The 70318-nt window shown below is 38.6% G+C and overlaps 1 protein-coding gene across 1 annotated transcript; it reads right to left on the bottom strand.

The window, feature by feature from the left end:
* Positions 1-11995: 11995 nt before the first annotated feature.
* On the bottom strand, positions 11996-51828 carry LOC133126569 (complement factor H-like). The gene is made up of 25 exons (XM_061238914.1): positions 51518-51828; positions 51227-51403; positions 51035-51140; positions 50607-50683; positions 45529-45711; positions 44913-45083; positions 43608-43863; positions 39909-40003; positions 39664-39819; positions 39213-39389; positions 37432-37608; positions 36592-36774; positions 35454-35531; positions 34854-34919; positions 26751-26909; positions 26502-26657; positions 26057-26233; positions 25030-25212; positions 24384-24566; positions 22056-22229; positions 20308-20490; positions 18607-18678; positions 17883-18056; positions 14048-14227; positions 11996-12530 (listed from the first exon to the last, which is right to left on the bottom strand). The coding sequence occupies exons 1-25, from the start codon at positions 51588-51590 to the stop codon at positions 12340-12342; spliced, it is 3807 nt and encodes a 1268-aa protein (XP_061094898.1). The 5' UTR covers positions 51591-51828; the 3' UTR covers positions 11996-12339.
* Positions 51829-70318: the final 18490 nt, after the last annotated feature.

The following is a 70318-nucleotide window of genomic DNA, read 5'->3' as shown; positions in this document are numbered from 1 at the left end:
ACCACCTATACTAATACTGGGTAGGGCCTCCCTTTGCACTAAAAATAGCCTCAATTCTTCGTGCCATGGATTATACAAGATGAACACATTGTGAATGTGTTCCGTGTTGACATGATTGCATCACGCAATTTCTGCAGATTTGTCAGCTGCACATTCATGCTCCCGTTCTCCCACATCCCAAAGATGTTCTATTGGATTCAGATCCAGTGACTGGGAAGGCCACTGAAAAATATTGAACTCATTGTCATATTCATGAAACCAGTTTGAGATGACTTTTGCTTTGTGACATGGTGCATTATCATGCTGGAAGTAACCATTAGAAGATGGGTACATTGGGGCCATGAAGGGATGCACATGGTCAGCAACAATACTCAAATAGGCTGTGGTATCAAGTGATGGTTAATTAGTATTAACGAGTGCAAAGTTGGCCAAGAAAACATTCCCAACACCATTACACCACCTGACAAAAGGTAGGCTGGGTCCATGGATTCATGCTGTTGGTGCCAGATTCTGACCCTACCATCTGTATGCCTCAACAAAAATAGAGATTCATCAGACCAGGCTAAGTTTTTCCAGTCTTCAACGGTCCAATTTTGGTGAGCATGTGCTCATTGCAGCCTCAGCTTTCTGTTCTTGGCTGACAACTCAATGTTGTTTTCTTCTGTTGTAACCCATCCGCCTCAAGATTCGATGTGTTGTGCATTCTGAGATGCTTTTCTGCTCACCACAATTGTACAGAGTGGTTATCTGAGTTACCATAGCTTTTCTAGCTCAAATCAGTCTGACCATTCTCCTTTGACCTCTCTCAACAACAAGGCATTTCCGTATGCAGAACTGGCGCTCACTGAATGTTTTTTTGTTTCTTCACACCAAACTCTAGAGACTGTTGTGCGTGAAAATTTCAGGGGATCAGAAGTTACAGAAATATTCAAACCAGCCCGTCTGGCACCAACAATCATGCCCTGGTCTAAATCACTGAGTTCACATTTTTTCCCCATTCTGATGGTTGATGTTAACATTATTTGAAGCTGCTGACCTGTATCTGCAAGATTGTATGCATTACACTGCTGCCACACAATTGGCTGTTTAGATAATTGCATGAGTAAGTAGGTGTACAGTTGTTCCTAATAGAGTGCTTTGTGAGTGTATAGCCATTAACTGTTGTCCAGCATTTTAACCTCTTATTGTGTATTGACCACTTAATACTGGTGACAATGATATTCCAGTACAAAGTCAACAGAAAGATGTGCCCCTGTAATGTGCTGTGTCCTGATTACCTCTATTATTGCATATTTATCACACTGAATGTTTTCAGATCCGTAGACAAAATCTAATATGAGACAAAAGGAAAAACAAAACACATTTTTCCTCAAATTATCAATTCACAATGAAAAATGAAGATCTGAAGAGGAGCAAAGATAAGATGTCGTGTATTTTGGAAAAAGAAGACTGCCTAGAGAATATGGAGCACCAATTTAAGAACAAAAAAATTAATATTGCTACAGAAATGCCATTGTGGGAACATTTTAAACATGCATTTTAACACTGATTTTGCTTTATGTGTTTATTTTGTCATGGCAAATGTTTTAATTCACAATGCTAAATATAATCTGCACTTTCTGCCATCAAACACATACACGTGTATGTATGAGTGGAAAGCATTTAGACAAAATTAGCTGGGTACATGAACGTTTGGAAGCTGTTATTTATGCCAAAGGAGGTGTTACGAAGTACTGACTTGCAGGATGGCCAAACATGCGCATGCCACATTTACTGTTAATTTATCTGTTAATAGAAAATAAAAAGAAACTGTGCTCTAAAAAAAGTTGAAACTTTGCATGCTTTTCTGCAGGATACAATCTGAATAATGGTCAAGATTTCCCACCTTGTGGTAGAGTGAGTTCTCCCATTTTTTTGTTGAACAGAAATGTTTATTTCTTCGTTCCCTAACAGGTAGCATTCCGTGGACACCAAGCAAGACTGCATGGCAAGAAGTTACAAGCAGCCATTAAAATTCAGGCCTGGTTCAGAGGAAATGTGGCACGCCGAAGGGTCGTTGTAAAACAAGAAGCCGTTGCAGCTATCCATAGGTCTATGCAAACAAGACTCAAACGGAATAGGTAACATAAACATATATTTATGTTAGCCGTTATGTGAAGCATATGCTTTTTAACGGGGCTTCGCCTAACCGAGATTTCAATATTTATATTTATAATGTCCCATATTAGTTTTACTTTTTAAACCTTAAATATGGTGCATTGGCTGTTCTGTACATGGACAGAAGCTAAATATCTTGAGTATAAACTGCATTGAAAAAATTCCAGGAACAGATTGCATAACATTTTACTATGCATTCACCCATGCTGTCTGAAATCCTCAGGTTGAAATGATATTGAAACATTGATTTTGTTAGGTTCCTAAAGATTTGCCAAAGTTTATGCATTATCCAGAGGCGATGGAGAGAAACGCTAGATGCCAGGAGAGCGCGTTCTGACTTCCTGAAAAAGAGGTCTTCCGCAGCTAAAATTCAAGCATTGTGGAGAGGTCATAGTATTCGGTTGAACCTACAGAAGGTAATGGTGGTAATTGATGTGTGCCACATTAATCATTTACCTAATTCTCCTCATACAGTATGTCCACACGAACATCATAATTGTACCGTTTTGTGTTTTTCACAGGAACAGAAAGCTGCCTGCGTGATTCAGTCGTCATATCGGGGATACGTTCAAAGAAAAGCTTTCCAACAAATGAAGAAATCCGTCTTGGTCCTGCAGAAACATGTCCGAGCACTGCAAAGAGGAAAAGAGGATTTGGAGACCCTTCAGAGGATGAACTCTGCTGTCATCACCCTTCAAGCGTTCTGCCGTGGATGGCTTGTCAGGCGACAGGTAGACGCAGTCATTACGAACTAGAATGAATTAGTATTAGTATCAGTATTAGAATAAGTAGCCTTACGAACTAGAATGCAACTAATTTTACTCAAGCTACCTGTTTAAAGCCTCTTTGGCTGTGGGAGTACAGCATGTGATTTTCTCCAGGTTGCAAATAGTTATTATAGATGTGGCTCATTCTACATACCCTCACATCACAAACAAAACCAGATTTTCTTTCTACATATTAGCATATAGTTCAACTTAAAGATGATCTTCCAGAGAACCATCAGTGTACCTTTTTGAATAAAATGTTTTGTCACTGTGAGTTAACTAGCTATTCTTTCAAGTGTAGTATAATGTTTTTTTAAATTATTATTTTCAGTCATTGATTTCATTTAACATTTTCTGAACATGTACCAAACATAAGGAAAGTATGAGAGGAAATTAAACAAAAGTTTTGTTTGTTTTGTGATATTGTACACATTTGAATTGTTTTAGCATCATTTTTGCGCTGCATGAAAATATATTTAGGCACCTCTTGTACTGTATGTTTTTTCCACAAGGGGGTGGAAGACGAATAGAGATGGTCACGTCCCCCAGATTTTACAGAAATTCTTTAATGGTGACAATACAGAAGGCAGGGCTGATTACCAATTGCTTATAGGTAAATTAAGAATATTATACTTTTTCACCATGGCTTAAGCTAAGCAAAACTCTCCTGTCTTAAAAATTTGATTTTGTATGAAACCCCTGTATACCCGGGGAGCAAAACGAGCAAATTTCTGTTTCAGTTTGGCAGCCCACATTGGTGCCATCCTATCAGAGGTTAATGTGCAGCAACTCAAGAAGACTCACTTCGTTACAGGTATGTAGAGTTCACATTTTTATTTTCTGGATCTGGGAAAAAAAACGGTGTTTTGTGTATTGTCTTTGTTTATTTTTATAATTAAATATTACATGCAAAATTTCACTCCGTTTTAATTACCAGTGGAGGGGACGCGGCAAATGTTCTTGTTTTCCTGAGATTGTCACTGTTCTTTTGCTAAGGAAGGCAGTTATTGAAGAACATGCGATGACCGTGTCATTTTGTTTTCTGCAGCATAAAGAGGCAGCCCAAGCCAAGAGGAGACACCGCTTCTCTGCAGCAGTTTAACAAAACCTTTGTGCTATAAAGATTCAGAGATTTCTCCGGGCTTGTTGGGCCCTGAAGGTTGCTATGAGACAGTTGCACTATGTTATTTACATTCAGGTATGCTGAAAAAACTGGTACAACAAAACAGGATACTGCTACATATTTATGTCGTTATTTTCAAATTAAAATGTAATACAGGGTGGCCTGTAGCGTAGTGGTTAAGGTAAATGACTAGGACACGCAAGGTCGGTGGTTCTAATCCCGGTGTAGCCACAATAAGATCCGCACAGCCGTTGGGCCCTTGAGCAAGGCCCTTAACCCTGCATTGCTCCAGGGGAGGATTGTCTCCTGCTTAGTCTAATCAACTGTACGTCGCTCTGGATAAGAGCGTCTGCCAAAATGCCAATAATGTAATACGTAATCAGTAGCCTGGTTTGCCGATCACTGGGTTTTAGGGGATGGTAAGATATTTAATTAATAGAACAGAGCAAGAGCTCAGAGTCATTGAGAATTTTGTCCAGTGGTGTTTGATAGGATGGTGAAATGAGAGCCAGGTGCATGTTTTTAAATTCTTTTTCCCCTCTTACCACAGATGGATTCGAGCTAATCTGCAGAAGAAGAGGTATAAATATATAAATATCATCCAAAGTACATGCAAAAAAAACATGTTACGGATGGAAACTACTATATTGTAATATGTTAAATTGACTAATAATGAGTTTGCAGGGTTTTCTTTTTTCTTTTTGCAACACTTAACTCTAAATAAATATATTTTCACCTTAAAAAAAATTATGTTACCCAGAAGTCTTTTCTGTGCAGGGTCTGAGTATAATGTAGATGTGGCGACTGAGTTTGAGATTCATATTAAAGGCCCACACACATCGGCGTTCTCTAAAGAAGGCGCATTGCTAAGTGGCGTAGCGGGACTAGGTGTTATACCACAATCTGATATCACAAACCGTATATATAATTTATATATACGGTTGGATAATATTGTTTGTACATTTTTAATTCTATTAATAAGTTCCTACCAGTCGTGATAAATTCAATATTTTGAAGTATTCCTGCAGTGTTTTATTCATAAAGAACAATACTTTCTCTCATAATGAAATCAAACAATTGCTGCATGGAGTGCGTAATCGATCTTGGAGCGAGTCGGTGGGCCTAGTAATGTCGCATGTAGAAGCTATCCCTTAAACAACCGCCTAAGGGATCGTTTGGGGAACACACGTAGAAAAGTAAACAACTTTAGTAAGGTATACCTTTCGAGTCTTCGTAAAACGCTAAGAGACACCGTTATCTGGGAAACGTGGCCCTGATCACTCATTTTGTTTCATTATTAGAATTTTAAATTAATTCAATATTATGTGGTTACTAAAATGAACTAAATGCGTAACTACGACACTGAGATTTTAAGAGGAGAGACCCTGAAAATACATGTTTAATTACAGTTGGGTAATGATCCAGAGGCATGGTTCCAAAAATACAGCAAGAAATTACTGACGTCAAAAATGGCCAATACTGTAGCTTCCAGGGCGTAATCATATTCTTAAAGAGCAATTGCTAAGGTCTGGGCTTACAGTGTTTTTGCAAGACATTGCACATTGGAACAATACTGTCCAATTTAAAAATAAGACTGTACGGGTTTGCCTCACCCTTCCCTAAAATTCAGGTGCATTTGCCTGTTGGTGTGCAGCCACTTTCCCCAATATTAACTACTTTTTCCGTTCTAGAATTGCACCTGACTGGGTCTTGAGATGAGACAAGATGAAAGAAGTAGTGGATCCTCTTCAAGCAATTCAGATGGTTGCGGAGGCTTTTACTGTTGTACCTTGAAATGTGTGAAGAAGCAGAGGTGGTGTCTGTTACACCAAGGATGTTTATAATGAATTGTACGAAGGTGTACCTGTGTTTTTGCGTTTGTGCTCCCATAGTAGACTATGTTGAGCTTGTAAATAAGATTGAATTTTAGTGTAGCATTACTTTACCTTCTCTATGGCAATGGAATGAAAAATATCAAATCAACTTGCATTTCAGATATTTATCCATCTTTCAGTGATTTCAGTGCAAAACTTTTTTAAAGTAAATTAAAAGTTTTCCCAAAAGATTGTCATGATGTCTTCTATTTGATATTGCCTCAGTTTTACAAGAAAGAAGCTGCTGATTTATTTATTTAATTGTTTTGTTTAGGGCTGGGTGGGTGTTAAAAATAAAACAAATGTCCTGCTTGCTTGGATTTCTAAAGGAGGGTGAATGCCTGATGGAAAGATATGCATTATGCAAAATCAAGTGCGCACAGTTCTAATTACTTTACATTACATTACATTTTTGGCATTTGGCAGACGCTCTTATCCAGAGCGACGTACAACAAAGTGCATACCCATAACCAGGGATAAGTGCGCTGAAAGACCCTAGAGGGAAGTACAATTTCAATTGCTACCTGTACAACAAAGATAAGGACCAGGGCCTATTTTTTTTAAAATTATTATTATTTTTTCAACAAATAAACAAACAACAAAGCAAAAGTGACCAAACTTAACTATCCAAATACTGCTTACCTAGCCAACTAAAAATACCAAAACACAAAGTAAATCACAAAGACAACAATTAAGGTTCACAGGGAGGTAGGGAGGGATGGGGAGAGGTGCTGCTTGAAGAAGTGCGTCTTCAGTTTGCGCTTGAAGGTGGGGAGAGATTCTACAGTTCTGACCTCAATAGGGAGTTTGTTCCACCACCGTGGAGCCAGAACAGACAGTAGTCGTGAGCGTGAGGTGGAAGTTCGGAGAGGGGGAGGTACCAAGCAGCCTGTGGAGGCTGAACGAAGAGGTCTGGCAGGGGTGTAGGGTCTGATGATTTTTAGTAGGTAAGCTGGGGAAGACCCCTTACCTGCTTGGAAGGCTAGCACCAATGTTTTGAATTTGATGCGAGCCATGACAGGCAGCCAGTGGAGGGAAGTAAGCAGGGGGGTGACGTGTGAGTATTTGGGAAGGTTGAAGACCAGATGAGCTGCTGCATTCTGGATAAGTTGGAGGGGTCTGATGGCGGACGCTGGGAGGCCAGCCAAGAGTGAATTGCAGTAGTCCAGGCGGGACAGAACCATCGCTTGGACCAGGAGCTGGGTCGAGTAGGGGGTGAGAAAGGGGCGGATTCTCCATTTGTTATATAGGAAGAACCTGCATGACCGGGTCACCGCCGCAATGTTCTCGGAAAGGGACAGTCTGCTGTCCATCACCAGGCCGAGGTTCCTTGCACTGGGTGATGGCGTGAGTGTGGTATCCCCGAGGGAAATGGAGAGATCCAGGTGGGGAGAGGTATTCGCAGGGATGAATATCATTTCAGTCTTGCCTGGGTTGAGCTTTAGATAGTGGTTGTCCATCCAGCTCTGTATGTCACTCAGAGATATGGGCAGAAACCTGTGTATCAGATGGTGGGAACGAGATGAAGAGTTGGGTATCATCCGCATAGCAATGGTAGGATAGCCCATGTGCAGTGATCACAGGGCCAAGGGAACGAGTGTAAAGAGAAAAAAGAAGCGGGCCTAGGACTGAGCCCTGGGGAACTCCTGTGGCAAGGGGCCGAGGTGTCGATACCGTACCAGCCCAGGCAACCTGGAAGGAGCGACCAAATAGGTAAATGGTAAATGGTAAATGGTTTGCATTTATATAGCGCCTTTATCCAAAGCGCTGTACAGTTGATGTTTCTCATTCACCCGTTCATACACACACCAACGGTAGGACTCAATCCAGTCCAGGGCTGTGCCACAGATGCCCATTGCTGACAGGGCGGACAGGAGGATTGAGTGATCCACAGTGTCGAAGACAGCAGAGAGATCTAGAAGAATGAGGACAGAGGAGAGGGAGGCTGCTCGTGCGGCATGGAGCGACTCACTGACAGAGAGGAGCGCGGTCTGTCGAGTGGCCCGATCTGAAGCCAGACTGATGGGAGTCTAGCAGGTCGTTGTTAGAAAAGAAAGAAGAAAGTTGAGTAGAAGCAGCTCGTTCTATGGTTTTAGAAAGAAAAGGAAGAAGAGATACCGGGCGGTAGTTCAGGATGATGGAGGGATCCAGGGTAGGCTTTTTTAGCAATGGAGTGATGTGGGCCCTCTTGAAGGATGCTGGAAAACAGCCGGAAGACAGGGAGGAGTTGACAAGGGAGGTGACAAATGGGAGAATGTCTGGTGTAATAGTCTCGAGAAGAGAAGAGGGGATAGGGTCAAGGGCACAGGTTGTAGGGCGGTGGGAGAGCAGGAGTTGAGAAACATCAGAGTCTGTAAGGGGGGAGAAAGTGGAAAAGGAAGGGATGGGCCTAGAGGGGGAGAAGGGCACAGTAAGGGGGGCGGTGGTTCTGCAGATGACTGTGACCTTCTCATCGAAAAAGTCAGCAAAGTCGTCAGCAGCGAAGGAGGACTGAGGACTTTCTGCCTTAGGTACACTGCTAACATAGACCCCAGACAATGAATAGACTATGCCCACTGATTTAAAAAAATTCAATACATTATTTCCAATATGCTTTTATTGAAATTGCACATAAAAAGCTAATCAATTTAACAGAACAAAAATTTTTATCAATTATATTCTTTGCAGTTCAGCAGTATTTGCAGAGGAGAATGCCTAGACTGCTTCAAGGTGGCAGGAAGGTGACCGTAACTCAAATTAGTACTTGCTAACATGTCACCGCTTTGAAAATCTATCCTTCCTAATCTCATCAGAAACATTTCTTTTATAAATATTAGATGCATGTGACAACGAAATCTGCTAAGAGGCTGAGATGTGTTTGGGTAGTTATTTGTCACTTTTGAAGGCAAAATGTCTTTGACACTTTAGGTAACACATTGCTTGTTTGTAAAGATGGAATATTTAAACAGTAATAGGCTACACAAAAGAAAGTAGACAAATTCTGGTAGATTTAATTACAGTGCCCTCCATAATGATTTGGACAAAGACCAATTATGTCTTGATTTGCTTCAATTTTACATTTAGAATCACACAATTAACATGTGGTTAAGTCAACATTCTCAGATTTTATTAAAGGGTATTTATTATGCATTTTGGTTCCACCATGTAGAAATTGCAGTTGTGTTTATACATAGTCCCTCCATTTTAGGGCATCATCACATTGGGGACACATGGCTATACGTGATTGTGAATTCTCGCGCTGTCATTTGTAAATTATACCTTAAGCTCAATTCAAATTTCAATGTGTTTCCTGAAACATTCTTAGCTAAGTATACCTTCTGTAAGTGGTACTTTTGTAAGGTTGGTCTGGACCACTCTTAGCGATGTTGTCAGCTCACTCCTCTAGTAGCCACCACTGTTACGACTGTAAGCCTCTGAAATCAGCTGTTGCTCTTAGTTACATCTCAATCTTTTAAGCAATATGTACACTAATAATTATACAGTTGTAGTTGGCTAATATTACTAAAATACCACATTAATGGGATTGTTTTCATGCAAAGAATAAAATTGTACATTACGAAGGACGCATGTTGCACTTTATTGAACATTGCCTTTTAAATTGATATTTATAAACTGGCGATTTCCCTCTCTGTGGGCTGGGGCGATGTTTAACCATAGTTCTTTCCTTGTTTTGTTAGATACCGTAGTCCTAAAACTGGAAAATAATTTCTGCGCCACGTCCTCTAACAATATCTCCATTTTGTTTGTTGTGAAGCTGTGGGACCACTTCTTCCTTCGTTTTTATTTTCTGCCATAGCTTATGTTGTTTCCGTATTGGTGCGTTTTGCTTGTTGGTGCTCTTTTATTGAAAATGTAAGCTAATGAGAGAAAATAGTGAATTACACCAGTAATGTGATGGTGCTTCTGGCAAAGTCATTTAAGGCACCATGACAAAGATATTAACATTGTACAGTCATGTTAAAAAAGAAAAACAGTGCAGCATCAGTAACCTCGGCAAATAATTTACTTGCAGATGTAGTAGTGTAATAGAAAAACAACAAACCCAACTGTCATGACATGCATGCTGCTTGTTCTGAATCATTGACTCATTCATTGAAAGGGGCATGTTCAGAATAATAGCAGTATGGAGTTTAATTGAAGAATTCAATAATTCTGTGAAAAAACAGGTGTCATTAATTGTCCTTTATTAAGGAAGAAGGGAAGCAAATGTTTCACACATTGTTATAAAATATATTTCCTTCTGAATTGCTAAGTAAAGTGGGCCATTCCAAACATTGTTAAGAGGAATGTCATTTGATTAAAAAGTTGATTGGAGAGGGGAAAACGAATAAAGAAGGACAGCAAATTATAGGATGTTCAGTTAAAATGATCTCAAATGCTTTAAAATGGCAACAAAAAGATTCAGCCATTCATCAGCTTCAGAAAGATCGAAGATGATCTACAATTACCTGTGAGTGCTCTTACAGTCAGAAGACATTTGATCGAAGCTATCAGCAAGAAGCCCCTGTAAAGCACCATTGTTGAAAAAAGGGCATGTGCAGAATCTGTTAAAATTTGCCAAGAAACACATCGATTGGCCCAAAGAGAAATAGCGCAACATTCTGTGGACTGATGAGAGTAAAATTGTTCTTTTCGGGTCTAGTGGTCATTGATGGTATGTCAGACAACCCACTGGTACTGAATTCAAGCCACAGTACAGTGAGGACAGTGAAGCATGGTGGTGCAAAAATCATGGTATGGGGATGTTTTTCATACGACATTGTTGGGTTCATATACCAGGGATTAAGGATCAGTTTGAATACATCAAAATACTTGAACAGATTATGTTGCTGTATGCCGAAGAGGAAATGCATACAGACAACCCCAAACACACGAGTAAGCGAGGAACATCTTGGTTCCAGACAAAAAGGATTGAGGTAATAGAGTGGCCAATTCAATCCCCGACCTCAACCTCATTGAAGACTTGTGGGGTGTCATTAAAAATGCAATTTCTGAAGCAAAACCCAAAAATTTGCAGGAACTGTGGAATTTAGTTTGTTCATCCTGGGCTGGAATTGAATGTGTAATGTTTCCACTACATTTGGATTGGATAATTTGGTTTGTAAGTTTTTATTCCTGCAGTGTTTTATTCATAAAGAACACTACTTTCTCTCATAACACAGTCAATCAGTCGCTGCATGGAGTGAATTATCGATCTTAGAAAGGCTGATGGGCCAAGTAATGTCGCATGTAGAAGCTATGCCTTAAGGAACCTCCAAAGGGATAGTTCGGGGAACATGCCTAGAAAACTTTAGTAAGGTATACTTTTCGAGTCTTAAGGTATTTATTTGACTTATTTTTAGACTTCTACTGCTGTTGCCTATCCATTTAGAGTTATGAGGCATTGTGTGTTCAGAGATGCTCTTCTGCATTCCACGGTTGTAATTTGTGGTTATTTGCATTATGGTCACCTTCCTGTCAACTTTGACCAGTCTGGCATTTCTCCTCTTTCTGTCTGCAAACCTGCTGGACACTGGATTTTTTGTTGTTTTTTTGCACCATTCTTTGCAAATTGTAGAGACTAGTGAGTGTGAAAATCCCAGGAGATCAGCAGTTTCTGAGATATTCAAACCACCCTGTCTGCCACCAACAATCATTCCATGGTAAAAGTCACTTAGATCACATTTTTCCCCATGCTGGTGGTTGATGTGAACATTAACTGAAGCTCCTGACCTGTATCTACATAATTGAAAGTATTGCACTGCTGCTCGGTGAGTGTTTATGAAACAATATATTTATTTAGTCTTTTTTGTCATTTATATCCATTCTAATAATTTTGCAAAGGTGGTAAGATATTGAGTGAACAGAAACAATTCAGACTTTTTTGTTTAACCAGACAGATATGAAAAAAAAAGATCCATTTTATACACACTTGAGTGAAATCCAGGAATGTTTTATTTGTGCATGATCAGTATTTCAACATTGAACATTGAGCAATATGTGGAGTAAATGCATCTTAGTTCAAACAAGAATGATTTAGCAAATATTTTGTCTGTACTTTGGTTATCCATTATATCCAGTTATAAAACAAATGCTAATGGACTAAATTGTCCCTTCAATCCTTCTCTCGTGACATTACAAAATAAGCTCATGAGGATTTGAATTTATATTTTCTTCCACTCCGTAGCTGTTTCGGTATTCTGAACTTCAAAGACTGTGGACTGGTTCATCATGTCTGTCTCACTGTTCTAGTTTATATAAGAGTAACACACTGACTGGCTGTATTATCTTTATCCTTTTTCAAGTGTTAAAGACACCGAGTGAGATATTTACTGTATCTATTTATTGTGCTGATCATCTGAGAATTTTCTAAAACTTTTAAATTCAATCAATTAATAGGTACAATCCATGCATGTTAATCTATGCATGTACATAGTTCTTAAGCACAAGATGGAAGGTGGATTCTACCATTTCTGCACCAGTTAATAAATGCGCCATCAGTTAGGCTTTTGCCATAGTTGCATGAGAACACAATTTGTTCATCATGTTGTATGTAAATCTTTGTTTGATATTTGTATTTGAGTTGAATTCCCCTTCGGTCCATTTCTTCAATTGTCACGGTACACGGTTCTTAAAGAAAAATAATAGAGGACAATAATAGGACAATTAATACAAATTATGACTTTTTTATTACAGCAAAAGATTGATAAAACATTTAAAATGTACTAGTTTAACTGAGTTATGATGACCCCTTTATCAAAATTAATCTGGAAGGCCTAAACTTGTAGCATTTTAGCATTTCATGAGAATACATATACGCATGCATTCCTCCAGTGCAACACCTCTTTTTACACAGCAGTCCACTCGGTCAATGGTTGTCAAACTTGGTCTTTGGGACCCTTGTATATGCTGATTTTTGTTTCCGCAAATCTGTTGCAAGGTTTAGGTTGTTTATGACAAGTGTTTCAACGATTTGTTTCTTAAACTTATTATTTTGCTTCTTATTCATATATTATTTGCAGAATTTGAAATAATACAATATGAAATTCATTAATTCATTATCCTAACCCGCTTATCCTGAACAGGGTTGCAGGGGGGCTGGAGCCTATCCCAGTATACATTGGGCGAAAGGCAGGAATACACCCTGGACAGGTCGCCAGTCCATCGCAGGGCACACACACCATTCATTCACACACTCATACCTATGGGCATTTTAGACTCTCCAATCAGCCTAACCTGCATGCCTTTGGACTGTGGGAGGAAACCAGAGTACCCGGAGGAAACCCACGCAGACACAGGGAGAACATGCAAACTCCACACAGAGAGGCCCCGGCTGACGGGGATTCGAACCCAGGACCTCCTTGCTGTGAGGCGGCAGTGCTACCCACTGCACCATCCGTGCCGCCACAATATGAAATGAATGACTTATTATAATTACAACAAAATTAAAGGCAATGATTTCTGAAATGTGGCCAGGTATCCCATTTTCATTTTCATCAATCAGGAGCCTACCTTTCAATCAGTTAAAAATATTTTACCTCTTTACGTAATCATTAGCAATATAGCACATTCAGCATTATGAAATTATAGGATTTTTATTCTTCATGCCATGCATGGCTATTTTTGGCATAGAGTGCCGTAAGAGGATGAATAATTAAAATATTGAATTAAGAAAACTGAACAGTTTGGTTGGAACTAACACCAGCCCACACAGGGGTCCTCAAGGCCCGAGTCAAAACCATTGCACTCGGTAAGTTCTACAGTCAGTGTCCTTCACAAGGAGTTTACATAGGCATTCTGTATACACCCGATTGACTCAATGGCTCACTGTTGCACAATGATGGACAGAAGCCATCCCACCCAGAGCGATGTCCTTGGGTGGACAAGTTGCCTGCAGTGAAGCTAGCTGGCAGCATGCATTCAAAACACAATGCTCATCTATCTTCTCCAGAATCAACTGATTACTGTGCAGTGACGAGATAGTCCTATAAAACGTGGGACATGCCAAATCAAGAGAAACAGCAATCTTAACTTCATTGTATTATCACAAACCAGGCCATTTTTTGATACTATGTTTCTCGAACACTGTGGTACATGAGTCTTCACTAGATCATTACTAAAAACAAGGGAGAAGACATGCAACTCACCCAGGCATTTTGGAGGATCATCCCACTCCCCATTGCGGCATGTTATGAACTTTTGACCAGAAAGTACATAGAAATTCTTGCACTGGTATTCTACCGTCTCACCGGTGTTATATACATCTTTTGTCAAACCTTTAATATCCCCAAATGGAATTTCTTGTGGGGGTTCACAAGAAGTGAAACCTGAAATGAAAGAAGAAAAAAAACATTTTGAAAAACGTGCATTATTTATGCAGAGATTATGTATCATACACACTTTTCCTTTACATATGATTATGAGTACGCACACAGCATTTTTGTTTTTACATTTTTGTATAAAAAACACAGACAAGGTAGATGCAAGCAGCAAGAATGAGTATGTTCACACCTAGTTTTTGTCTGGTTGATTCCAGAAGTGTTTCTTGGTTGATTTAGTGCTACAAATAAAACCTCTGATGGTCATAATAGCATCAGGATATGAATCAAAACAATGCACCCCAGACAGTACAATGGTCTTGTCATCTGTAACTGAATTAAACAATGCTAAGAAGTACCACACTGTTTTACGTCAAGCAAAATTATTTTCATTTCAGTCTCCTTGTGTGCTTCAGATGTGGCACATGCATCCTCTACAATAGGACCATGTATTCCCAAGTTAAACTCAACATTATTCTAGCATTTTCAATGTTTGAAATTATTTATACTTTGCACGTATGTTTGTAGGCACAAAAGGATATCTAACCTTTTTAGGGGAGTATACTTAACAGTAAAAGCTAAATAGTCAATGAAGAATGTGGAGAATTAAGGGCAAAAGTACATGTTTACTTTGATTGTTCCCTTAAATATTAGCTCCAGAGTTGACTGCTGGTACAACATAAAGACCAATCACGTTGTTATCAAACTTGGTTCTTAAATCCTTGGTTCACTTTCAAGAAAATATTTTCACCATCAACCACAACAAATTTTAATATTTAGTCACTTATTGTAATAATTTTGCTTTGATTCCACAGGAAAGTAATCTATTGAACAACCAAAGCACATTGCTGAAAGTGGCAATCTATGATTTCCTCGGTTTTGGTGACTGGTGGTCATAACATTTGAAAGAATGTTGTAGTTCTGTTCTGCTGTAGTACATTTAACAATACCCATTTAAATATTGGAGAAAAGAAGATGAACTGGGAAGTACTGCAAAGTATGTACAGTATAATCAAGTAGGATAGCAAATAAAAGAAACTAGCTCAGTTCATCCATTTGTGGAAAACGCAATCATACTTTTATCATAAAAACAGAGCATGATATCTAGTATTCATAGTATTCCATGGCGGCACGGATGGTGCAGTGGGTAGCACTGCCGCCTCACAGCAAGGAGGTCCTGGGTTCGAATCCCCGTCGGCCGGGGCCTCTCTGTGCGGAGTTTGCATGTTCTCCCCGTGTCTGCGCGGGTTTCCTCCGGGTACTCCGGTTTCCTCCCACAGTCCAAAGACATGCAGGTTAGGCTGATTGGAGAGTCTAAATTGCCCATAGGCATGAGTGTGTGTGTGTGTGTGAGTGAATGGTGCGTGTGCCCTGCGATGGACTGGCGACCTGTCCAGGGTGTATTCCTGCCTTTCGCCCAATGTATGCTGGGATAGGCTCCAGCCCCCCTGCGACCCTGATCGGGATAAGCGGGTTCAGATAATGGATGGATGGATAGTATTCCATGACTCAAAACAAATATTGTACGGATGCACAGTGCACCAGCGGGCTAAAATACTAACCTCCGTCAAGGCATGCAGACAAAATATCATGAATGACACTTTAGATAAACTATCACGGAGACGATTTGAATATTAGATCTATATGTTATGGGAATAACCAGGCTGAGGCGGGGTGTGGACAGTATATCTAACACATCTAACACTAATTCCAATTGAATTAGAGGGGGGTACAATTGGCTAGGAAATTGGGAGAAAAAGGGAAAAATCTGAAATAGATTCATTTAAAAATATATAAATAAATAAAAAAAGGGTTCCCAAACTTTTTCACACGGCCATTTTCCTTCTTTTTAAATATTAATTATAAGAAACAAATGAAAATAAAAAGCAGTCTTGCTTAATATTTTGCAAAAAGGTCTCATGTTTAACTCCATTTAGAGTTCAGGTTTGCTTTTGATCACAAACAGATTAATTGTAACAGACATTTAAACCAGGGGTGCCGAAATGTTTTGCACCCCACTGTAAGAGGACAGCAGACACATTTACAAATACACCCTCTATACCTCTTGCTCTGAATGAATGTTTTTGCAACCTTAATTAAATGCCCCGCTATAAATTGTATCCTTAAAATCTGCCCACAAAATTCATTTTAGTTCAACATAAAGCGCAAAAAAAGTTTCCACTGTATCAATACATCTCCATAAAATCAAACATAATTATGCATTCATTGATTTCATTTGCTTTTTTGAAGTCGAGTTATATGTTCGAACTTGAGGAACAGGATTTAGTCACAGTTTAGCTAAATTATCTGTAAGAAAAACCATTTGCCAATATTCGCAATGAGTCGGAGTTACCGTTGGAATGTTGTTTAAGTATAAACTCCAGAGAATAATAATAATAATAATAATGATAATAATAATAATAATAATAATAATAATACCTTTTAATTGAACCCCGTGGGGTAATTTGGCCCATCCTGGTTATTAGGAGCAGTGGGCAGCCACAGTGCAGTGGGGTTAAGGGCCTTGCTCAAGGGCCCAACGGCTGTGCGGATCATTTATTGTGGCTAGACCGGGATTCGAACCACCGACGTTGTGTACCTTAACCACTACGCTACAAGCCATCCCTGAATAAAGGGGCGTTTCGCAATTCTGCAAATAATGCTCATGTTCCAAAACACATTTCATCATTTCCAGATAGTGTCGCAGCAACTTAACACAAACAGAAAACCGAATGCACTGGCCTATAGCTCTACCAAAATTACATTTTGTTCCGTAAACAAAATAAGAGCGTTTTCCTGAGCATATGCGTCTGAAGTCTTATTTCATATCGGCCTATACTGCAGGCTATTCTTTAAATATCAGAATTACATTTGGAAGGATGGAAAGACTATCTTCTTTTCCTTGCCAACAGCCCCAAGGGCTTCTCCAGAATTTCCCTTTTGCAATCATTTGCAAATAGCAAAATTAAATTCCGGGAGAGTTCCCTCAGTCCACCCGTATCTACAATCCCCATTCCCAATCGCTCTTTAAATTTGCTTTTCAAAAAAATCTATCACCTCGATCGAAAGATCGAAATGACAGTGGAACAATCCATGGAGCTAATTTGTGGGTTACTTATTTTATTTTTGAAATAATAATACTGATATCGGTCCTTGTGATGTTTTGGCTAATCATATATAATTATTCTGGCAAACAATACAATACAATACAAACAAGACACATCTGGCGCTAAAATGATAGGGAAAGCATCTTGTGAGAAGTATTAGGCTAGGCTACACAAAAGAGAGCAGGGTCATTCTTAATTATTGTTTGTTTAAACAATAACAGCATCTATAGCAATATAAAAGTTCACTTGCATACAAACTGTATTTCACCAATCTCTTACAGCAAATGAGGTTTCCCAATATAAAAGCAATATAAAAGCAGTATAAAAGTTTTGCTTTCTGTTGTTTATATTTGAGAAATGTTCTATCACTTTTCATATTGGGTGAACCAGATTTCATGTTAGGTATGACAAGAATGTCCTGAGACACCTAAACATTTTAGTCTCAATCTGAGCAGATTGTTGATGTGAATGAGCTGTCTTCAAATTGTTAATACAAGACTTTTCATGAACTCATTTTCAATAATTTGAGTAGAAAACAACTGAAAAAGAAAACTTACATGTACACTCCACCCGGGCACTCCACTGTCCATTTATACAAGTGATATTTCTATTCGTTTTGGGCTTACATGGACTGAAGCATTGATAATCCAGTATATCACCTTCATAGTATGTGGATCTTGAGGGGTCCACAAATCCACCTTTCAGGACAGGTTTTTCACAGGGATATTTTTCTAAATGGAACACATGATAGCATAAAGGTCTTGTTTTTTGTGAAATTAATATCTCTACATTTCCCATGTAAATTTAAAGGTAAGCGTGATGCTTTTTTTGTAATGCAATCTATACAAATCATATCTGGTTTCATGTGGCAATTATTTTTCAACATCTCTAATATTCCAGTATTTAGTTTGTTGCCAAATATGTCTCATTATGTCTGTAACTATACAACAGTCAAACTAACATAGTGATATTGTGTTGTCTAATACAAATATTAATTCAGGTGAGCTTGGGTGAAACAGCTGGACCTCAAAGCTGGTTTGTGACTACTGCTAATGGCTTAGTAACAGTGCCTCAGTTCTGTCCTGAAGATCCTTCCACAATTTAAATGGTAAATGGTTGGAATATATATAGCACCTTTATCCAAAGCGCTGCACAATTGATGCTTCACACATACACAAGGCACCAACCAGCTCCTCAGAAGCAATTGGGGGTTAGGTGTCTTGGGCAGGGACACAGCCAGGGTGGGATCGAACCCTCCGACAACCAGACGACTGCTCTTACCTGGTGATGACGTCGCTATCATTGGGCCACTTTGCTCAGAAGACGGCCCAGTTACTGTAGATTTTATCTTAGCTTCAAAAAATATAAAAATAAAAATAATTGTAATGTAGTGAGGCGCGTAGCTCAGATGGAATACGGTAACTCGCATGGGAGAGTTTAGCCGTTAACTTCACTTCTATAAATGAAATCAGCGTGACGTCAGAACTGCAAAGAACTTCAATACCAACATACAATACCTCAACGGTGGTAACTTAAACAACCGCAAACAAACCACGTAGTTAGAACAAGTCATATTTAACACAGCCGTCTACGACATTAAATAATAATAATTAACTTCCACATTAACACTTTTTAATCACACGGCAGCAAACACACTGCATTTCAACACCAAACCCCGCCGCGTTCTTTTGAGAAAATCGCCAAAAGGTAGGCAGTCCTTTAATTAATAATCAACCGCATTTCTGTAATAATATTTAGGCTAAATGTATGTATTTAGATGGTTGATTATAAATGTGGTGTCCATACGTAGCGTTTTTCAGCCTACTTGCAGGTGACCGAGCTAAATGTCCCATATTTTCGTGCCGGGTGATATGGATGGTTATTCTGAATGTAATAGCGGTGTTATGGTCATTTAAAACACAATCGAATGAATTCCGTGTTTTAGAATAGCCTATGTATAACCTACAACTTGCTGCAACTACCAAACGTCGCTTATCAATCATAATTTTGTCCGGCTCCCTATGCCGTCGCTTTTAGCTGAGCGCCAATGAAACGTTGGAAGTTGCTGCAGTTTAGTGAAATGTCACAAAAGCGAGCGTGTTTGTTTAATGACGATTTTCAGAAAGTGTCAAAATTTCTCAAAAACACTGATCAGGAGAGGATAAGGTTTTTGCCAAAGGTATGGAGCTCATTTTTCGATTGCTCACGGAAGACGTACGGATAGCACTCAACATCTTCGGACGAAAAAGCACATAGACGCTGAACTAAGTAAGTCCTAGTGTGTCGGATTTTTTGAGTGCGACAAAACACAGAGGCAGATAAAATATAAATTGAAGGACTGTATGCTGACCGTTCGGTGCTGCATGGACACAGTTTCAGGTCCACTGAATGTACTTCTAAACTGACCAAGAACTTTATGAACCTAGGTTTTCATCTTCCCGAACGAAATCTGAGGCGATCATTTGCAAAGTATAGGTCCATTATTAGTGCAAGAACTGCTTGACAAAGTGCTCGTTTCTAACATTGAGCACGGACGCATCGAATCACAAGGACACAAAAGCCATTTCATTCCAGTACCGGGATAAACACAAAAATCATTGCATTCTCTTCTTTGCCGGGCGAAACGTCTGATTTGCAATGTGAATTTCGAGAGGCATTCTCTTTAATGCCAGTATTTGGATTAATAAAGAAGAGTTACATTAATCTGGTATTAATGTTATGCAAATTATTGTGGCCGCTATGCATTTTAAATTGATTATAATTGGATACGTTAGTTTCGATATTATGTCCTGTGTTATATTATGCCAATGTATAATGTGTGTATGCATATGATCAGTCATTTATTTCTAATTCTATTTTTTATGAACAGGCCCGCTCGTGACATTTCTTGGCCCGACCTATCATGGAGTCCTGGCGCCGCTCCCGTTGCCTCCTGAGCCAATTTATAAATAGCTGAGATGAATCTACTGTTTTAGTACTTACGAATGCATGTTGGGATGTCACTCCACGTTCCATTGGTGCAGGTGACTTCTCTGTTCCCCTGAATTTCATATAAATCTCTGCATTGGAATTGCACTGTAGATTGATGAGCATATTTTGTCTTATATTTTGATGTAGTTGTTGCATGTGCAACTCGTGGGGGAGGATTACAACTATTACCAGATGCTGTTGGTGTCACGTTTCAGGTCTGTCTCGCCATGTTTTATGTTTATTCATGTTGTCTTAGTCACGTTGTGTCTTATCATGTATTATGTTAGTCTAGGTTCGTCATGTTGTTTAGTTTATTTCTTGTTACGATTTATTTTCTCGTCATGTCTAGTTATGTTTCGTTACGATTATATTACCTGGTTATGTTGAGTGATTATCGTCTTAGTTTCGCTTTGTGTTATGTTTCGATGCATGTTTATTGTTACGTTAACTGGTCGTTGTTATGCATACACTTTTACATGTTTTTCCGCAAACCTTGCGTTCCGCCTTTTCTCTCTCTCTCTCTCTCTCTCTCTCTCTCTCGTTCTGTCCTTCACTCCCCTAGTGTTTCTAATTGTCTATTTACTAAAACTACTAACGCTAGATCAGGATTGGGTAGAAACTAACAAGACTAATCATGTGTTCATGTTACCTTACGTTTCTCGTGCATGTCATTTACTAATTTACTAATGCTAGGGCAGGATAGGTTTATTACTAACGATTACTAATCTTCTTGTTAAACTTGTCATCCATCGCACCTGTTTTCCATTTCCTTGCTACGCTCTAACTAATTGTCTACACCTGTCTACACCTGCATTTATAGCCCAGTCGCGCAACTGTTCACTGCGAAATTGTCTGCCTGTTTACCACGCAACTCTTGAGCATTATTTACTGTTTGATTACACGTTACGATCCACGCCTGTTTACTGACCATCGATTATTGATTTCTGTTTTGTGACCTTCGTTTGTTTCTTGACTACGTCCCCGCCTACCGTTTTTGTACTTTTTCCCCGCTGATTGTTTCATGGTTTCGACTCCCGCTTCGCCCACGACTACGCCTCTGCCTGCCGTCCGCCTGTTCATCTGCCCCGCTGACAGCTCTCCTGCTACCGGACCTCCCTGCACGCCTACCGACTACGAGATTGCCTCTTCCCTCGGCACCGTGCTTTTTGTTTGTTTTGTATTTGTTTGGCTGGATCTTCGTGTATGGACTTTGCTTGTATTGACTACGCTCCTGGGACTCGTCCCGAATAAAGCCCTAACGGGACTTTATTTTACTATTGTTTCTGAGTCGTGCATTTTGGGTCCAACCCCCACGCACCCGTCTCAGTTGGGAATATTAAATAGATATAGTTAATCAATGGTTAACCAACTTTCTTCACAATCTTAACACAATTTGGTTAATATAAGATAACCATCTTGCTAAATTGTCTTAAAGAGCAACTTTATTTATTTACTTTATTTATTTATTGCTATTAAGTGGGGTGCTGGTCTGAAATGATTCAGGACCAAAGTGCAGAGCAGACACTTTCTTGCCAGCTTGAACAGTATAAGTTAAAAATATTAATGTTTCTATATTCACACTGCAAATGGAACCTGTTCAAATAGTCCCCAATATTTCCCTTTTATACCTGATAATTTCCATACATTCCTTTTAATTTTATTCCCCAAATTTTGCAGCCCAGGGTCTTTGCATTCTTTTTTGGTGCTTTGTGGTGAGTAAGTAAATACATCTGAAAAATATTCAGCTATGGATTACTCACGTTTACAGACTGGTAGTGGTGACTCCCACTCTCCATTTACGCATTTTATCTGGCCAGTACCTTCCATTTCATATGCATCCTCACATTCAAATGTCAAAGATTCACCATTTGAATACAGGTCTTTCCTGACTTGTTTTGTGTTCAGAATTGTTGGATGAACACATGCAGTTTCATCTGTAAGAAAGGTAACATAACCTTTAATGAATAAAAATATTGAAAACACAATAACAATTTTGTATGTATGTAATAGAGTACCAAGAGGACTATTTTCAGCAATCCACCAGACTTGTATACAAATACGAAAAGATCAGAGAAAATATTTTTGGATTTGTGGCACAGTTACTAAAAGTAAATTAAAGCTATAAGATATAACACCTATCACAACAGAAAAAACATGCGTTTGGCTTCTTTCTACCCCATCAACCCAAAAGATTTCAACCCAACAGTCTCAGCTCTTTCAATATCACTAAGGTCCATGATAGCCATAATGATCAGAATCCAGGCCTGTTCAGTTTTTTATTGTTTTTCTATTTTTTTATTATTATTATTATTATTTCTCAGCCTCATAATGACTCATGTCATTGGCACAGCTCTGGTCCTCATGTTGACTAATGCTAATGACAGACTCCAAACGCAACCAGAAGCCTAGAATCAAGAAGCCTAGATAGTGAAATCTTTCTTATACCTGAACTAAGGAAGTGAATGAATAGACCTGACTAATCTGAAACTGCTGAGAAGCCAAAATAACATAAATTGTACCTCTGTGCAAATACTTAGAGAGTAGGTACTGTTTTGTGCTGTACTACTTTTTAAGTGCATTTGTTATCACACCTGAGAAAAAAGGACATGCATATAGCACTTAATATGTAATATGTCATTGTATAGGACTTGCGCTGCCAACTTTGCACAGGGTCTTGCATTTCTCCCAGATAGCTCCTGGATTACTCAATTTTTACTATTTTTACTTTATTTACTATTATGATTAGTAGCCTTTTAACAGGTTATATTCAACACCAAACCCCGCCGCGTTCTTTTGAGAAAATCGCCAAAAGGTAGGCAGTCATTTAATTAATAATCAACCGCATTTCTGTAATAATATTTAGGCTAAATGTATGTATTTAGATAGGTTGATTATAAATGGGGTGTCCATACGTACCGTTTTTCAGCCTACTTGCAGGTGACCGAGCTAAATGTCCCATATTTTCGTGCCGGGTGATATTGATGGTTATTCTGAATGTAATAGCGGTGTTATGGTCATTTAAAACACAATCGAATTTATTCCGTGTTTTAGAATAGCCTACGTATAACCTACAACTTGCTGCAACTACCAAACGTCGCTTATCAATCATAATTTTGTCCGTCTCCCTATGCCGTCGCTTTTAGCTGAGCGCCAATGAAACGTTGGAAGTTGCTGCAGTTTTGTGAAATGTCACAAAAGCGAGCGTGTTTGTTTAATGACGATTTTCAGAAAGTGTCAAAATTTCTCAAAAACACTGATCAGGAGAGGATAAGGTTTTTGCCAAAGGTATGGAGCTCATTTTTCGATTGCTCACGGAAGACGTACGGATAGCACTCAACATCTTCGGACGAAAAAGCACATAGACGCTGAACTAAGTAAATCCTAGTGTGTCGGATTTTTTGAGTGCGACAAAACACAGAGGCAGATAAAATATAAACTGAAGGACTATATGCTGACCGTTCGGTGCTGCATGGACACAGTTTCAGGTCCACTGAATGTACTTCTAAACTGACCAAGAACTTTATGAACCTAGGTTTTCATCTTCCCGAACGAAATCTGATCCGATCATTTGCAAAGTATAGGTCCATTATTAGTGCAAGAACTGCTTGACAAAGTGCTCGTTTCTAACATTAAGCACGGACGCATCGAATCACAAGGACACAAAAGCCATTTCATTCCAGTACCGGGATAAACACAAAAATCATTGCATTCTCTTCTTTTCCGGGCGAAACGTCTGATTTGCAATGTGAATTTCGAGAGGCATTCTCTTTAATGCCAGTATTTGGATTAATAAAGAAGAGTTACATTAATCTGGTATTAATGTTATGCAAATTATAGTGGCCGCTATGCATTTTAAATTGATTATAATTGGATACGTTAGTTTCGATATTATGTCCTGTGTTATATTATGCCAATGTATAATGTGTGTTTGCATATGATCAGTCATTTATTTTTAATTCTATTTTTTATAAACAGGCCCGCTCGTGACATTTCTTGGCCCGACCTATCATGGAGTCCTGGCGCCGCTCCCGTTGCCTCCTGAGCCAATTTATAAATAGCTGAGATGAATCTACTATTTTAGTACTTACGAATGCATGTTGGAATGTCACTCCACGTTCCATTGGTGCAGGTGACTTCTCTGTTCCCCTGAATTTCATATAAATCTCTGCATTGGAATTGCACTGTAGATTGATGAGCATATTTTGTCTTATATTTTGATGTAGTTGTTGCATGTGCAACTCGTGGGGGAGGATTACAACTATTACCAGATGCTGTTGGGAATATTAAATAGATATAGTTAATCAATGGTTAACCAACTTTCTTCACAATCTTAACACAATTTGGTTAATATAAGATAACCATCTTGCTAAATTGTCTTAAAGAGCAACTTTATTTATTTATTTATTTACTTACTTATTTATTTATTTATTTATTTATTTATTGCTATTAAGTGGGGTGCTGGTCTGAAATGATTCAGGACCAAAGTGCAGAGCAGACACTTTCTTGCCAGCTTGAACAGTATAAGTTAAAAATATTAATGTTTCTATATTCACACTGCAAATGGAACCTGTTCAAATAGTCCCCAAGATTTCCCTTTTATACCTGATAATTTCCATACATTCCTTTTAATTTTATTCCCCAAATTTTGCAGCCCAGGGTCTTTGCATTCTTTTTTGGTGCTTTGTGGTGAGTAAGTAAATACATCTGAAAAACATTCAGCTATGGATTACTCACGTTTGCAGACTGGTAGTGGTGACTCCCACTCTCCATTTACGCATTTTATCTGGCCAGTACCTTCCATTTCATATGCATCCTCACATTCAAATGTCAAAGATTCACCATTTGAATACAGGTCTTTCCTGACTTTCCTGACTTGTTTTGTGTTCAGAATTGTTGGACGAACACATGCAGTTTCATCTGTAAGAAAGGTAACATAACCTTTAATGAATAAAAATATTGAAAACACAATAACAATTTTGTATGTATGTAATAGAGTACCAAGAGGACTATTTTCAGCAATCCACCAGACTTGTATACAAATACGAAAAGATCAGAGAAAATATTTTTGGATTTGTGGCACAGTTACTAAAAGTAAATTAAAGCTATAAGATATAACACCTATCACAACAGGAAAAACATGCATTTGGCTTCTTTCTACCCCATCAACCCAACAGATTTCAACCCAACAGTCTCAGCTCTTTCAATATCACTAAGGTCCATGATAGCCATAATGATCAGAATCCAGGCCTGTTCAGTTTTTTATTGTTTTTCTATTTTTTTATTATTATTATTATTATTTCTCAGCCTCATAATGACTCATGATATTGGCACAGCTCTGGTCCTCATGTTGACTAATGCTAATGACAGACTCCAAACGCAACCAGAAGCCTAGAATCAAGAAGCCTAGATAGTGAAATCTTTCTTATACCTGAACTAAGGAAGTGACTGAATAGACCTGACTAATCTGAAACTGCTGAGAAGCCAAAATAACATAAATTGTACCTCTGTGCAAATACTTAGAGAGTAGGTACTGTTTTGTGCTGTACTACTTTTTAAGTGCATTTGTTAGTTTATTTACTTTTACTTTATTTACTATTATGATTAGTAGCCTTTTAACAGGTTATGTTTTTGTAGCTATACTTTGTTTTCTAACTTAACCAATAATCAAACAGGCCACAAGCAGATCCCACTAGAACATGCACAGCTTGATAATAACACAACACAAGAAGCTGAAATAACAAAGGAAAAAGTGATTCCTTACCAATGCACTTTGGGATGTCAGACCATTCACTTTTCTTGCATGTCAATTCGTCCCACCAACCTTCCACGAAGGGTTTATAACCAGAAACGCAACTATAATAAATGACTGAAGCATTGCTTTTGACATTGATGTGATATCCATTTTCTAGATCAGGTCTTTTGCAATAATTTTCTTTTGCTAAAAACAAAGAAGATTAATGACATTAGATTTCTGAGGCAAACATTTGGGTGAAGGAAATTTACATAAAAGCTGAGGGAAGTACACCAAGCAACACAACACCTGAATTCTCAGTGAAATTGAACCAAGGCACTGGCAAGCTTAATCGGTGAAAATTAAAATTTTGAGCTTGATCCTATATGTTAACATTATATTGTGCAGTAGTCATAATCAGCACTGCAGAGTACAGCTTTATAATGCCATGGCGTATTTGATATGAAAAACGTACCTTTGCAGTCAGGCCATTCCCAGCCACAGTATCCGTATTGCTTTCCTTCTGGTTCATGAAAAAGTTTACATTCATATTCCAGATGCTCACCAAATGTGTAAGTCTTATTTTCACTCAGAATGATAGCATTAGGAATCTCTGGATTACATGTTATTGCTGAAAATATGAATGGTTTGAGATTAATATAGTGATCTGAAATACATTTTCCCTTAAAGTACAATCCAAAAAATGTATTTCAAGAAAAGTCACCTGAGCACAGCGGTGGCACCCAGCCCTCAACTTCACAAGTAGAGCCACCAGATGTTTTGAATCCACGCTGGCAGGTGTGAGATGATAACGTTTGTTTGTGTCTAAAAGTATGCCTCAAATACTTTACATTGTCGTCTGGTCCAGCTGTGCAGAAAATATCTGAAAATGTAAAATGAAAAACTTCTTATTGTAAGAAATGTGTATAAAGACAAATATATGTTATACTTCTGCTTCTACTTTGGTGTCTGAAAATTTGGATCTTATGGATCATGGATGCAAAACTGTTTCTTGGAATATCTCTCAAGAACAGGGGTAGACAACTAGGGCTGATCTGTTTCAGGAGTTTGTGCCAATTTATGGTCTTAATTATTTAATTGACTAAATCATATCTTAATCCACATGTGTATGAGTACCGGCTACAGCTGCAGACTGCAAGTGTATCCTTATGATTTTACTGTGCTCCGGAACAGGTTTGAACCAGGGTCATTTATAGAGCTGTCAGTAAATTTAAAAAAAGGCAATTGGTTGGTACAAAAATCAGTGCCCAGACCGGCCGGAGGACCATATTAAGACCTCTGTGACATTCTTGCAGGAAAAAAATCAATTCATTTTATAAAATCATTGGTTATTATTGTGTCTCCAGATGTTCAGTCCCACATGCCTGGGGTGGAGTACAGGAATAAGTCATTGTTTCTTCCTCTCTCTGTGCTTGCTCTCTGCTCCTGGTTTTCCCTCTCTCCTCATTTATACCTCCACCCTTCACTCCTTATATGGACTTCCTTCCTGTCCTTCACTCTATTGTCTCACCTGTTCCTTGTTATCTGTTCCCCAGTTCGCACACCTGATTCTCGTTCCCCCTTGTTATCTGTTCTATATATACCTGTCTGCATAGTTTGTTCAGGGCTGGTTTGTCTTACCTGCCATCTGTTCCCTACCCCCTGTTCTAGCCTTATTTGCTGTCCCCAGTCTGTTTTCCTGTGCTCTGATTTTTGGATTTCCTGGTTCTGATATCTGTCTACTGGTTTTGAACTCTGTCTACCCACAACACTTCTGATTATGCTGTATATTCCTGTATGACTGAATCTCGACCATTGCCTGTTTTCGGATTTTTAATAAAACCTGCCGTATTCTTCTTATCCCAGAGTCTGCGGATGGTTCTTCTGTCCCACGCCCTGACAATCAGTATTCACTTATATGAGAAATGTAATCAATTTAAAACCTAGGATGTATGAGCTTTCAATTATGTCTGCTATTCGAACGGATATTGTGGCCCTAATAATTACATTTTAAACTTAGACATTTTAGACTTTTAGAAACAAATTATATACAGACTCAATTGTGCCTATTGTGCCTAAATGCAACTCTAGGCTACTAACCAGTTGTGATCGACCAATTATCAATTCACCAATATACACTCACTAAGCACTTCATTAGGAACACTATACTAATACTGGGTAGGGCCTCCCTTTGCACTAAAAACAGCCTCAATTCTTCGTGCCATGGATTATACAAGATGAACACATTGTGAATGTGCTCATTGCAGCCTCAGCTTTCTGTTCTTGGCTGACAACTCAATGTTGTTTTCTTCTGTTGTAACCCATCCGCCTCAAGGTTCGATGTGTTGTGCATTCTGAGATGCTTTTCTGCTCACCACAATTGTACAGAGTGGTTATCTGAGTTACCATAGCTTTTCTAGCTCAAATCAGTCTGACCATTCTCCTTTGACCTCTCTCAACAACAAGGCATTTCCGTATGCAGAACTGGCGCTCACTGAATGTTTTTTTGTTTCTTCACACCAAACTCTAGAGACTGTTGTGCGTGAAAATTTCAGGGGATCAGAAGTTACAGAAATATTCAAGCCAGCCCGTCTGGCACCAACAATCATGCCATGGTCTAAATCACTGAATTTTTTCCCCATTCTGATGGTTGATGTTAACATTATTTGAAGCTGCTGACCCGTATCTGCAAGATTGTATGCATTACACTGCTGCCACACAATTGGCTGTTTAGATAATTGCATGAGTAAGTAGGTGTACAGTTGTTCCTAATAGAGTGCTTCGTGAGTGTATAGCCATTAACTGTTGTCCAGCATTTTAACCTCTTGTTGTGTATCGACCACTTAATACTGGTGACAATGATATTCCAGTATAAAGTCCACAAATTATCAATTTACAATGAAAAATGAAGATATGAAGAGGAGCAAAGATAAGCTGTAGTGTATTTTGGAAAAAGAAGACTGCCTAGAGAATTAGAGATGTCACGATTATAGATTTTGTTGGTACGATTATAGTCAGAAGAATAATCACAATTTCACGATTATCACGATTATTTTGCGTGAATACTTTTCACAACAGTACTAATGCATAAAATCACACAAATACATTATTTAAAGATGTTGACCTTTTTACAGGTTATTTATTGCCGCCTTTCAAACACAATATGACACTGCATGTTAAAATTTTTAAAAAGTTTATGTTTCACTGGAATAGGCAACATATTAGCTACGTAGGTATGTCTCCACAAAGAGAACAAACACAGCAGAAGGCTGCAGCAGCCTCTTGATAAACTATATTAACATTGTTGGCTATATAACCATAATAGTGAACTTAGAAATATGGACATAGCTTTTGCTTAAACATTCATCAGCCTTTGAAACTTAAATTGCACTATGAAAATGAAAATAATAAATAAAATATAAAAAGATATAAAACAAAAAGATACAAATCTCTGGAATTAAATATAAGCTACATAGGCTTTTCTTTCTTGGAACAAAAAAAATAAATAAAGGCTGTAGAACCCGTCTACATCAGGGCCTTTGGCTCACTACCAGTCCTATTAGGGCATGTTAAAGTGCAAAAATGTGAGCATGTTCACATTCTCAGTGCTCACCCTTGACCGCTGAGGAGTCAGGATATGGCCACTTGTGCTAAATACCCTTTCTGATGGCACACTCGTTGCCGGGATACATAGGTACTTTCTGGCCACTTTTGACAACATCGGCATTTCTTCCACATGTGCCTTCCACCATTCCAGTGGGTCACTTTCAGCACTGACTGTGGGAAGGGACAAGTACAGTTTCACCTCATCATCAAGTCTTTCTTGGACTGAAGGCTTTCCACTTCCGGATGCAGTTACCCTGTTCATCTTGGCAGCTGTGATTTTCTTTAACAATCCACACAGGCTCTTCTCTTTAATGTTGGTGGTGGTGGTGGTGCTGGTGGTGGAGGAAGAAGAAGAAGAAAGGCTCTGGGTGGCTTCTGTTGAAGGCGCATCTAAGATTAAATGTGAAGCAAGTAGCATTGCTTCTTCAATGCATCCTTTCACTGTCTGATCCAGGTTCTCAATAAAGTTTCCTTTGAACCTGGGATCCATAAAACTGGATATGTTCAAAACATTCTTCATTTCTTCTGTATATCTCAGCTGCATTAGCATGTCTTTTCTCATAATCTCTTTCATTTGTTTGGTGAGATTGCTATCTGTCGGTTGTTCCTGAAGTATCTCATTGCTGATGTGCTCTAAGACTGGCGTCAGTGCGGAAAGTGTGACCTGTTTCTCTGAGGCCAGGATGTCTGTGAACTCATGGAGAGACCCAAGGAGCTGGCTCACCTCTTCCAGGACGGTGATTTCACTGTCCTTTGGCATAAGATGCCAGGTGTTTCGGTCACTTGCCAGTACCGCACAAATGGCCTGCTGCTGCTCTATGAAACGCACAACCATCTCATATGTGGAGCCCCACCTGGTGACGACATCATGTATCAGTGCATGTTTAGGAAGGTCCAACTCTCTCTGTTTCTTCTGAAGACCATGCATTCTTTTCCAACTTTTAGAAAATCCATCCACTGTATGTCTGCATGCCCTGATTGCAACATCCACTCTCTGTATCTTGGACTTTCGAAATGGCCAAATTCAAATTATGGCCAAAACAAGAGAACCATACAAATGGAAATGTTTGGAATGCTTTTTTCATATTGCTGGCATTATCTGTGGTAATTCTAGCCAGAGAGTGTTTATTTATGTTCCAGTCCAGGAGCATATTATCCATAATTTCTGTGATATTCTCTGCTGTGTGGTTGTTTCCAAACAGTGAGACTTGAGCTTCCAATCAGCAGATAGTGGACAGTGAAGCTCATGAAGGGTTCACCTCCACCACCACTGCTGGTCTACAGGTCTGTGGTTGCACCAAACCACACACCTTCTGCCAACTGTTCTTCCACACTTGCTCGTACCTCCTGGTACATGACTGGAATTTTGTTTGTGGAGAAGTAATTCCTTGTTGGGACTTTGTATTGTGTAAAGGTAACTTTGTAAAGGAACCTTTTTGTACAGCACTGACTTATGTTGAATCAGTATTTTTGTGTAATTGTTAAAAATATAATTCATAAGACCTGAAGTCTCTGTCAATTAAATATTTTGAATAGGCAAAAGACTAACTAAAATGGAAAAAAAACAGACTACAATGATACTAACTATAAATGGGAATTAACTCAGAATAAAAATTAAGAATATTGCCCAGCAACATTGCTTAAAGAAAAGTTGCCCCATGTATCATCAGCCTAAGGCTTGTGCTACTTGTTGCACTGAAGCACCCACTTTGGTTCCCCCTTTGGAAATCCTGTTCCCATGCTTTTACATGGAGTAATAATAAGAATAGCCTAATACTACGTGTAGTGCAGTGGCGGCTGAAACAAGGAATGTATGTTTGGAATGTACAAGGATAGTAATTTCGCCAAGCATAGGGCCTACCGATAAATAAGTTGCAGTTTGTCTTTCGGCTAGGCCTACATTTGCAAAATCCTCCATGGGACTGAGCTCGAAAAATACTCCGGCGACGTTTTATAGTTCAAAATCGCTGTCAATCAAACATAATCGCAGTATTTATCTACGAGGGAGTATTAGGGACACGCATGATATTTTTATTTTTCTTACCATGACGAGATTAATGTCGAAATATCAACATAAATCTCGGAATTTTGAGAATAAAGTTGAAATACCATGAAATATCATGTCGAGATAAATCTTGACATTTCCAGAATAAAGTCGCCATGTCGACATTAATCTCGACATTTCCAGAATAAAGTTGACATATCATCCAAATTGGTCTGATTTATCCTTCTGAACAGACAAAGTTTTCGGCACAACCTTTTCAACGTCCTTACACATATAACCACATTGTGTTTTTGGGCTAAAATAGCGAGTATTTCCTTGTTGCTAAACCCGATTCCAAAGTACAATTTCACCAGATCATCAACACAAGGCATTTTGATGAGTCGTCGGCCAAGTGAGTCTGTATTAAGGTCTCGCTCTCTCCATATGATTTAATGGACATGATAAGTCAACTTTATTCTCAAAATGTCAAGATTAATGTCGACATGGCGACTTTATTCTCGAAATGTCGAGATTTATCTCCACATGATATTTCATGATATTTCATGGTATTTCAACTTTATTCTCGAAATTCCGAGATTTATGTCGACATTTCGATATTAATCTCGTCATGGTCCTGTCCCTAATACTCCGTCGTATTTATCCGTCTAGTTTCGATGCAGTGAAAAAAAACTGTTCTATGTAGTGGCTGCCCATGGACGCCGAGCTTCAACAGGCAAAAATAGCTAGCTGATTCTGAACGAACTTGTCTTCGAGATGAACATGTTCCAATGCATTTAGTCATTGAAATGTTGACACAACCATACATATTTGACCATTTATTTTTTAACGTTTTAGAGATAGCCGAGCTTCCCTTGCAGTCTTAGATAAATCGCCTCTAAAAGTGACAAGAATTTCACAAAGTTGCGTAAAGTTAATAGGGATTCGGGGGACCTAATCGGGTGCTTCACTGTAACCATATGGCTACGCCATTGATTATAATAGCCTACTGATGAAGCTGTATCAACCGAAACGTAATCCTTACTTCCGTATTAATAAGTAATGACTTAATTATTCGCCACTAACGTATTTTCACTGGGTTGTTTTGCCTTACCTTTATTTCAGCGTGCAAGGCAGGGTGGTGGTCCCGCAGGTGCTGCAGTAAATTTGATGTGTTGGATCCTCTGGCAGCAATTTGTTTGCGGCACGTTTTGCAGAAAGGTGATCCGTTGTCTTGAATAACACCTTCGGCATCTTTGGGATAGCCAAAATAGTCCCATACAGCAGACTTAAGACGTTTCTTTGGCGGATATAAAGCGTTGCTGTCTCGTTGTTGTTGTTCTTCTGTCACAGTCGTGCAGTCATGAAGCATCCTCTGGTAGAACTAACAGCTGTAAGTTTGAGTTTGCCGTGTGTTACATTGTTTTGGCTCCGTGCAAGTCTCGCTAACCTGTCTATGGGGCCAGCTTTACCTCCGGTAGCTACTTTTTTTTCTTTTTTTGAATGTCAACAAACACACGGTGTGGGGGGGCCTCCACGATTTATTAACCATGACATTTCACACCGCGGTTAATAGTCAAACCGGTTAACCGTGACATCCCTATAGAGAATATGGAGCACCAATTTAAGAACAAAAGCAATATTGCTACAGAAATGCCATTGTGGGAATATATCTAATACATTATTTTTAAATACATTTTAAAACATGCATTTTAACACTGATTTTGCTTTATGTGTTTATTTTGTCATGGCAAATGTTTTAATTCACAATGCTAAATATAATCTGCACTTTTCTGCCATCAGACACTCCAATTATTATTTTATTGGTAATGAGCTGGAAAAAAAACATTGGTCGATCACCACTGCCACGTGTTGTGAGGCTATTATATTCATTATTTTCACAAAATGGTGGATGAATAAGAAGGAATGAGCCAGAACAATAAATGCCATCATCAGTATTTGTACCATTAGCCATACCTTCGCAGTATGTGTTGAATGACCATGATCCATCGTTTCTGCATGTCGCTGTATCCTCTCGTTTTTTCGTGTGTGTTCTATACGGCGGCTCACAAACTATTGTAGCATTTTCTCCAGGATTAAATTCAGTTTTTTTGGGAGTAATATTTGTTATTGTTCCTGCTCTACTCAACACACAATAATTATCATATACACACACACTCATGATGGATAGGCTACTAGGGGTGGCTAACATGACACTCTGTGTGTAGCAAGTATCGGTGTGTTTCATTACCTGCAAGAGCGGAGTTGTACTATGAGCCACAACATTAAAACCACCTGCTTTTTTCATGATTAAAGATGTTTTAAACTGTATTAACTTGTCTATAAACACATAATATTTCATTGCATTCTATGTGTCTATCTTAACAGATGCTCCAGGACCTGTATCATTTTTCATATTTCAAAAACATAAAGACCACCTGCCGTATTTAACCTCCTAAGACCCGCACTCTTTTTTGGTATGCATTTTAAATTTCTCTTTGCTATTTGGGCTTATTGGGACCTGATAAGTATAAAAACTAAGCATCATCTTTTGACATGATGTAGTTTTTGAGAAAAAATTATGTCCACATATGTGGACTCTCGGTCTTAAGAATTAAGTATTATGGTTGTACAGCCCAAAATGTGGAGTCCACGCATGTGTACGCCAGGTCTTAGGAGGTTAAAAATGCATGGCATCTAATCATACATCAGTTTCACCCTTCTTCCCTCCGTTGGAATTATATGGTACTGCATGTGGTGAAACTTATGAAGAAATAAATCCCATGCATTTTGAAATATGGCGGGTGGTCTTTTTTGTTTTTTTAAATATTAAAAATGTCTCAGTCTTTACATGGGAGGTGTTGCCAAATATGTCTAATTATGTCTGTAACTATACAACAGTCAACCTAACATAGTGATATTGTGTTGTATAATATGAATATTAATTCAGGTGAGCTTGGGTGAAACAGCTGGACCTCAATGCTGGTTTGTGACTACTGATAATGGCTTAGTAACAGTGCCTCAATTCTGTCCTGAAGATCCTTCCACAATTTAAATGGTAAATGGTTGGAATTTATATAGCACCTTTATCCAAAGCGCTGCACAATTGATGCTTCACACATACACAAGGCACCAACCAGCTCCTCAGGAGCAATTGGGGGTTTGGTGTCTTGGGCACGGACACTTCGACACAGCCAGAGTGGGATCGAACCAGCCGCCCAACCAGACGACTGCTCTTACCTGGCGATGGTATCATTGGGCCACTTTGCTCAGAAGATGGCCCAGTTGCTGTAGATTTTATCTTTGCTTAAAAAAAAAAAAAAAATCATAATTATAATGTAGTGAGGCGCCTAGCTTAGATAGAATATGGTAACTCACATGGGAGAGTTTAGCTGTTCACTTCTATAAATGAAATCAGCGTGATGTCAGAACTGCAAAGAACTTCACTACCAACATACAATACCTCAACGGTGGTAACTTAAACAACTGCAAACAAACCACGTAGTTAGAACAAGGCATCTTTAACAAACACAGCCGTCTACGACACTAAATAATAATAATTTACTTCCACATTAACACTTTTTAATCACACGGCAGCGAACACACTGCACAGCAGCAATCGCCAAAAGGTTGGAATTTATATAGCACCTTTATCCAAAATGCTATACAATTGATGCTTCTTATTCACCCATTCATACATTCATACACCCACTCACCATGCAAGGCACCAACCAGCTTGTCAGGAGCAATTGGGGGTTAGGAGTCTTGGGCAGGGACGCTTCAACACACCCAGGGTGAGATCAAACCAGCAACCCTCCCACTGCAAACGACTGCTCTTACCTGCGGATGGCGCCGCTACCGTTGGGCCATTGCCACTTTGCTCAGAGGACCGCTCAGTTGCTGTGGATTTTGTCTTTGCTAAAAAAAAAAAAAAAAAAGATATATATAGGGAGGTGCGTAGTTCAGATGGAATACGGTAACTCACAAGCGAGAGTTTAGCTGTTAACTTCTTCACTTCTACACTATCAACATACAGTACCTCAACAGTGGTAATTTAAATCACCGTAAACAAACCACTTAGTTACAACAAGGCATATTTAACAAACACAGCCGTCTACAACATGAAACAATAATTATGAACTTCCACATTAACACTTTTTAATTACACAGCAGTGAACGCGCTGCATTTCAAAACCAAACCCCGCCGCCTCCTTTTGTGAAAATCTTTTAATGAACTAATCTACTGCATTTCTGTAAAAATATTTAGGCTAAATTAATGGACTTACATAGGATGATATAACTATATAACTTTCAGCAACTACCAAACGTATGCCCAATCAATCGTAATTTTGTCCATCTCCCAAAGCCGACCACAATTGTTTAGCTGAGCGTGAAGGAAGCATTGTAGGTTGCAGCAGTGTATTCCCTGTGCTCGTGCACCATTTCATTCCCAGTAAACACAAGACACAAAATAAAACACAAAAACCATTACATTCTCTTCTTGCCCGGCGAAACGTCTGATTTGCAGTGTGAATTTCTTGAACAGTTAATCAAGCATTCTCTTTAATGCCAGGATTTGGATTAATAAATAAGAGTTACATTAATCTGGTGCAAATTATAGTCGCCGCTATGCATTTTAAATTGATTGCAGTTCGATACGTTACTTTCGATATGTCCCGTGTTCAGCCCCTGGGAATTTGGTTGCACGAATTATGAACAAAAACGGCTACAGCAAGAACACAATATATTATTTGGCTTTAGGTTTACCGTAAGGCTGAATACGTTATTTACAAAAGCCAATGTGTAATGCGTGTATGCACATGATTAGTTATTCATTTAATTTTATTTCTATTTTTTATAAACAGGTCCGCTCGTGACATTTCTAGGCCCGACCTATCATGGAGTCCTGGCGCCGCTCCCGTTGCATCCTGAGCCAATTTATAAATAGCTGGGATGAATCTACTATTTTAGTACTTACAAATGCATGTTGGAATGTCACTCCACGTTCCATTGGTGCAGGTGACTTCTCTGTTCCCCTGAATTTCATATAAATCTCTGCATTGGAATTGCACTGTAGATTGATGAGCATATTTTGTCTTATATTTTGATGTAATTGTTGCATCTGCAACACGTGGGGGAGGATTACAACTATTACCAGATGCTGTTGGGAATATGAAATAGATATAGTTAATCAATGGTTAACCAACTTTCTTCACAATCTTAACACAATTTGGTGAATTTGGTTAATATAAGATGAACTACTGCCATCTTGTCTTAAAGAGCAACTTTATTTATTTATGGCTATTAAGTGGGGTGCTGGTCTGCAATGATTCACGACCAGGGCAGAGCAGACAAAAGGTTCTTGAAATGTCAGGTGCATGTGTATCCAGACCTTGGCAAATTAGGCTACTCGTGCCCAATCCACACCGTGCCAAAATCCATAGACGTGATAACATATTACAAAAACGAATGATTATCAATGGCCATTTCCTAGAAATATGTATTTTAGGAGCAAAATCATTAGATGAACTGGACATACTTGCCGTCATGCATATACACTCAGGGACCACTCTCTAAGGTATTGATTAGACTTGTTTTTTTGGACTTTCTGTTTTTTGAGTTACTGCCACTTTCTTGCCCACTTGAACTGCTTGAACAGGTATAAGGTAAAAATATTCATGTTTCTATATTCATATGACACTGCAAATGGAACATGTTCAAATAGTCAAATAACCTGTTCAAATTTTATATTATTTTTTGGTGCTTTGTGGTGAGTAAGTAAATACATCTGAAAAACATTCAGCTATGGATTACTCACGTTTGCAGACTGGTAGTTGTGACTTCCACTCTCCATTTACACATTTTATCTGGCCAGTACCTTCCATTTCATATGCATCCTCACATTCAAATGTCAAAGATTCACCATTTGAATACAGGTCTTTCCTGACTTCCTGTTTTGTATTCAGAATTGTTGGAGAAACACATGCAGTTTCATCTATAAGAAAGGTAACATAACCTTTAATGAATCCAAACATTAAAAACACTAACAATTTTTGTATATGTATGTAATAGGGTACCAAGAGGACTATTTTCAGCAATCCACCAGACTTGTATACAAATACGAAAAGATCAGAGAAAATATTGTTGGATTTGTGGCACAGTTACTAAAAGTAAATTAAAGCTATAAAATCTAACACCTATCACAACAGGAAAAACATGCGTTTGGCTTCTTTCTACCCCATCAACCCAACAGATTTCGACCCAGCAGTCTCAGCTCTTTCAATATCACTCAGGTCCATGACAGCCATAATGATCAGAAACCAGGCCTGTTCAGTTTTCTATTGTTTTTTAAATGTATTATTATTTCTCAGCCTCATAATGACTCATGTTATTGGCACAGCTCTGGTCCTCATGTTGACTAATGCTAATGACAGACTCCAAACGCAATCAAAAGCCTAGAATCAAGAAGCCTAGATAGTGAAATCTTTCTTATACCTGCACTAAGGAAGTGACTGAATAGACCTGACTAATAGACCTGTCAGTAAACTAACTTAACTGCTGAGAAGCCAAAATAACATAAATTGTACCTCTGTGCAAATACTTACAGAGTAGGTATTGTTTTGTGCTGTACTACTTTTTAATATTTTGAAGGTTTTCAAATGTTGGTTTACAGTATTATTATAGTATTGCAAAGCATGATTTAATGGTTAAATGAACAGTTGACCCTAAAATAAAAAATAAAAATGTATCAAATTGTGTTGTTTTGTGATTCTTCTTTTTCTCCCATACTTTTGGGAGGTTTGTAATGACCCCATATTTGTGAATGTTTAAATGGTTTTAACAGATTCTTGAACTCGTGAGGGGCAACATATGAGCTCTGACAGAAGGTCTAAGTGGCATGACCCAGCATTCATAGCCATCATGAAGGTCCTATGTTCCGTAAATGAAAGGTTTTCCTGCATTAACCCTTTCAATCCCAAGAGTGCCATATGGCACACAAGCGTAACTACCTTACAATCCCAATATTGAAAACATTTGCTGAAAACTCGTACTTGTTTCACAATGCCCCTTTATAGATCTGACAGAGCACCACCATTCAAGTGTGAATCTCTACTCCCCTCCATTTGCGAAAATGTCTTGAGTATTCATGTGCATTACAACAACAAAACCTGGCCGCCAAGCAAGTGATATTGTAGTAGCTATCTTGTATAAGATATTGCAAAATTTATTTTCCGGAGATATCAGCACAATGTCGTCAACTGAAGTTGGCTGGCCGGGCACCCCTGGTTTGCTGTCTGTGTATGACTGGGTCTCCTCTACCACTGCTTGTACATGGGCTTATGGCTGGGGTGTAAAAGCGAGCAGCTGGCTGGCACAGTGGATTCTAAGAATATTCTTATTTAATGTGGGGGTTTGTCTGCTTTATAAATCCAAATTCCTAATAAACATGGTTGCAAGTCAATCAAAATGCTAGTAACTACACTAGTCTATTATCTTCTAGCTTTCAGTAGTGCAGCATAGGGTAGGCTACAGAACATGCATAGCTTGATAATAACGCAACACATCAAGCTGAAATAACAGGAAAAAGTGATTCCTTACCAATGCACTTTGGGATGTCAGACCATTCACTTTTCTTGCATGTCAATTCGTCCCACCAACCTTCCACGAAGGGTTTATAACCAGAAACGCAACTATAATAAATGACTGAAGCATTGCTTTTGACATTGATGTGATATCCATTTTCTAGATCAGGTCTTTTGCAATAATTTTCTTTTGCTAAAAACAAAGAAGATGAATGACATTAGATTTCTGAGGCAAACATTTGGGTGAAGGAAATTCACCATTTGAATACAGGTGAGGGAAGTACACCAAGCAACACAACACCTGAATTTTCAGTGAAATTGAACCAAGGCACTGACAAGCTTAATCGGTGAAAATTAAAATTTTGAGCTTGATCCTATATGTTAACATTATACTGTGCAGTAGTCATAATCAGCACTGCAGAGTACAGCTTTATAATGCCATGGCGTATTTGATATGAAAAACTTACCTTTGCAGTCAGGCCATTCCCAGCCACAGTATCCGTATTGCTTTCCTTCTGGTTCATGAAAAAGTTTACATTCATATTCCAGACGCTCATCAAATGTGTAAGTCTTATTTTCACTCAGAATGATAGCATTAGGAATCTCTGGATTACATGTTATTGCTGAAAATATGAATGGTTTGAGATTAATATGGTGATCTGAAATGCATTTTCCTGTACAATCCAAAAAAATTTATTTCAAGAAAAGTCACCTGAGCACAGTGGTGGCACCCAGCCCTCAACTTCACAAGTAGAGCCTCCAGATGTTTCAAATCCTCTTCGGCAGGTGTAAGATGATAACCTTTGTCTGTATTGAAAAGTATAGCGCCAATATGACAAATGCTGTATATTGTCTTCTGGTGTAATTGTGCAGATTGTTTCTGAAAATGTAAAATGAAAAACTGTTCTTATTGTAAGAAATGTGTATAAAGACAAATCTATGCTATACTTCTGCTTCTACTTTGGTGTCTGAAAATTTGGATCTTATGGATCATGGATCCAAAACTGTTTCTTGGAAAATCACTCAAGAACAGGGGTAGACAACTAGGGCTGATCCATTTCAGGAGTTTGTGCAACCTTCTGGTCTTAATTATTTAATTGACTAAATCATATCTTATCTGACATGTGTATGAGTACCGGCTACAGCTGCAGACTGCAAGTGTATCCTTATGATTTTACTGTGCTCCAGAACAGGTTTGAACCAGGGTCATTTATAGAGCTGTCAGTAAATTAAAAACAAGGCAATTGGTTGGTACAAAAATCAGTGCCCAGACTGGCCGGAGGACCATATTAAGACCTCTGTGACATTCTTGCAGGGAAATCTATTAAAAATTTAAAATCAATTAATTTTTATCAAATCATTGGTTATTATTGTGTCTCCAAATGTTCAGTCCCACATGCCTGGGGTGGAGTACAGGAATAAGTCATCGTTTCTTCCTTTCTCTGTGCTTGTTCTCCGCTCCTGGTTTTCCCTCTCTCCTCATTTATACCTCCACCCTTCACTCCTTATATGGACTTCCTTCCTGTCCTGTCCCACTCTATTGTCTCACCTCTTCATTGTTATCTGTTCCCCAGTTCGCACACCTGATTCTCATTTCCCCTTGTTATCTGTTCTATATATACCTGTCTGCATAGTTTGTTTTACCTGCTATCTGTTCCCTGCCCCCTCTTCTAGCCTTATTTGCTGTCCTCAGTTTCCTGTCTGTTTTCCTGTGCTCTGATTTTTGGATTTCCTGGTTCTGATATCTGTCTACTGGTTTTGAACTCTGCCTGTCTACCTACTACACTTCCGATTACCCTGTATATTCCTGTCTGCCTGGATCTCAATCTTGTTAATAATCTTCGTTCAGCCTCCACAGGCCGCTTGGCACCTCACTCTGAACCTCCACCTCACGCTCACGACTACTGTCTGTTCTGGCTCCACGGTGGTGGAACGAACTCCCCGTTGAGGTCAGAACTGTAGAATCTCTCCCCACCTTCAAGCGCAAACTGAAGACGCACCTCTTCAAGCAGCACCTCTCCCCATCCCTCCCTACCTCCCTGTGAACCGTAATTGTTGTCTTTGTGATTTACTTTGTGTTTCGGTATTTTTTATTTGGCTAGGTAAGCAGTATTTGGATAGTTAAGTTTGGTCACTTTTGGTTTGTTGTTTGTTTATTTGTTGTTTAAAAAAAATAAAAATAAAAAATAATAATAATAGGCCCTGGTCCATCTTTGTTGTACGGGCAGCAATTGAAATTGTACTTCCCTCTAGGGTCTTTCAGCGCACTTATCCCTGGTTATGGGTATGCATTTTGTTGTACGTCGCTCTGGATAAGAGCGTCTGCCAAATGCCAATAATGTAATGTAATGTAATAAAACCTGCCGTATTCTTCTTATCCCTGAGTCTGCGCATGGTTCTTCTGTCCCGCGCCCTGACAATAAGTATTCACTTATATGAGAAGTTGAATTAAAAATCAATTTAAAACCTAGGATGTATGCGCTGTATCTATCAAATAGATATTGTGGCCCTACTAATTAAATTTTAACTTTTAGAAACAAAATATGTACAAACTCTATTGTGCCTCATCAAATGCAACTCTAGGCTACTAACCAGTAGTGATTGACCAATTATCGATTCACCAATATACACTCGCTAAGAACCTTATTAGGAACACTATACTAATACTGGGTAGGACTTCCCTTTACTCTAAATACAGCCTCAATTCCAATGCCATGGATTATACAAGATGTTGAAAACATTCCTTTGAGATTGTGTTCCATATTGACATGTTTGCATCATGTAATTTCTCCAGATTTGTCAGCTGTACATTCATGCTGTGAATCTCCCGTTCTACCACATCCCAAAGATGTTCTATTGGATTCTGTTGGATTCAGAACCAGTGAGTGGGAAGGCCACTGAAGAATGTTCATGTTTCATGTTCATGAAACCAGTTTGAGATTACTTTTGCATTGTGACATGGTGGGTACATTGTGGTCATGAAGGGATGCACATGGCTGTGGCATTCAAGCGATGATTAATTGATATTAACCAAAAGTTGGCCAAGAAAACATTCCCAACACCATTACACCACCTCCACCTGCCTGGAATATTGACATTCATGGATTCATGCTGTTGGCACCAGATTCTGACCCTACTGTCTGTGTGCCTCAAGAAAAATAGAGATTCATTAGACCAGGCTATGTTTTTCCAGTATTCAACTGTCCAGTTTTGGTGAGCCTGTGGCCACTGCAGCCTCAGCTTTCTGTTCTTGGCTGACAGAAGTAAAACTCAACGTGGTTTTCTGCTGTTGTAACCCATCCGCCTCAAGGTTCGATGAGTTGTGCATTCTGAGATGCTTTTCTGCTCACCACAATTGTACAGAGTCATTATCTGAGTTACCTTTCTGTCAGCTCAAACTAGTTTGACCATTCTCCATTGACCTTTCTCATCAACAAGGCATTTCCTTCTGCATAACTGCTGCTCACTGGACGTTTTTTGTTAGTCTTTTTGCACCATTCTGCGTAAACTCTAGAGACTGTTGTGTGTGAAAATTTCAGGAGATCAGCAGTAATATTGAACAGAAATATTCAAACCATGCCATGGTTTAGATCAACCATCAAAATGTGGAAAAAATGTGATGTGAACATTAACTGAAGCTCCTGACTCGTATTTGCAAGATTTTATGCATGCCACACGATCGGCTGATTAGATAATTGCATGAATAAGTAGGTGTACAGGTGTTCCTAATGAAGTGCTTAGTGAGTGTATAGACATTAACCGTTATCCAGCATTTTAACCCCTTATCGTGGATTAGTCACTTAATACTGGTGGCAATGATATTCCAGTATAGTATAAACAGGCCAAATTTACCCCTATAATGTGCTGTGAGAGAGTCCTTCCTGATTACCTCTAATATTGCATATTTATCACACTGAATGTTTTCAGATCTGTCGACAAAATGTAATATTAGACAAACACAAAACATATTTTTTCACAAATGATCAATTTACAATGAAAATTAAGCTCTGAAGAGGAGCTAAGTACTTATTTTTCTTAGAAGATAATCAAGCTGTTGCGTATTTTGGAGAAAGAAGAAAATATGGAGCACCAATTTAAGGACAAGAATACATACAATTAATATTGCTACAGAAATGCCATTGTGGGAATATATCGAAGAAATTGTTTTTAAATACATTTTGAAACAGATTTTATGCATTTTAGCACTGCTTTACAGATGTTTTGCATTTTTACTTTTTATGTTTTGATTTTGCCATGGCTAAGTTTTTAATTCACAATGCTAAATATCATCTGCACTTTTCTGCCATCAGACACTTCAATTATTATTTTATTGGTAATGAGCAGGGACAAAAACATATTGGTCGATCACTACTGCCACGTATCGTGAGGCTATTATATTAATTATTTTCACAAAATGGTGGATGAATAAGAAGGAATGAGCCAGAACAATAAAAACGTGCCATCATCAGTATTTTTACCATTAACCATACCTTCGCATTCTATGCTGAATGACCATGATCCATCGTTTCTGCATGTCACTGTATCCTCCCGTTTTTTTGTGTGTGTTCTAGACGGCGGCTCACAAACTATTTTAGCACTTTCTCCAGGAATAAATACAGTCTTTTTGGGAGTAATATTTGTTGATGTTCTCGCTCTACAAACCGTTTCTGTTTGGGAAAACAGATAAAACAACACACAATAATGATCATAAATGCATACTGATGAAGGATAGCATACTAAGGGTGGCTAACATGACACTCCATGCCTAGTTGTACTATGAGCCACAACATTAAAACCACCTGTTTTTTTCATGATTAAAGATGCGTTAAACTGTATAAACCTGTCTATAAACAAGATGATATGTGTATATATGTGTATATAAGCAGATAATTACAAGCATGAATTCCATTAAAAAGTAAAATTTTTAAATGGAAATGGAAATCTTGTAAGCTCATTGGAAGGCGGGGTTATTATATATCTTGGTACTTACTGGTGTTCACAGATGCTCCAGGACCTCTAGAATTTTTTATATTTCAAAAACATAAAGACCACCTGCCATATTTAAAAATAAATGGCATCTAATTATACATCAGTTTCACCCTTGGAATTACATGGTACTGCATGTGGTGAAACTTATGAAGAAATAGATCCCATGCATGATCCCATGGTGGGTGGTCTTTTTAGTTTTTTTAAATATGAAAAATTTGACAGGTCCTGGAGCACCTGCTAAGATAGACGTGATCATGAACACCAGTACATACCAAGATAGTTATATAACAAAACAATGCACCCCCCCGCAATGAGCTTACAAGATTTCAATTTTCATTTCATTTCAACTTTTGAATGTAATGAACTTATGAAATATTAAGTGTTTATACACAAGTTAAATACAGTTTAAAGCATTCTGTTGTGTTGTGTTATGTTGTGGCTGATTGGTGTAAGTCAATAGCAGATGCAATGCACTACATAAGACTTCAATTAAATGCTATTTATATATGAGATTTTTACATTTTACAGTGTGGCCAAAGAGAGAGGGTAGAGGGCAAATGAATCAAGTAAGATCCAGATTTTTCTTTTGTTTTCATTGTGTACTTTCTGTATGTAAAAGAAAATCTTAGTCCCTGCAAAGTATAGCTTTCTGCTCTATGGACCTTTACCCTACATAAATGTGTCTGTGTGTGCAAACTAACGTTTGGTAGTTTAACAGATACAGTACCTTCACATTGTGGTTTTGGCATCCAATCATGTTGGGTGCATGTAGAAGATGCTCTTCCCACTGGTGTATAGCCTTCATTGCAAGCAAAAAATAAGATGTCATCTTTCTCATAAATCTTCTTTTCGTTTGTGACCCGACCATTTATTATATCTGGTAGTTTACATGTTACATCTAAAGGAAAGGGGGAAAATAGCATTAAAGTATCAACACATCATGTGTAATGCACCCAAAAAGGAATCATGAGGGTGGGGGATATATGGACAGTATATTATGCTGTCATTCATCAGCTTGGCTCATTACCTTTTAAATCTATAAATAATTAATTATGACCACCAGGTAGAACAACATTAAGCAAAATGTAAAAATAATAGTTTGAAAAAATTATGATTTGTAATGACTTTATAATGACTCATAAAATAATTTAGAGGAGTTACTAAAGTGTGCTCACCACTTTATGGCTATTCTGTAGTCATGGTCTTTTGAAATCTGGTCCCATTTCACAGGCATTGGGGCAAAGGGCCATACACTTCGGTCTGGTATATTTTGCTTTGTTAGCAAATACTTATAAAGGCTGCTGTTGCCCAGGGACATTAATGGCATTGAAAGAATTACGCACCTTCACATGTTGGCACATTTGCACTCCATTCACCGGTCTCAGTACAGTGAATTTGTTTTTCCCCAACTCTTTTCTCCTTATCAGTTTCGCAGTCAAACTGTATTACATCACCATATTGAGGGCTCTCAATATTCCCAGAGGTACTCAAATATCGACTTTGTGGTATTGGACTACATTTCACCACTAAAACACACATAAAATGGACAATTAACTCACAATGGGTCAGATTTGAGATACAATGTTGACATAAGAAAATAACTTCTCAATTTCTATGGACTGAAGGCCTGGATTCAAACATCATTTGTCCTGAATACTGTCTGACAAAATGTGTGTACTTTCATGTTGTCTTCACACAAGCATAGGGGCAACATTACTGTACAGTATGACTAAATTTGCATTTGCTGGCTTGCAGGGGCACCGACAGGTTTTATTTCGAAGATATGCAGAAAAAAGAGTAGCCTAATTGTGGACCATATCACCCATTAAATAGATTTAATGTATCTATCGTGCAAGGTAGCCAGCCTACCGAGTAGGCTAAAATGTATTGATATAGGCTTGTAGATTTAATTGCACAGGTTCTTTCTCCCACCAACTGGCAATAAGCTATGCTTAATTCGTAGGCATGTAGTAGGCAAGACAAATTCCACAGCAGGCTATGTTTTAATGTTGACAATTTACTATCCAAGAGTTTACCATTGTGCACTTCAGTGAGCCCATGGTACTTAGAATATGCATATACAGTATTATTTGCAAGAGGGTTTCATGTAATTAGTTACAAACACATATTTCTATAGCATTCCCAAATGCTGTAAGCACTTGGCCCTTACGGAGTTATTGATAACTATGAATTTATGATTTTATTCATAAAATCTTACTTGCTTTCTTGATAATGCTACCTCACTGAAACATTGTATGATATTATTTTTCATCTTTCCAGTGCAAAAGTAATTATATAATTTAAAGTTTCATTGGGTTGGCATTAACAGAAAGCAAAATAATTTAAATGTTAAATTAGTTATTACTAATTTAATTTAATCTGCAAATTCCTGCCAGTTTCTCTCTCATTTCGGCCACTCAGGCTGTGATTGATTTGTGATTAAAACATAGGTTACATTATGAGAATTTGGAATATATTGCTTTGTACGAGCCCACAAAGTAAAAATTATATATATATATATATATATCACAGGTACATCTAAAAAATTGGAATATCATGGAAAAGTAATTTTTTCCATTATTTAATTCAAAAAGAAGAACTCATATATTCTAGATTCTGCAATCATAAAGTGAAATATTTCAAGCCTTTTTTTGTTTTAATCTTGAGGATTACGGTTTACAGCTCATGAAAAAAAAAAATCCAGTACTCAAAATATTAGAATATTACATAAGACCAATTAATATAAGGATTTATAATACAGAAATATCGTCCTTCTGAAAAGTATGTTAATTTATGCAGTTGACAGTTGTCCAGAAGACACTTATTGACACCCTCCACAAGGAGGGTAAGCCACAGAAGGTCATTGCTGAAAGGGCTGGCTGTTCGCAGAGAGCTGTATCAAAGCATATTCAGGGAAAGAATCCAAGTTGATTGAAGTCCAGTGTGATGTTTCCACAGTCAGTGATCAATGCAGAAACGCAGAGTCAACGCAGCCGTCTACCAGGAGATTTTAGAGCACTTCATGCTTCCGTCTGCTGACAAGCTTCATGGAGATGCTGATTTCCTTTTCCAGCAGGACTTGCCACAGTGCCAAAACTATTAGTAACTAGTTTCCTGACCATGGTATGACTGTGCTTGATTACTGATTACTTGGGTACTGTGCCAACTCGCCTGACCTGAATCCCATAGAGAATCTATGGGTTATTGTCAAGAGGAAGATGAGAGAAATCAGACCCAACAATACAGATGAGCTGAAGGCCGCCATCAAAGCAACCTGGGCTTCCATAACACCTCAGCAGTGCCACAGGCTGATTGCCTCCATGCCATGTTGCATTTTTGCAGTAATTTGTGCAAAAGGAGCCCCGACCAAGTATTGAGTGCATAAATGCATATACTTTTCAGAAGGTCTCACTTTTTGAATTAAATTATGGAAATAAATGAACTTTTCCACGATATTATTTTTTTTGAGATACACCCGTATATATACACACAGTGAGCACTTTATTAGTATTTATTAGACTTATTTTTTAGACTTCTACTGCTGTAGCCTATCCACTTAGAGTTAAATAGATGCTTTATGTGCGACGCTCTTCTGCGTACCACTGTTGTAATGTGTGGTTATTTGCGATACTGTCACTTTGTCAGCTTTGACCAGTCTGGCCATTCTGATGTCTCTTATTAACAAGGCATTTCTGTCTGCAGAACTGCTGCTCGCTTAAGTTTGCTTTTTTGCACCATTCTTTGCAAACTCTAGAGACTAGTGTGCATGGAAATCCCAGCAGATCAGCGGTTTCTGAGATACTCAAACCACTCTGTCTGCCACCAACAATCATTCCATGCTCAAAGTCACATTTTTCCCCATTCTGATGGTTGATGTGAACATTAACTGAAGCTCCTGACCCGTATATACATGATTGTATGCACTGCACTGTTGCCACACAATTGGCTGATTAGATAATCGCATGAAAAAGTAGGTGTAATAATCTTCCTAATAAAGTGCTCTGTCAGTATATTTTTCATCTTATGCACCAAGGATAAGAATACTTTCTGGATTTTCATAGCCCAGTTTAGTCAATTTTTATATGGTCAGAGCCGTTCCTCCCTTTGTCTATATAAGGAGCATGATCCAGTTTTTGGCATGCAATTCATCTGTCCTTTATAGCAGGGCAGGTGCGCACAGTTATTCGGGATGATCCAATGCTAGATTCACTAATCAAATCGTAGTTCACATTAATGAAAACTAAGGCCGAATTGAATTCATCAGATAATTTGACACTAGACGCATCAGATTATCTTAGATTGTTCAAGTGATGTATATGAAATTGGGGAAGACTGCTTTTTCATTTCTTTTGTCATGTCTAGTGGTTTTTCCGTTTTTTTGTGTGAAGATTCTAGGCTTTACAACGGTATATGGGATATAATGCTGCACCTTGAATCAATAACCAATAAAAGGCACAATTTAAGGTAATATTATTTTTAGGTCTTAATGGGGGTTTTAACCAGCCAGTAGTTGCAAAATATGTTTGCATTTGTGTCCACATTCAATATATGAAATGTTAGTTTGATTGAAGAAAATGATTTTTTCCCCCTATTCACCTGTGACAGACTATGCAGAATTTTGGGCCTTGATGTGTGCCTTGTTTGCATACAAGAAATGTCTATGTGCCCATTCTCAACTCCATTCAGTCTGCCTCTAGCCTCAATTCACTGTCGCTTTTATTTTCCTCAGGCATCTCAAGTGCTCTGAAAGTTTGGGAGGATAGGCATAAACTCCCTGCTCAGGAGAGGATAAAAGCCAGTAGAATCTCCCGAAAATATAAGCTGTGGTACTGTGCAGTGGGACCCAGCTATTATAGCCAGTCAGCTGATGTACAAAACGGAATTTACTTAGCTAGCTAATAATGGCAGCTACCTACTGTAATGTTACTGAATGCTAGCCAGCCACTTGCTTAATGGTGATCCACCAAGGCTAATCTCTAATCACTGTAGTAGCCAATCCATACAAGTCTCTTCTTGCCTTCCTTCTATTAGATCATAGAACGATATGAGTTCAATCTATTGGACACATTCTTTTATTATACAGTAAAAAATAAAGCAGCCCGAGAAGTTTTAGAATAACACATACATGTAGACAAGCAAGGTATTAGGCAGAAACACACACAGGTTGTCAGCATTTCATAGTAATGGCTGAGCATGTTTGTTTTATAATATTTTCAAGATGAAAATCCTGCATTTTATGCCTTTAAATGACATTAATCATCAAACTAAAACTGCCAAGCACTGCTGTAATACCCAATTGCAGATCACCCAAATAATTTGCATACTTATTAGGCTATAGCCAAAAAACTGTTCCATGTGGCTTTTGTAACACAGCGAATATAATTCATGTTAATGTTTTAGGCAATTTTGGCCAAATCACCAGAATGCTACTTTGAAGTAGCCGACTGAACAAAAGTAGAAATTCTGTAGAATGTGGAAGCCCTAAGTGAAAGCAGCCCATTATAAATCCACCAATGGTAGTTAGACTGAGTGGAAAGATCAATATGGACAAAAGGAAATACAAGTCAAGGCGATTAAATAGGGGTGTGTGTGAAATGATAAACTACACGGGCCAAAAAAATCCTAGTGACAAACACCTGGAACAACTATAGAAAGCCTATGCCAGTAAAATTGACAAAAAACATCCATAGACTCAATGAGAGACTGAATGTCTAGAGAGACTATGCTCCTAGACAAATGAACTTGCTGATGTCAGCAACACACATTTGATAGTTTAGCTACTGCTAACAAATGCAATCAGCAAGTCACAGTTTCCCAATATTCCTAGATAACTGGTGTTTCTGCAGTGTTTCTGCCTGCTCTTTAAACTCTTTAATCTGAATAAACCCTTAATAGACTGTAAGCATAACCTACAGAACCCAGGACCTTTCCGTTCCATAATTTTCAGTAAATTCCCATTTTTGGCTTCACAGGGCTTATGCCCTGTGGTAGACTTTACTCTTGTCATCATGCTGTTTGATAGAGCAGAATTTCCATTGCTGGTGTAAACACAGCTTTACTGCTTAGACAGTGTAGTATAATGGAAAGGGAATTGGGTTTGCAATGCCACCATTCCATGTTTAACCGAAGTGAGGGTGCTCTCCTTGTATCATGAAGAATGTTACATATTTGTCCATATAAAAAAGAATGTAAAACGGGTGTAAACTGCTCTGGATAGGTTTATCTGCTAACTAGCTACAATGTAAAATGCTGCATTTGCTGAAATCACCAAACTGTGTTTAATGCAAGAACACTAGCATTTAAAAATGTACAAATATACAAATGTTGCCTGAAACCAAACCTAATGTCGACATTTGTAAAAGTGCCTGCATAATTAAATTGAAAGTTTATTGAAAAGGAAGAATTTAACATTTTTATGTACCTTCACAAACGGGAATGGCATTATCCCATCCTTGATCCATGCAACTACGGTGATTTACCTTTCCAGCCAATATGTATCTAAAACGACACATAAAATCATGTTTTGGCTTCTGTGAAATAGAATTTTGAATATACAACCCAGTGTTCTTTATTGACATTGACAGATCACACATGACTTTTTGTTACATTCAACATTGGTAGGCAGATTTTCATTTCTTGGACACTTGGCTGATAATTGTTGTAAAAGTAAAAGTAAAGTTAAGGTTACCCTGTTTCATACAAAGTGAAAATTAAAATAGTTTGGCATTCTTGTCTTCTGCGCAAAATGGTAGACTGGAGTTCACTTTGTATTTGTACATGTAATAGTTATAAGTAGAATGCAAAACCAAAAAGGCAGTGATATGCACATGGAGTTGGAAGTACACATACCCTTTTTTACAGGTATACTCCACTTGAGATCCAAATACAAAATCGTCTCCCTTTGTAAGAATGAAGTTGCCATGTGGTGTATCACCTGGGTGACCACACTGCTTTGCTAAAAAAAAGGGGTTTTGCATAATTATGATTAACTGCTATTTCACTCGGGAAATCTGAATTATTACCACAAAGTCTATTGCTTACGTTCACATTTACGTGTTCGAATTATTGTCCAGTCACCATTGGTGCAAATAATTTTCAGAAATCCAGCATAGCCAGTTTGGCAAGTCAACCTCAAAGGGTCACCATGTGCATAGATATCTTTCATCTCGGAGGGTAATTCAGTCTTTAGATTTTTGGGTATTGAACTGCCAGAACAACCTATTCAACACAACAGCAATATATTTTATCAGACACATCAAAAAACAATTACCAAACTGAAATACTGTACCATCTTTATCAACATGTACTAAATATTGTGTTAACAATACTCACCTTTCTGTGCCTTGGCCACAGCAGAAAAGCAAATCCATGATATAAGAAAGAAGCCATAGCTTACAGTCTGCATTTTCAATTCCAATGTCTGGAATGTCTTGTGTTGTGAGCTCACAGCAGAACCACTGTGGCTAAATAACCTTTGATGAGTTAATCATTTTCCAGAGATAAAATACACTCGTGTCTAGTTTAGCCTTTCCAAATTGGTTTAGGCACTAAGAATTTAGCAGTATACAATGCTATAAATAAAACCACACTTACTGAAACTAATGAGAGATTTAGAAAAGAAGGAAGTACATATTTGAAAATGTTTTCTTCCACAGCACAATGTACATAATGCTAGTCATAGATTGTGGTTATTAATTATAATAACCACAAGTAATTTAGTAATTTGGTCATTTCTACTGTAAAGTAGTGATCTATTCAAATATTTCAATATTTGCACACAAGTACACTATTTAATTAGCTTGTCAGTAAGGGCCCTATTTTCCAGAATCACCTGTGCATTGGCACAGTCAATTATGTGTGGCTACTGAATGTTGGTATTTTCCAGACAAGAGGCGAGAAGCACAAAGCTCAAAGCAAGCAGCACGTGGGGCAAATGGGCTGGAGTAAGCAGAATATAATAGTTGGCGTGTTGAAGCTGAATTCATTCTTGGCCAATCAAATGACCTCTTTGAAGAGTCGTGCATATTGCACAGGATGTATGTACTCCCATAGTCTGTGTCTGTGAAATGGATATAGGAATGAAATGTTCCTCCAAGACAGTTATTTGCAGAGTTGGGCTATCACGTTTTTTTTAACTGAGTTCCAACGGATCTCATAAATCAGTTTGAAATTATGCCTATTTTCTTTTGTCAGAATTATCTAAATTATCTATCTGTTGTTTATTATGAGAGTCCTCACTTCGGCACACAGGATTAAATTACCAGAGTTGTTGGGATTGATTAAATCGATGACAAAAATATGAAGTAGCCAGTACGGCAGCTCACAACAAGCCAGGCGCTGGCCAGAAAATAGAGCCCTAAACATTGATAGTGTAGGTTCAGCATGCTATGCAATATGAACAACAGCCTACTCTACTGCTGGTCAGACGCGATAGTAGTTTTCCACACAAGAACCTATTCTCACGGTCAAGGCGTAAATGACAAACACTTGTGGTAAGACGCTGGCAAATTAGGGCATGTCAACAAAATTCACTAATTGTATGACTCTCGGCATTAACACAAGTTCAGCGCAGTTGTAAAACAGGCTGGTTGAATCTGGAGTTTGGTTTCATTATATCAGATCACCCCATTTTTTCCTTTTAAAAACACTGTGCTGGCACCAACTGCTAAATAGAAAGTGCACTATGAGAGGCTCCATAATGAGTGTCTCTACAAACCATTACTGGTGATTTCCGTCATTGCTCCAAACTTTTCCCACCAGAGGGCATCAGCTCCCCATTCCTAGTGTGTCTTTTCCTTGTCTGCCTTGTTTCCTGGTTGTCATTGATTGTATTATTGGTTTCTTTCTCTTTGCAGATGTGTGGTCGGTTGATTTTATTTGCCTGTTTCATTGTGTATTTAGTTGCCTGTCTTTCTGGGCATTTCACTTGATCTTTTGCTATATTTGAGTCATACTTTCCTCACAGATTTTGTTAAAAATTCAAGTTTATTGCTTACATTCCACTGAAGAGGAATTGGTAGAGGAGACAGATAATTTGGCCGAATTACAATTGCAGTGTCATTTCTGGAAAAGTGAATTATTGACGAAGTCAGTGCTGTTTATTCCAGTAAGAGGACTATTCTTGCAACATCTTTGTAAGCAAGAAATGTTGCAATTCTCCAGGCAGTCAGCTGCTCAGCACAGCTTTGAACAAAATGTCTGATAAATCTTTTTTTAATGCACATTTAAAACGTGTTACTTGAAGACAAGGTTTTTTTCCTGTAGAATTCCATTAAGAAAGTTTACTATAAGCAATATATTTAATATAATGAATAATAAGTAATGTTTCAACTTGCAATAGTTATATGTTCTGAGATATAATACGATCTCAAGATATATGTTGCTTCACTCTTGGTGTGAAAACATTAACCAAGACAAAGTACTGAACATACATTTTCACTAGATGACATTTTGGGATATGACTTGCTTTAATTACATGTTACATGTACATTGTTACAGTCAAAATGCTACCCATGATAAACTATCTATCTTCAATGATCCTGATCAAGCCCCCACCCTCCTGGTTCAAATCCCTAGACTCCATCACCTCGACATTCTACTGGAAAAACAAGACACCTAGAATCAAACTAGCCACAGGAAATCCAAGGAGGTTCAGAAGCACCAAATTCCTCTATTACTTTATTTCCCACCAACTCCAGTATATTTACAAATGGATAAATCCCAATGCATCAGACAACTCCTGGATTGACATAGAACAAACATTATGTAAAGAAATCCATATTTCAGACGTACCATTCATAAGCCACTCCATCACACAATATCCATGTTTCAAAAACCCAACCATAACTACAACTCTGACAGCCTGGTGGAAATTTCACCAAATAAATAACACTACAATCTCAATGACCAAACACGCTCCCATCTGGAAAAATCTGGGGTGCGTTTTCCAAAGCCTTCTTAACACTACATCGTTCATAAATTGTACCTTAAGCTCTGCCTTAACGTTTCAGCATGTTTCCCGAAACGTTCTTAGTTAAGTATACCTTCTGTAAGTCATACTTTCGAAAGGTTGGTCTGGACCACTCTGGGGTGCATTTCCCGATAACGGTGTCTCTTAGCGCTTTACGAAGACTATCTCGGGTATACCTTACTGAAGTTGTTTACTTTTGTACGTGTGTTCCCCGAACGATCACTTAGGCAGTTGCGTAAGGGATAGCTTCTACATGCGACGTTACTAGGCCCATCGACTCGCTCTAAGATCAATTATTCACTCCATGCAGCGACTGTTTGACTGCGTTATGAGAGAAAGTAGTATTATTTATGAATAAAACACTGCTGGAATACTAAATAAAAATATTGAATTTATCACGACCGGTGGGAATGTATCAATAGAATAAAAAAACGTACAAACTAAATTATCCAACTGTACATATCATTTTCCCCAAATTATATATATACGGTTAGTGATATGGTTTGTGGCTACGCCATCTAGCAATACGCCTTCTTTGGCATGTCATGTTTTATTTACATTATTTTAATATCTTTGTCATAGTGCATTAAATTACTTTGCTATCAGGGTTGATTTGGCAGAAGCGCCATCACATTACTGGTGTAATTCATTATTTTCTGTGATTAGCTGATGTTTTCAATAAAAGCGCACCAACAAGCAAAATGCACCAACACAAAAACATTTATTTTTATTTTTTATTTTACATGACATATGGTGGAAAAAAACTAAGAAATAAGCTGTCCCATAGCTTCACAGCAAACAAAAGGGAGATATTGTAAAAAAAACAAAAAAACATTATTTTCCAGTTTTAGGACTACGGTGTCCAACAAAACCAAGAAACAACTATGGTTAAACATTACCCCAGCACACAGTGAGAGTAGGAAATCTTCAGTTTATGAATATCATTTAAAAGGCAATGAGGCAACATGTTCAATAAAGTGCAACATGCCTTCGTAATTTACAATTTCATTATTTGCATGAAAACGGTGTATTAATGTGGTATTTTAGTAAAATGTATTAAAATAATGTCAATAAAACATGACATGCCAAAGACGGCATATTGCTAGATGGCGTAGCCATAAACTGTATCACTAACTGTATATATAATTTGGGGAAAATTACATTTACGGTTGGATAATTTAGTTCGTAAGTTTTTACTTATATTAATACATTCCCACCGGAACGCAATATGCAATATTTTAAAGTATTCCTGCAGTGTTTTATTCATGACCAACACTACTTTCTCTCATAACACAGTCAAACAGTCGCTGCATGGAGTGCATAATCGATCTTAGAACGAGTCGATGGGCCTAGTAACATCACACATAGAAGCTATCCCTTATGCAATCGCGTAAGTGATAGTTCGGGGAACACACGTAGAAATGTAAACAACTTTAGTAAGGTATACCATAGCGAGTCTATGTAAAGCGCTAAGAGACACCATTATCAGGAAACGCACCCCTGACTTCTTAATAACAGAAAACCCTTAAATATTTCATCATGGATTAGTAAAGGTTTCACACACCTCAAACATCCATTCCATAGTAACACTTTGGTCTCTTTTCCTCATTTGGTCCAGAAGTACGGCATTGGTGAGAATCACTTTGTAGAATTCCTCCAGATCAAATTCTCTATTCAAACCAAAATCAACATTAAATCATCTATCTTCCCACACTGACATCAGACCTAATCAACATCACAACTAGAAAAAAACTACTGTCCCAAATCTACAAGATCATTTCCATGTCTGATTTAACAATATCATCCCTTCAAAAAAATGGGAACAAGACCTCCAAATTACTCCCGGTGCAGACTTCTGGACCCAAATCTGCAAAAACATCTTCTCTATATCCACCAACACAAACATGCAACTCATTCAATATAAGATTGTTCATAGAGAACACTACACTAAATATATATTTATATATATTTATTTTTTGCCTGTCCCCCACCCATAATAAACATGCGCACCGTTATTCACACACAGTGTTATCTTTATTATTATTGAATTTCCCTTTTATTTTTTTTGTCCTCCCTCTCTGATTGTTTGCTGGTTTGTTTTATTTTTGTTTGTTTTGTTCTTTTCTGTTTTGAATGTCTGATAATTTTGTGACTCTATTGCACTTTATTGCAGAATGTATATATATATTTTTAAATGACATGTTACACAACATTTCATGAAGAGATACATTCACAACGTTGTAGTTGGGATAGTAACATATCTGTACTACAATATGAGATTTCAGTTGCAAAATTACTGTTTACATTGACAGATAGAGGATTTGTCACAAGTAAGTTCTTGGTAATCATTAAAAAAAATCTATTAAATCATCAAAACGGATCATTTCCAGTCTGCCTGTATTTAGTAAATCCGGTAACTGGTAGGACTAAAGGTTACACTGAAATGACACTGAAGGACATACTTGGCTAGAATTGAATAGAATGGAGAAGCAAATGATGAATCGACAGTGGGCTCCGGAATTATTTATTAAATATTCTAAATATGCACAAAAACTGATTTTTTTAAGTTAGATAACTTTTTATGCATATTTATTATGGGCTCCAGAATTATTGGCACCCTTAATAAATATGCAAAAAGGTCTCACCTAAAAACATGGTTGCTGTTTCTACTTAACCATTTCTGTATGAATGTTGATGGATGCTTGGAATCATTGTGTTGCTTGACAATCTACCTACGACCAAGACTCTGCTTTCTAGCAGAGGCAACCAGATTTTCTGTCAAGATTTGTTGAATTCGTTGTGCCATTGATCTTAAATAGTGCCCCACGACCACTGGCAGCAAAACATCTCCAAAACATCACAAACATATTTCACAGTAGGTATAAGGTGCTTCTTCTTGCATGCATTCCATCTGACCATAGCACTCTCAGTCATAATTCCTGAAGATGCTTGGTTTTGTTTATTGTGCTCAATAATGGTTGACTTTGTGCTACCCTTCCAAAGAGTTTGCTGGTATGGCGGTGCCATTTTATGTTTATTTATTTGACTTGATGACCCCAAGACACAACCAATCTCTGTCATTTGTAAACTGCTATCCTTGGGTCACTTGTGGCCTCCCTCACCATCTTCCTTACTGTCCGTGGGGATAAGATGCACTTGCATTCTTTCCTATGCAAGTTTGTAACCAAATGTTTTATCCCTTTTTATTATTGCCGTGCTAAGTGGTATGCTGAACCGTTTATGAATTTATTGTTCTCATTACCTGACTTGTGATGATCAATCGCCATCTGTGTCTTCTGAATTGACAGTTCTTTTGCTTTTCCCATGCTGATGGTTGACAAAGGGATTTTGTATGCGTGCTACCTCATTTGTTATACTCAGGAAACAGGAAGCGATGGAATGACACAATATAGTTCCTGTGGTTTTCTGAAAAAATCAGATAACTAAATAAAAAACATTAGAGCATGAGGGTAAATGTATTGAAAAAAGTATACTGTTTTCTTGTATGCTTGAACATGAAATATTGATCATTATCCATGTTATTTATTATATGCAGTTTTTCTCCATTTTTATAAAGGGTGCCAATAATTCTAGAGCCCACTGTATCAAATGCAGATCTATGTGACTATATCACTATATCACAGCCTACTTTGGGGATTCACCTCTGGCAAGGATAATAGCATGGATTATTTTCCTGTAATGTTTGAGAAGATTAAGGAACACATTTGGAGGGATTTTGGACCATTCCTCAATGCAGATCCTTGCAAGATCCTTCACGTTCTTGGGTTTGCACTGATCAACTGCCCTCTTCAGTTCAGCCCACAGATTGGATTGAGTCTGGTGCCTGAGATGGCCACTGCAGAACATAGATTTTGTTGTCACGGAACCATTTCTATGGATTTTGAGACCATTGTCTTTCTGGAAAGTCCACCGACAGCCAACTCAAAACAGATTGTCAGCCAAAATGGCCTTATACTTATAGCTTATATATACCATTATACCATTGATTTTAACCAGTGCCCCTGGACCTCTGTAATTAAAAAAAACCCAAAATATCACTGACCCACCACTATATTTCACCATGGGTATGACGCATATCTGTTTTTATGCGTCTCTATTTTGACGCCAAATATACCAATGCTGTATCTGTTCCAAAATTTGACCACAGCACCTTCGTTCAATCATACTTGAAATAACCAAATGTGACCAATGCATCAGCATGTTTGGCATTGAAACAGAGATGTGTCAAAGGCACATGTACATCCTACTAACTGTGAAATTGCCAGCAGCAAGAGTGTGAGCCTCACCCTGCTATTAGTATTTTTATTTTCTTACCAGTTCTTTGTTTAGTTCTTACCAAATTCTACTTAAATTCTGTATTTTCACCTGTACCTTATGCTTGTTCATAACAGGGTTTCTATGTCTCACACATCTGGGGCCTGTTCCACAAAACAGGATTACTGAGTTAGCCAGATAACTGCACTGAATAAAACCCAGACCTCGCCCTAATTTGGAACATGGACTAAAGCAAAAATAACTACTCCAGGATTTACTTTGTGCAGTTATCCTCAGAACTCAGTTAGCTTGCTTCGTAAAACAGGCCCATGGACTGACACTCAGGCTTTCATCCTTCCCTTGAGAATTGTCAAGACCAATCTATTCAGAGATTTTCTAAAAATGTTTTCACAAACGCATGAGATCAATTGACTTCTGTGCAGAACAGTCCCATCATATCAAAGCCATATGCATTCCAGTTAGATTTTCTTTGAGATTATTAATGCCTGTGACATTTACTAAAATAATGAATAGTTGATTAGCTGAAAACACTATCAATGTGTTATAAATCATATACTCACTGAGCACTTTATTGCTTGTACACCTACTTATTCATGCGATTATCTAATCAGCCAATTGTGTGGCAGCAGTGCAATGCATAAAATCATGCAGATACAGGTCAGGTCAGTTAATGTTCATATTAACCATCAAAATGGGTAAAAAAATTGATCTAAGTGATTTTGTACGTGGAATGATTGTTGGTGCCAGACAAGCTGGTTTGATTATTTCTGTAACTGCTGATCTCCTGGGATTTTCATGCACAACAGTTTAGAGTTTACTAATAATGGTGTCAAAAACAAAAAAATATCCAGTGAGTGGTAGTTCTGTGGACGGAAATGCCTTGATGAGAGATCAAAGGAGAATGGCCAGACTGGTTTGAGCTGACCGAAAGGCTATGATGACTCAGATAACCACTTGCAATTGTGATGAGCAGAAAAGTATCTGCACAACACGTCTAATCTTGAGGTGGATGGGCTACAACAGTGGAAGACCACGTCAAGTTTCAGCCAAGAATAGAAAGCTTAGGCTGCAGTGGGCACAGCCTCACCAAAACTGGACAGTTGAAGACTGCATAAACGTAGCTTTGTCTGATGAATCTCGATTACTGCTGAGGTATACAGACGGTAGGATCAAAATTTGGCATCAACTGCATGAATCCATTTACTCAACCTACCTCTTGTCAACAGTCCAGGCAGGTGGGAGCGGCCTGTACTGTCGTGGTTAAGGTACATGACTGAATCCAATAGAACACCTTTGGGATGTGGTAGAATGGGTGATTCACGGCAAGAATGTACAGCTGACAAATTAGCAAAAATGAATGTACAATGAATGTATTATTCACTGTGTCTTATGCCCAATTCATTGAATATGTTTTTAACAATAAAAGATTAATTAATGTCTGAAAATCTGTTAAATTCTTAGCTTTATCTTTCAACTTGTCTTTTTCATTATTATAAAAAAAATTTAGAGTATATTTCTATTCATTACAGATACTTTTTAGTCTTATTCTTATTATAGATGTAACTCATCCTGTGGTTGATAAAACTAAACAAACCAAACTTCCCCATCAAATGTCCACACACCTATTTGATCGCTTCCTCATCTATACTTTCTATATCATAACTTTTTTAAAAGAGAGAGGGGGTGGAAATATCCGTTGAGAGACGTTTTGACAGACTAGGTAAAGATAGATAGATAGATAGATAGATACTTTATTCATCCCGAGGGAAATTTTAGGGTTTAAACCCCAACACAACTCAGTATTTATGTGGATATAGCATGGTTACGTCCTAGTTGCTAGACTTTTTGTAGCCGGATGTAGCCAGATTTCAACTTGAAAAATTACAGTAGGCTCAATCTAGCTTGCTATCCTACCTGGAAGGTTTCGCGTTCGCGGGGTGAACCATTTTTAAAATCCATCCAGTTTCGGCAGATTTGCTACCTTTTCCTCCTGGTCTCTTTTATCATTTTTTTTCTGCGACCCACTTTTGTGCTTTAAGGGCATTTTCACACCAGGCACAATTGCCCTCAATATTTTATGCATTAGACTAGCTGTTAACACATGATCAAGACACTTCACATTGGGAAACAGCAAACACATTTCCCGGGAGCACTCTTTGCATATCAGAAAATTATATCAACACCAAATTAAATAGCCTGCCACAAGTTATTTCATTGAATAGTTTATATAATATAACATGTTATTTGTAGAACAGACACACGGTCTACATCTAGCATGATCACAGACTATAGAAAGTGTAATAACCATGTCCAAGATGAGTTTGCTTATTTAAGGATATATAAATACAGACCATTATTGAAACAAACATAGTCTGCATATTATTTTCCGGTGAGTGGTTCAAATATAAAGACCTGTAAAAAAACAAACAAAACAGACGTACTGATATAAGACATGGGAGGCACAGGCCCCTAAACTATGGGCCCTGGTGCAGCTGCACCTGCTGGAACAGAATCTCAAAGGATTTCTTTCAACATCTTGTGGATTCATTACATTACATTACATTATTGGCATTTGGCAGATGCTCTTATCCAGAGTGACTTACAGTTGATTAGACTAAGCAGGAGACAATCCCCCCCTGGAGCAATGCAGTGTTAAGGGTGTAGGGACTACAACTTCCACATTCCCACAGGAAAATTCTGCGACGTCCACCACGAATGACGTCTAACTTGGTTCAGCCAATCCCGTAATGGCGGTAGCAATAAAGGTCCCGTATAAGAGCAAGACACGTTCTTGGGATCTCTCTTCTGGCTCTTCTGCTTCTTCTGTTCTTCTGCTTCTTCTCTTCGACGCACCCCTTTTGGCCAGTCGCTTCAGCTCATCTGCTCCGAGACTCGGACAGAGGCTGAATGCTGCACAGCGCACTACCAGGCCTACGGACACACCCAGTTACCTCGCGGTAACTACGTGGCCTATAGTGAGTGGAAATTGTTGTACGCGGAACGCTACATCAGTTTACCCCAGCAAAGCTCACAACAACGAAACAGCAACAAACTTTTACACCTGGAAAAGGACCAGCGGATCAGACGACAACGCTGCTAAGACGCTAAGACGGGAACACCCCAGCCTGCGCATCTCTCCCAGACACCATTCACAGCACCATCGCCGCTTCTACAAGGACAGCATGTCTTTTGGATCCAGCAATGCGTATGGACTCAGTAAGAAAACAAACATTCAGGCATAGCCAGTGTTTAGTTTAGTCTTAACTGTTTTTGTGAATCTGTGTTTCAATATTTACCATCCAACCATTGTAATGTGTTTGGTTAGCTACATATATATGTACGTGAATTGATTCGCCGTCTTTTGGCATATATAGAGTAAAACTACGCAAGTAGTCCCTTCTCACAGCTAACTCTAACTCATTACCACACCCAGAACTCTAGCGACACGCGCGCTTGCGCGCGCCACACACACGCACACACACATACCCAACTAATTTTCCTTACTAACTTCCCGTTAGTTTATCTGTTATGTGTTTGTATGTTTGTTTAATAAATATATTTTATTAAACCCCGGTGTCCGTTTTGGAATCGCATAGACATGAGAGCCGAGTTAAAGCAGTCTTTCGAAGAACTTCCAACCTTCAGGTTATCGGTATGTTTAATCATTAATATTGGTTATTTTAATTATTAATTAAAATACTAAATTTGTGGTTAGATATTCTGATAATAGTAATTTTATGAGACTGATTACTTTTTGCAGTTATACTGCTACACAATGTTTAACTGGCGCCCCGGTTTCGTAGAGAGTAAAATCCCTGCGTTATTTGGCGGCCCGTGCGAGGACCCTACATAATTTGGAGTCCCGTGCGAGGACCCCTACATATTTTGGTGCCCCGTGTGAGGAAGACTAGCTTTGGCTCAAATTTCATGTCTTGTGACTTCATAACGAATTCCCCTTCCTAATTTGGAGCTCTGTGTGAGAAAGACGAGCTTTGGCTCATGTCACGTGACTCCAGAACGAATTCTCGGCATTCTTTCTCAGCTAAATTGCCACCAGTGCAATTTTTTGAAAATACCGCTAGATGTCACCCTTGTACCATTTTTGAAAGCCTGCATGAGCCGCTTTCTCAATATACTGCCCCCTCGTGTAACATTGTGGCATTACATTCGTAATCTTACACGGTAGTTTGTTGATTGGCATTTACCTTCCGGTATAATACGTATTATCAATAATAGTATTATTAGCCGCACTGTATTATTAATTATAATTACTTGGTCAAAGTAATTTTAATAATTAATTGAATTTTACATTTAAATCCAAATTTAATTGTAATTTCAACCAATCACATTCTGGTATTTAGGATTAATGTGATCAGCATCACAGTTCCTATTTTACGGTCTGAATATCCGCCATATGTTTGTTCATTTTGCTGTTGTTGCATTGCAGTACCGCTAGTGCAACTCGAGTCCCTGTGTGATGCTATAGCTACCTTGTACTATAGTTATAGAGAATATTCAAAGAGCGTTTTAAATTCTTTATCCTTCATCACAACTTGTATGTTGGATTGTGATATTGGGAAACAATTCATTGCCAACTGTTAGGAGCTCAAGGCCCTTGTCAAATTGTTAACTTCAAGAGTACCCTCTTAAGTTACTGATTTTAGCTTTTAGCTTTATTTGGCTTGAGATATGGAACCCATATCTATTGATGAGTACCTTTCCTTTTTAGCCCAAGGTTTAGCACCTGGCTACATAGCTTTGCTGAATCAGATGAACCTCACTGATTGTAGGAAAGAAATGTTCTCATTAATCAACGAGAAAGGTCACTCCCCCAACCATTCAAAAGACCCAATTCTAAGTTGTCTGGTCTTGAATTTTGCCAGACAGATTAGTCTTGCTCTTCAGAGCAACAAAAACTTAGACTCAGAGATGGCATACCTCAGAGGACAACACACCAGTGTTTTACTTGAGCTTCAAACTGTTGGCAAGAAAGCAGTACAATACTTGCGTGATCTGCATTCAGCCGAATCAGATCTTTGTTCCTACAGAGAGGAATTATTTCAGTTGAAGAGTGGATGCCACAAGCTACCACATCCACTCTCTTCTGTAAGCCTGCTTTCTCAGGCTTGCCCAACTCCAACTTCTCCTGCTTCCTCCTTACACCACAAGGCAGGGGAAGGGGGGTCACAAATTGATTCGGGTTTGTCAGATCCCGGTTCCACAGCTTGCTCTGATGGAGACTCGTCAGTCTCCTCAGATTGCAGTGCTGTTGACCACCCATGCAATGGTTTGCCCACCTCTTCCCTGGAGAGGGAAAGGGGGGACTCCGTCCCAACGGTGGTCCATCTCCGCAAGGGAGAAACAGTCAGGCAAGTACAGGACTGCACCTTCCATGCCCACCCCTCTCATGAGGAGGTCAGGGAACCCTCCCGTGGACACGGTAGAGGAGATCTAACGTTATTAATTGGGCACACAAAAAGCAACGCTAATCCCGCTAGCTTTCCCTTTATAACGGAGAGGATAGGTGACAGCTCTGTACAGTACACTGACAGCGACAATTCATCTTCTGCCAACCATTGTGAGAATGACAGTTTTGTAGCTCCACCCCCTAAACCAAACCGAGGACGTCGAGCTCTGCATGAAACGCATTCACATTCAAATGTGATTTCAGTCTCTCCTTCTCCAAACAGGCAGACTAGTGCAACTTCACATGGTCTTCGCTTTGAGGAGCTAGAGGCCATGGCGAAGTATGTCCACACATTTGACCCGAAGGACTCCGAATTTAACACTCAGAGTTACTTGAGGGAAGTTGACTACTGTCTCTCGGATCTGCCCAGGGCAACCGATCGAGAAAAGGTACGACTTGTATGGAAAACCTCAACCAGAGAGATCCATACATTTATGGAACAACTTCCACCACAGGTTCGTTCCAGCTATCCCAAGGTTTGTGAAGCGTTGGTAGCTGAGTACCTGCCACGGTTTGATCAGGCCACAGCCATGATCAAATCTGTGGAGGTTAAACACAGCCGTACAGAAAGACCAAAAGACTTTTACGAACGTCTTAAACATGCTTTTTTCCAGGGCAGAAACGGACCAGGCTTAGATGAAGATCAAGCCTTCAAATCCCTTTTTGTGCACAACCTGCACCCCTGTGTCCGAACTCATGTTTCACTGTTTTCAAGGGGCCAGCACTCAGCCCTTGAATTAAGAAATGAAGCCCAAATGGTCTGGGACACTTTAAGGATTGTGCCCAGGAACGAGGTATTGGAAACAGCTGAGCACGTTGTTCCAACCAAGCCCGCCGGCACTTCCCAAGTTGCCCCATTAAAATCTAATGGCTCAAAACAACGGCATGTGAGTAAGTTCCCGGTTAAGAGCCACCGTGGTCGCTTCTCACACTCTGATTCCAGCCGGAATTGGAGAGAAGACCGACCCGGTAGGCCCAAGCCTCAGAGTCACCAGCATGACTCTGATAGGGAAGATACCTTGTCTGAAGAGAGCTTCTTCAGTTCCTCTGAGGACAACTAAAGCCTCTAATCTTTGTTCAGTAGTGTGTATGCCTTGAGTAACCACTCCAAAGAGCTATCTGGTCTTGTTCAACCTCCATCAAAAGACGTTGAATAAGACTGATCTATAGCCGTGGTCTCCTCACAGGCAGACTCCCAGCTGAAGCTTTGACCACTTTCTTTTGCACACCTTTCCTACCAAAGGGGGGTGGCAAAATAGACTGGTGGTTTATAGCAGCCACTTAGATTTGCATGTAGCAGCAGCAAACGCAGATCGTAAGTAGGTACTGTAGAGTTAAATCCGACACCTGCTATAACTCATAAACGTTCATTGCTTCTTTCTACACCTACTGAACCATCGTAAAGTATTGCATGTAGAAACTACAGTGTAATCTTTACAAGTATATTGCCACACCCCAGTGTGCCTTACACCACCTCTTCCCCAAGCAAGACAAGACCACTTGTGAGCTTACCACATCATTTAGAAATGAGACCACCTCTCCATTTCCTTCCTGATGACACAGCCATAAGGTTAAGCTTGGATACAGAAAGCTGCCCTAATTTGAAAATGTCCCCACATATTTCAGATGACAACCCTCGTCAGCAACCTGATTGTAGGGACTAGAACAATTGGTCAGTCTGAACAAGACTTCCAAAAAGACTACAGCCTCTCCATCCTAGACCCCTACATCATCTGAACATTTTCATGGCTGGGTCATTCCTGTTGGTGCTCCACCTTCTGGACACCATCCAATAACTAACAAAACACCTGAACTAACAAAACGACTAACCCTTTCACCAAGGTTTCTTTTGTTTTGTGACAATGTATTCACTGTTCGACCTTAGTGTTTCACATTGTTTGTATCATGTGTCTTAGACCAGTTTAGTTAATTGTTGATAAATGCCTGGATGTTTGTCAGTCAATTGTGAACTGTGTTACCGACCCAATGTACTTGACCTGTGGACTGTGAACTGACTTTTATGCTCTCAAGGAACACTGGCTTCAGCCGCATCCTGAGACCACAGGGGGAATGTAGGGACTACAACTTCCACATTCCCACAGAAAAATTCTGCGACGTCCACCACGAATGACGTCTAACTTGGTTCAGCCAATCCCGTAATGGCGGTAGCAATAAAGGTCCCGTATAAGAGCAAGACACGTTCTTGGGATCTCTCTTCTGGCTCTTCTGCTTCTTCTGTTCTTCTGCTTCTTCTCTTCGACGCACCCCTTTTGGCCAGTCGCTTCAGCTCATCTGCTCCGAGACTCGGACAGAGGCTGAATGCTGCACAGCGCACTACCAGGCCTACGGACACACCCAGTTACCTCGCGGTAACTACGTGGCCTATAGTGAGTGGAAATTGTTGTACGCGGAACGCTACATCAGTTTACCCCAGCAAAGCTCACAACAACGAAACAGCAACGAACTTTTACACCTGGAAAAGGACCAGCGGATCAGACGACAACGCTGCTAAGACGCTAAGACGGGAACACCCCAGCCTGCGCATCTCTCCCAGACACCATTCACAGCACCATCGCCGCTTCTACAAGGACAGCATGTCTTTTGGATCCAGCAATGCGTATGGACTCAGTAAGAAAACAAACATTCAGGCATAGCCAGTGTTTAGTTTAGTCTTAACTGTTTTTGTGAATCTGTGTTTCAATATTTACCATCCAACCATTGTAATGTGTTTGGTTAGCTACATATATATGTACGTGAATTGATTCGCCGTCTTTTGCGCATATATAGAGTAAAACTACGCAAGTAGTCCCTTCTCACAGCTAACTCTAACTCATTACCACACCCAGAACTCTAGCGACACGCGCGCTTGCGCGCGCCACACACACGCACACACACATACCCAACTAATTTTCCTTACTAACTTCCCGTTAGTTTATCTGTTATGTGTTTGTATGTTTGTTTAATAAATATATTTTATTAAACCCCGGTGTCCGTTTTGGAATCGCATAGACATGAGAGCCGAGTTAAAGCAGTCTTTCGAAGAACTTCCAACCTTCAGGTTATCGGTATGTTTAATCATTAATATTGGTTATTTTAATTATTAATTAAAATACTAAATTTGTGGTTAGATATTCTGATAATAGTAATTTTATGAGACTGATTACTTTTTGCAGTTATACTGCTGCACAACGTTTAACTGGCGCCCCGGTTTCGTAGAGAGTAAAATCCCTGCGTTATTTGGCGGCCCGTGCGAGGACCCTACATAATTTGGAGTCCCGTGCGAGGACCCCTACAAGGGCCTGGCTCAAGGGCCCAACGGCTGTGCGGATCTTATTGGGGCAACCACCGATCTTATTGTGGATTAGAACCACCGACCTTGCGTGTCCCAGTTATTTACCTTAACCACTATGCTACAGGTCGCCCATGCCACAATGAATTGAGGCTGTTTTGAGAGCAAAGGGAGGCCCAACCCAGTATTAGTATAGTATTCCTATTTGTGCTTAGTGAGAGTATATTGAAATATTAGACAAAATGTAATATTTTCTTGAACCAGTGCAAAACAATGTGCACATTGTATGTAAGCTGTTTCCATGTGCATACATGTATGTGAGATTCTCTCAATGAAAATCACACTCCACAAATTGTGATTATTGCATTATTGTATGCATTTAATCATAAATGCATGATACAACCTACTGTAAGTGGTATCATTATATGCATGCTTATAATTCAGTACATGAAGCTAAACTACAGGATATACGGTAATTCCAAGTTAAGTGAAGTATGATATGATCTAGAGCTAGGTCACACATTTTTTACACTTGCAGAAATGAAAGAAGAATTAAAACAAAGTCAATAGATATGAATCCTGTTAAATTCCTGATGATCTTATGAAAGTATGGCAGCTGATATCAATGAGGTCTCTAAATAAATAATTTTCACACACTAAAAATTACTAGATTGAATTCCATATGCCCTTTAACAATTTGAATGTGTTGAGTTAGTTGTTATCCATTATGACATTAAGCAAAAAGAGCCTTATTAACTGATTGTACTTCATACTCACCTATAATGTGTCTTGATGTTGGCCTGTAAACCGAAAAAGAAATGATATTGGTCATTTCACAGAGAAAGAACAATTTTGTTTATACATTCCTGCACAAATCTTGAAAAATCTAGTATAGTTAAATATAATTTATATATATATATATATAAATATATATATATATATATATATATATCCACATTATCACACTCACACTTAACAATATTAATGCCCTTCCTATTATATGCAGTAGATACTAAAATATGTGTTTCCATTTCAACAGGAAAGTTCAACACATACATTTTTCAGGAGAAACAATTATTCTTGTATCAACTATCTGGCAGAGGCACGGTTTGAGGCTCATTAGATGCCTTGGCCCCTTGATGACTTAAAGCCATTTACAGTGGGTTGGAAAAAAGGTATATTTCCCAAAATGTTGGTGTTTTCCTTTAAAGCAAGATTGCTTTTTATTTGAGTTTTTTACTGTTTATACATTATAAAAAAGGAAAAGAGCCCTGTGCAAAAGTTTGGGAACCTTTTTGGATTATTCTTGCTTACATTTTAGTTAATTACGAAGGCCCAGATCCAGGTGATTTACACGTTAGGGATTCAGGTGAGTAGAATTCCAGTGCTGAACTATTTATTCTGAAGTAACTCCATGCCAACAATACAACATACTTGAAACAACAAATACCTATATGGTAGAGTTGCCAGAAAGAACAAAATTAAGTGTCTGAAGTAAGCAAAAGACAACAATGAAGCCTTTTGGAACAATGTGCTTTAGACTGACAAAACCAAAATGTAACTTTTTGCCCACCACCAAAGAAGGTATGTTTGGACAAAAATAGGTGACGCCTTTGTAGAGAAGAACATCTTGCTAACTGTTAAGCATGGAGTTCGATCCATTATGCTCTGGAGTACAATCTCATCATATAAATTAAAGCGGTAATCTATCACAGAGAATGCACTGCTAGTTTATACTGCACTGAATTTCTCCTGCCAACAAGTTCCCCAATATTTCAAATTGATGCGCTATGTCAACGGCTGTTTTAGGAATTACTGTTCACCTAGTAAGTTGTATCTTAACTGTACATGGGAACTAAATCAGTTGGTTTACATTAAGTTAAAGCGTGACTCTAAATTGACAGTCTAGCTATCCTACCTTTGAACTTACATTATACTGGTGCAACAGGCAGCACTTCTGTTCACTTAAATATTAATTGTAAAAGGCTTTTTGACCAGGGGTGCCGACATTTTTGCGTACTACTGTAGCCACCAAATGTGTTCCATACTGTATCAGCATGATTTACAGCTCAATCTAGTACCACCCCCCCAATTCCCATAGAGATCCATTCAAATGCAAAGAGTTTCAGTATCGCTTGTAAGACAACCTGAAAATAAGACATCCTGACTCTGATGATATTGATTGGTCACGGACATCAGGACGTCATGGCATGCAAACGATATGCAACAAAATACTAAACGACTTTCATTTACATAACATTACTGTGGTCCAATCATTATGATGCCCTGAAATGGGGGGACTATGTAAATAACACTGCTGTCATTTCTACATGGTGACACCAAAATGTATAAAAATGCTCTTTCGTCAAAGTAAATCTGAGATTGGAGGACATTTTCTATTGACCGAGGGACTTTTTCCATAGATCAAAGGATATTTTCCTTCAACTGAGGGCCATTTTCCAGAGAACAAGGGACTTCCTTAGATCGAGTGACTTTTTACATAGATTGAAGGTTTTCCCTCAATCTATACTGACAGCCGAATTCCATATGTCGTCTGAGGTCCATGAACTAACGGTCCTTTTCCTGAGATGTCGTCTGAGGATCACAATACTGGAGAGGGTGGGAGGGTCAGGCAGTGAAACATCTGGAAGAATGTCTACTGAGCGTAAAAGCGTTTTCTGCCAATTGACTTCAATGTAAAAAAAACAAATTGGTGGATTTAACAACCAAAGAAAAAGTTTTTTTCAGCAATAAACATCATTATGTCTAGTAGTTAAACGTAGGAAACAAAGATTGTTTTGGACCACATGTTTTGGACCACATGAAAATATTGAATTCTAAGGCTCTTTTACAATAGAAAGTCTATGAAGCTCTGTCTCCAATATCTTTTCTATGAGGTCTGTAAGAATATAATGGAACATTTTGAAGAACATATTATTTCAAAGTAATGGAAAGGCTTTCTAACTGCTGTGGTTCAGCTGACAAACTAAGTAATAATGCAGCAATGCTTGGTCAAGTATAAATCTAAGCTTAAGTAATTGATACTCATATACTGAAAACATGTATTGATAATCAATCTCACCTGAACAAGTCAAGCCACTGAGGCTTGCT

The sequence above is a fragment of the Conger conger genome, chromosome 4 (genome assembly GCF_963514075.1).
Source record: "Conger conger chromosome 4, fConCon1.1, whole genome shotgun sequence".
In the NCBI taxonomy this organism is placed as follows: Eukaryota; Metazoa; Chordata; class Actinopteri; order Anguilliformes; family Congridae; genus Conger; species Conger conger.
Note: the sequence above shows the minus strand (reverse complement) of the source record. Positions and strands in the feature narration are given on the sequence as shown.

Coding starts and splice junctions, on each gene's coding strand:
- LOC133126569 (XM_061238914.1), bottom strand. CDS start 51,590: ATGCAGACTGTAAGCTATGGCTTCTTTCTTATATCATGGATTTGCTTT. Junction 45,084..45,528: donor AAATGTGCCAACATGTGAAG/GTGCGTAATTCT, acceptor CCTTTCCTTTAG/ATGTAACATGTAAACTACCA. Junction 35,532..36,591: donor TGACATTCCAACATGCATTT/GTAAGTACTAAA, acceptor TTTTTTTTTTAG/CAAAGACAAAATCCACAGCA.